The sequence below is a fragment of the Polypterus senegalus genome, chromosome 1 (assembly GCF_016835505.1).
Source record: "Polypterus senegalus isolate Bchr_013 chromosome 1, ASM1683550v1, whole genome shotgun sequence".
NCBI classification, from domain to species: domain Eukaryota; kingdom Metazoa; phylum Chordata; class Cladistia; order Polypteriformes; family Polypteridae; genus Polypterus; species Polypterus senegalus.
The window spans coordinates 127,473,336-127,545,424 of record NC_053154.1 but is presented as its reverse complement, the minus strand read 5'-3'; the positions used below and the strand labels follow the sequence as shown (position 1 = coordinate 127,545,424).

The 72,089-nt window shown below is 37.6% G+C and overlaps 1 protein-coding gene across 1 annotated transcript; it reads right to left on the bottom strand.

Annotated features, from left to right (window-relative positions):
• Positions 1–31,012: 31,012 nt before the first annotated feature.
• LOC120531812 (sarcoplasmic/endoplasmic reticulum calcium ATPase regulator DWORF-like) lies at positions 31,013–62,465 on the bottom strand. Its single transcript, XM_039757575.1, has 3 exons — positions 62,326–62,465; positions 57,706–57,800; positions 31,013–31,514 (listed from the first exon to the last, which is right to left on the bottom strand). Exons 1-2 carry the CDS (start codon positions 62,336–62,338, stop codon positions 57,706–57,708), a joined length of 108 nt encoding a protein of 35 aa, XP_039613509.1. The 5' UTR covers positions 62,339–62,465; the 3' UTR covers positions 31,013–31,514.
• Between the last annotated feature and the right edge of the window lie 9,624 nt (positions 62,466–72,089).

The window sequence follows — 72,089 nt, the reverse complement described above, 5'->3', positions numbered from 1 at the left end:
GACACCTCTCCTGCTCAGCCCACTCGCTAATTGTCAGTTGGGCGAACTAGCCCCCAAGAGCACCAATCACCTCATTAACTACCCGCGGTCGTGCAATTGCACCCACGGAGAACGACACGGCTATACGGATTTTAAAAAAAGACTTTTTTTCCAAGCCGCGGACCTGCTATACCACAAATGTATGGAGGAAATTTCTTCAGTGCTTTTGTTTCTTACTTTTGTTTAAGGTTTTCATTTTTTTTTCTTTTGCAGAATCCTTACAACCAATCAGAAAAAGTAATAATACCATCCATTCTGTTTAACTTTTCTTAACACGTATTTCAAGTATGTCACTATTCCCCAGAGTAAATACCAGTTTGCTCTTCATGAGCTGTTGTAAATTGAGCCTTGATTTTTGTTAAACGGGAGTCCACCAATAATTGGAATTAAAATGTTTTATACTTGAAATACTACTTGAAAACTTATAAATATGTGCTGGGGTGGCACAGTGGCATAGAGGGTAGCACTGCTGCCTCGCAGTTAGGAGAGACCCAGGTTCGCTCCCCGGGTCCTCCCTGCGTGGAGTTTGCATGTTTTCCCCGGGTACTCTGGTTTTCCTCCCACAGTCCAAAGACATGCAGGTTAGGTGGATTGGTGATTCCAAATTGGCCCTAGTGTGTGCTTGGGATGTGTGTGCAGTACCGCCGCTCCCTATACGCAGAGTACGCAGTCTGCGTAGGGCACCAACTCAGGGGCACCATCCCAGCTGCTCAAAAATCGTTTTTATATATATATATTATAATAATAAATTAATATTAATAATATACATATACAAATAAACAAAAATATAAACATATATATTGCATTTTACGGTGAACGCAGAGTAGGCTAAGCACATATGATGACACGCACGGCGCGCCCTCACCTCTGTTACGGCTGCCTATTTGGCCAAAAATTATAATAATTGAACAATATGCCTGGTCCTGGAAAGAGACATCAACAGTCCGGCGCCAAGAAACGAAAGAAAAAAAAAGCCCAAGATGAAGCCCGTGCATCACTTTAAGGTACGTTCATAATCCTGTGAAACTTTATTTTATTCTGTCGACGTTAATAATGTGTTTTAATGTCGGTAATAATTTCACAACTAACGCATCTTCTTAATATGAATACAAGCAGATCTAAATAAACAAAATGACTTAAAATGCATTATATTAAAACACAGAGGCAATTATGATTATCTATACTAATAAAAGGCAAAGCCCTCACTCACTCACTCACTCACTCACTCACTCACTTACTCACTCATCACTAATTCTCCAACTTCCCGTGTAGGTAGAAGGCTGAAATTTGGCAGGCTTATTCCTTACAGCTTACTTACAAAAGTTGGGCAGGTTTCATTTCGAAATTCTACGCATAAGGGTCATAACTGGAAGCTATTTTTCCCCATATAATGTAATGGAGTCTTGAGTTGGAGATGGGTGTGGGGGGCGGAGTTTCGTCTGCCATCATCACGCCTCCTACGTAAGTACGTAGAGAACAAGGAAGAACTCCAAACAGCGATGAGCACAAAACGCCATTTTACAATTGAGAAGGCAGAAAAACATTATGAAGCAAATGATGCATACAAGCATATTCATAAGTACAGCTACTGCGGAAACAAAGCACGGCGTGAACCGTAAGTTTATATTAAATTAAGTTCATAGACAGGCTGCCACTAGCGTTTGTAATTTAGTGCCTGCCCATATAAGGCCGTCCATCAGCGGCAATCCAATACAAACACTGCCGGTAAATGTTCACGGGTGAAGGACTGTGCTTATGCAGAGGAAGATGAGATGGTCAGGGTGGTGTTTGGCACAAACTCATTGAAACTGCGAGAGAAACTTTTAAGTGCGGGTCTTAGCTGACATTACACGAGATGGCACCAGTACAGCTGGGAACCTTCGATGCAAGAACACCAAGCGGCTCGCGTGAACTGGCGCAGTGCACAGACAAAAGCAACAGTTCCAAAGAGTGCTGAACAAAACCGAATTACACAATTGAGAAGGCAGCAAAAAATATAGGCGTCTTATACATACAATCATATTCATAAGTGCAGCTACTGCGGAAACAAAGCACACGGTGGAAAAAGTGAATGTCCTGCTAAAGGAAGACAGTGTAAAAAAAACCTGCATGCAGTTTGTCACATCACAGATAAAAGGAAGGCGAGCTGTTTATTGATGCAGTAAGGAACTAATCGATGAATGAAACCTCTTATCTTTACAGCGATTGACAAACACGGAATGTAACTTGAACACATCCTACAAATACGAGCCTGATTGAAAGAAATAATGATAATCAAATCCTTGATGACAGCAACATTCAATAACACTCACAAAACAATTACTGTATATTGACAATCATGTTACGTTATTTTTAAAATGTTCCCTTTTCTTTTCATAACTTCTACTTCTCCACTGCGATACGGGTATATATATAAATGTATATATATACCCGATCTACAATACATACTTTAGCATAGACAAACCACGCTGTGGCTAATTGTAGAGTCTTAAGCCTCTAACGCCGACATTGAGGTTGATTCGAGAGGGTGTACTGACTATGTCAGCGCTACCGATTCATTTTACCTTAGCATCTCCTTGGTTTGGGGCGTATGAAAAAATATTAGGTTAGCAGAATCATGTTACGTTATTTTTAAAATTTTCCCTTTCTTAGCACAAGCACAGCTGAGAAGCTTGATGCATGTACTCCATAGCAGCGTTAAAAATAGCGCATTTAATCACACTTTCAATTCCAAACAAGCGGGAACTTTTGTCAATGCATGATTTCCTGGTACATCCATTACACTGATGCACACATCACAGCTACAAAAATGTTAGAGTCGGAATAAAGCGTTCCTCGACTGATCATTTCGACTACCGGCGAAGCCTTGATAAAAGCATGGTTTTGTGCACACTGAAAAGCAAGCAAAATTAGATGCATTACAGAGCGGACTTTGTGGCTCTTACTGGGGATCATTGGACTTCCGTGACCGTTAGTAATTCTAAATACATCTAATTACAAAATGTTCAATGATCACACTGTTTTAGCCTAATGTACAAAATAATTTTGGCTAATGTTACTCAGAGTTTAAAGAGTAAGCTGGTCAAATTACCTTTTATGTTTCTGACTTATTTTTTAAGAAGAAAAACTGCACTTTATGTTGAAATTTTGGTTATTATTATTTAAAGACAATACTATTCTGAAAATGTACTTAAAGTACTTAAATTACCACTTTATTTTTAAGTCTGCCCAATTTTAACCAGGGATGATATTTTTGTTTCTGTTTTGAATTCAAATGCAGTTTAAAGCTTTTTTCAGAAATTAAAACAGCTTCAGTTTACAATATTCATGTCCATGTCTATTATTTGATTCTGTAAGCCCACTAAAACCGTTTTAAATTAAAAAAAAACATTTGCGATTTGGGGCAAATTCGTTCGATTACATACGATTAATCAAGATTAATTCTTACACAGCCTCTAATTAATTGGATTAATTTTTTTAATCGAGTCCCATCCCTAATATATATATATATGTAGATATATATGTAGATTTGTATATATATGTGTATATACAGTATATATGTAGATATGTATATGTTGTATATACAGTATGTATATATGTGTGTGTATATATATACAGTATGTGTATATATATGTATATATGTATGTGTGTATATGTATATATATATAACTGTATATATATGTGTATAGATGTGTGTATATATATATATATATATATATATATATATATATATATACCAGCAACACTCATGACAATGACAAAACAATTACATTGTCAATCATATTACGTTATTATTAAAATGTTTCCTTTTCTTTTTACTTCTCCGCTGCCAATGCAGGGTATTTTGCTATATATATATATATATATATATATATATAATAGATAGATATGACAACAACACTCATATCAATGACAAAACAATTACATTAACAATCATCTTACGTTATTTTTAAAATGTTTGCTTTTCTTTTCATAACTTTAACACACTACTTCTAGTTAAGCGCCTTGATTCTGCTATATATATATATACTAGCAGAATACCCGCGCTTCGCAGCGGAGAAGTAGTGTGTTAAAGAAGTTATGAAAAAGAAAAGCAAACATTTTAAAAATAACGTAAGATGATTGTTAATGTAATTGTTTTGTCATTGATATGAGTGTTGTTGTCATATCTATCTATCTATATATATATATATATATATCTATATATATATATATATATATATATATATCAAAATAGCTGCATTGGCAGCGAGAAGTAAAAAGAAAAGGAAACATTTTAATAATAACGTAACATGATTGACAATGTAATTGTTTTGTAATTGTCATGAGTGTTGCTGGTATATATATATATATATATATATATATATATATATATATACACACACACACAGACACATATATAAACATATATATATATATATATACACATCTATACACATATATATACAGTTATATATATATACATATACACACATACATATATATATATATACATATATATACACATACTGTATATATACACACACACATATATACATACTGTATATACAACATATACATATCTACATATATACTGTATATACACATATATATACAAATCTACATATATATATCTACATATATATATTAGGTGGGACTCGATTAAAAAATTAATCCAATTAATTAGAGGCTGTGTAAGAATTAATCTTGATTAATCGTATGTAATCGCACACGAATTTGCCCCAAATCGCAAATGTTTTTTTTTTTTTATTTAAAACGGTTTTAGTGGGCTTACAGAATCAAATAATAGACATGGACATGAATATTGTAAACTGAAGCTGTTTTAATTTCTGAAAAAAGCTTTAAACTGCATTTGAATTCAAAACAGAAACAAAAATATCATCCCTGGTTAAAATTGGGCAGACTTAAAAATAAAGTGGTAGTTTAAGTACTTTAAGTACATTTTCAGAATAGTATTGTCTTTAAATAATAATAACCAAAATTTCACCATAAAGTGCAGTTTTTCTTCTTAAAAAATAAGTCAGAAACATAAAAGGTAATTTGACCAGCTTACTCTTTAAACTCTGAGTAACATTAGCCAAAATTATTTTGTACATTAGGCTAAAACAGTGTGATCATTGAACATTTTGTAATTAGATGTATTTAGAATTACTAACGGTCACGGAAGTCCAATGATCCCCAGTAAGAGCCACAAAGTCCGCTTTCTGTAATGCATCTAATTTTGCTTGCTTTTCAGTGTGCACAAAACCATGCTTTTATCAAGGCTTCGCCGGTAGTCGAAATGATCAGTCGAGGAACGCGCTTTATTCCGACTCTAACATTTTTGTAGCTGTGATGTGTGCATCAGTGTAATGGATGTACCAGGAAATCATGCATTGACAAAAGTTCCCGCTTGCTTGGAATTGAAAGTGTGATTAAATGCGCTATTTTTAACGCTATGGAGTACATGCATCAAGCTTCTCAACTGTGCTTGTGCTAAGAAAGGGAAAATTTTAAAATAACGTAACATGATTCTGCGTTAACCTAATATTTTTTCATACGCCCCAAACCAAGGAGATGGGAAGGTAAAATGAATCGGTAGCTGCGCATAGTCAGTACATCCCTCTCGAATCGAACCTCAATGTCGGCGTTAGAGGCTTAAGACTCTACAATTGCGCCACCGCTTGTCTATGCTAAAGTATGTATTGTAGATCGGGCTATAGATATACATATATATATATATATATACCCGTATCGAGTGGAGAAGTAGAAGTTATGAAAAGAAAAGGGAACATTTTAAAAATAACGTAACATGATTGTCAATATACAGTAATTGTTTTGTGAGTGTTATTGAATGTTGCTGTCATCAAGGATTTGATTATCATTATTTCTTTCAATCAGGCTCGTATTTGTACGATGTGTTCAAGTTACATTCCGTGTTTGTCAATCGCTGTAAAGATAAGAGGTTTCATTCATCGATTAGTTCCTTACTGCATCAATAAACAGCTCGCCTTCCTTTTTATCTGTGATGTGACAAACTGCATGCACGGTTTTTTTTTTACGCTGTCTTCCTTTAGCGGACATTGACTTTTTCCACCGTGTGCTTTGTTTCCACAGTAGCTGCATTTATGAATATGCTTATCAGACGCTTCATATTTTTGCTGCCTTTTCAATTGTGTAATTCGGTTTTGTTCAGCTTTGGAACTGTTGCTTTTATCTGTGCACTGCATCAGTTCACGGAGCCACTCGTGTACTTGCATCGAAGGTTCCCAGCTGTGCTGGTGCCATCTCGCTATGTCCATAGCTTTATTTAATGTTACCTTAGTCCTGGCACTTAAAACTTTCTCTGGCAGTTTCGCTGAGTTTGTGTCAAACACCACCCTGACCATCTCATCTTCCTCTCCATAAGCACAGTCCTTCACCCGTGAATATTTACCCGTGGCAGTTTGCTATTGGATTGCCGCTGACGGATGGCCTTATATGGGCAGGCACTAAATTACAAACGCCAGCGGCAGCCTGTCTATGAACTTAATTTAAAGTGTAGGTTTACATCGTGCTTTGTTTCCGTAGCAGAACTCGCTTCTTATTGTTTCGCTGCCTTCTCAATTATATAATGCATGTTTTCTTGAGCGCTTTTTTGAGGTCTTCCTGGTTTTCTATGTACTGCGTGATTACGGGAGGCGTGATGATGTCACACGAAACTCCCCCCACGGCGTTGAAGCTCATCTCCATTACAGTAAATGGAGAAAAACTGCTTCCAGTTATGACCATTACGCGTAGAATTTCGATATAAAACCTGTCCAACTTTTGTAAGGAAGCTGTAAGGAATCAACCTGCCAAATTTCAGCCTTCCACCCACACGGGAAGTTGGAGAATTAGTGATGAGTCAGTGAGTGAGTGAGTGAGTGAGTGAGTGAGTGAGTGAGTGAGTGAGTGAGTGAGTGAGGGCTTTGCCTTTTATTAGTATAGATATATGCCAGCAACACTCATGACAATGACAAAACAATTACATTGTCAATCATGTTACGTTATTATTAAAATGTTTCCTTTTCTTTTTACTTCTCCGCTGCCAATCGCAGATATTTTGATATATATATATATATACAGATATATATAAATATATATATATATATAAATAGATAGATATGACAACAACACTCATATCAATGACAAAACAATTACATTAACAATCATCTTACGTTATTTTTAAAATGTTTGCTTTTCTTTTTCATAACTTCTTTAACACACTACTTCTCCGCTGCGAAGCGCGGGTATTCTGCTAGTTGATTAATAATGACCATATGGTGTCATTAAGTAGGTGTTTTTTTATTATTTTATTTTTACTTCCATAATATTTGGGGGAGGGGACACAAAAGTAAATTCCTGCTTAGGGCGGCCCTGTGTGTGTGTGTGTCCTGTGGTGGGCTGGCGCCCTGCCCAGGGTTTGTTTCCTGCCTTGCGCCCTGTGCTGGCTAGGATTGGCTCCAGCAAACCCCCATGACCCTGTAGTTAGGATATAGCAGGTTGGATAATGGATGGATGGATGGATAAATATGTGTTTAAAATTCTTGGGGATACATACATAGACAGTATGTAACTATGACATACATTAAACACAACCAAAGCCTGTTGAACACTCAGAACTTCTAAAAAAGGCAGAGTGAAGTTCCCCAGTAATAAATCACATATAGTCACAGAGCTCATTGAAGGTCAAATAAAGCTGAACTTCAGCCAGTCAAGACAAGAACAAACAAAACATCCACAGGAGAGATAATATGATGTGCTATTTTCAGTGATTCAGTGCTTCCCCACTTGCTCTTTTATTACATTAGTTTGTGAGCTGTAAATTCAGAATAATTCCACTTTTAGGCACTCCTATCAGCTGGAATTGGAGACAAGATCCTAGCCTGTAGTGTGCCAGAGTACGTTTCAATATGAGAGTGGCTGCAAATTACGTAATAAATGTAAAGTTATTTCTTTATTGCAAAATTGTGAAAATCAAACAGAACTCAAATACGTCATCTAAACATGGACATTTGATATAGGAAACTCTGCAATATGGTTACTATTTGCTGTACACCCTCTGTTGGACTGCATTTTGTTATGTATTTTCTGATAAAATGCAGTATAATTGTTTTCATTTAAATGGATAGCACATTACAAACATTACCACTGCTACATTGCACAGATAATCAAATATCAAAATGGGCAAAAAAATGAACATAATAGTGGCCTACAGTGTATCGATGATGCACAGTAACTAATTAACATTGCATCTCAATGGTGATGTTGGTGTGTTCTGAGGTCACAATGGATTTCACATTAAAGTAGTATTAACTATAGAAGACATGCAGTTTCATGTATCTTCCAAGACCATTGATGGTGCTAGTGGAAGAGCAGCATAGAAGATCATTTTATGAGAGTCAAATTCTACCTCAATGAATTGTTTTGAACAACACAACTTAGCATTTCAGTGCAGTAGTAAAATGTTGGACTGTTGTTGATTTAGGACAGGATTCATCGACGTCACAACTTCATAAAAATTAACTTTGTCCACATTCACATAATTTGGTGTTACAAGCACTACATAAAATTAAAAAACCCTGAAGCATTAAAAATTTAGTTTAATCAAGACAAATGCTCTGTCCAGGAAACAATAATGCAGTATCTGATTTTCATAATGAAAACAGTCATGCAGGCATCCATAGATTTTATCCACTTCAAGGTAGTTTTGGTCATAAAATGAGAAGTTCCTAAGATACTTAAGTAAAAAAATATGTACAAACAAATTAAAAATACAGTTATTTGACATTAGCACTGGAGCTACAGAAACTTATTCCGCAGATGGCCATAGTTACCTGTCATTTGTTGCCAAAAGCCTGATTAGCTGTTGTATTGGCTTTCCTGCAAGGACAGAGCCATTTTGCATTGTTCAGCATCTCAGATACTATCATCCTGTTATACAAAAGTTTAGACAGATGGTTCAGATCTTTTAGTTCCTCAGGATTTTCACGGTTATAAAATAACTGACATGACTTGTTTGTTTGATTGCTTTTTAATACTTTTATTGCCTGCTAGTGACAAAATATCTTTTTTTTTATTTCATTCCTCTTGTACATGTATTTTTACTTAATAACAAATTGCTGATTCACATTATTCTGCCTGCTGCATGATGAAGAGCCATTGATGTCACTAGAACATTAACAGAATTATGGACTTGGTCCCAAAATGTGAAAACTGCTACAAGTCCCCAACTTCTAAAAGTAGTAACTTACACTAAGTTTGCTTTTGACTCAAATTACTGAACTAAGTGCTAACAATTGCTGTAGTTTGACAGCCCTGACTTCTCAAGCTTTAATTACTGTAGTTACTATTTTGGACAATATAAGGTCTATGACAAATATTAAACCTTTATACTGTATGAAATTATATTTACTGTCTTTAGATCACAAACTAAATATTATGCTACAGAAAGAGTTTGCTTCCTGGCATATGTTTTCTGTTTTATTTTTATTTTTGTAGTTTTTAATTATTATATTCATATGTTTGTTATTATGTATATAATTTTTTAATATTGCTGTTTTATTACTTACTATTTGAGTATTGTGTATGTATACTAATTTCATGTGTTCATTGTGTTTAGTGGGTGGAACCCCAAGAGGTGTAACCACCCTGACTGCTGCTGGGACCTGCCTTCACCTTCATATTCAGATGAAGGAGAAGGTCTCAGTAGAGATTCTTTGAGAGTATTTGGAGTGATCATTATTGCGAGTATTGTATTAGTTATCCTCAAATTTCTAATTATTTTCTGGCTCTTTCTTATATTTTTATACTTTTAAAACTAGCTTCCAACTTATATAAACCAGCTTGTTTGCTTATCTCTATATATAATCTTCATTTGCGTCTTGATCTTTGTTTGTCCGCTAATGAATTAGAAGAAGCACTAGATGGCAATAGAGAGACAACTAAAACACAGGTATTGCATTAAGAATCTCCTCTAGGCTTATACTACTGAAGACTGTAGTACTCCAGTCACACCTCAAAACGCAGACATTCCAACTAAACAAATTGTTGTGCTTTAAATTAACTAAAGAGATCTTCATTTAGATCTTGATCTTTGTCCGCGAATTCCATGCATGCGTAGACCACCTTCCAGTTTAGTACGTGGTTGTTAATCACTGATGTCAACAATGTGCCGGAATAACGAAAGGGGTGGTGGACAGTGTTACGCTGATTAGCTCCTGAGGCCTGGTTACAGAATGAGATTGCCGAAGATAAAAGGTACGTGCCTACTGTGAACGGCACCCGGGCACAGACAGGCGGACATGTTGTTATCAAACCACCACACGTTTATTATACAAATTATTTACAATAATTAGGTCACAAAGACCCCAGTTCATTGGTCACACAGACCCAGTCACGTGCACAAACCCCAAAACAGTCACTCAGTCCTGGCCACAATGCCTTCTTCTCGGGCCGCCTCCACAACTCCTCTTGCCTCGTCCTTCTTCCACCCGACTCTAGCCCTGAATGAATGGAGACGGCCCCTTTTATGGAGGACCCGGATGAGCCCCAGGTGTTCCCGGCAATCTTCTGGCCACGCCCAAGTGTGGCGGAAGTGCCGGCTGTCCTCCCGGCTGCTCTCCGGGCGCCGTCATAAATCTTCCCCCCAGCACTTCCTGGTGTGGCGGGAGTGCTGGGGAAACAAGTCCCAAGGCATTGGGCCTCCTGGCGGTGACCCGGGCCCCTACAGGGAAGGGCTTCCATGCCCTCGACCCGTGGCCCCCAAAGCAACCCGGAAGGCAAACCCCACGTGGTCCAGGCAGGGCTCTGACCCTTTTCCGTCCCTCCTGGCGTCCCGGCCGGGTCATGGCCCCTGGCATCCCTGACAGTGCCCCACAGCCAGCGAAGACCACTCGTGGGTAAGAGCGACCCGTCCCACGAGGGCAGCAGAGCCCCGAAACGGGCCCCACTCGAGGATAGCCGGGGTCCGGCCCCGCACTCCTAGCAGGGACAGGGGCGGAGACACAATCCGAGCACCAGCCCTTGGTGCATCCCTGTGCCTCGCACAGGTTGTGCTCCCCCCTTTTACCGGCACCCCGGGGCCTCCTCGGTAGGCACCCCTCCGGGACCTCCACGCCCCTTTGTTCCGAGCCACTGGTTCCCCCGTTGGCTCCTCCAGCTGTGAGCGCACCTGCACACCGGCAGAGAGATTATTCCGCAGACGGCCCGACATCAGAGGGCTGTTCCGCCACGAAGGGGCTCCTTCAGCTCGCCCGGGGTCCGTCCCTACAAAAGAGAACACAGGGGCAGAACCGCTGCCAAAGCACCCAGCTCGTGCCACGCACGGGCAGCGTTCCCTCCAATCGCCCCGGCACTTGCCTGATCGGCACCCTCTCCGCGCTTCCGTGTCCCTCTCAATGATGGAGCCGCCGGCACCGCCTGCTCTCTCTCCGCCGGCCTCAGGGATTCCCTCTGCTCTCCCAGAGGGCAGCCAGCCGTACGCGTGCACCCAGCAACGCTGTCTCACCATATTGGAGGAAGCGGCACCCAGCCGCTTAATCCTCCCTTCACTCGGACGCCTTTGACGGTGTGCGACTCAGATAACCAACAGGAGCCCCTGTCCGTCTCGTCCCCTTCATATCGGAGGAATCGGCACCCAGCCCTTTATTCCTCCGTTCACTCTGGGACGCCATGACGGTTTGAGACTCCTTATGGAATAAAAGGCGCCTCTGTCCCGTCTGCGTCCCTATAGTGCGGCGCAAGACCGCAGCCGACTCGGGCGGGGCGCTAGGACCCGGGCACTTAGCAGCCCGTGTCCATTCAGCGCCCTCTCGGACTCCCCCCTCGCCGCGCATACAGCCCGCGGCGCCGCACCTCCTGTCGGAGGGCTGCTTACTCGGAACTGATCGTTATCATCACAGCCTTTTTCAACAGACCCTCCCGCATGCTGTACGGAGTCGGCTGTACTCACCGCCTCCGCCGTACCTCTCCGGCTGGAGATTCCAGCGTCGCGCCCGTCCCGTTGTCGATCGAAGCGCTTGCAGCACGCGGCGCCTTCCTCTCCAGTTCCAGCACCTCAGCCCGAGAGCACGTAGCATCTGTAATACACGCTGCTCCACGGGCTGAAGGGACCTCCCAGCTCCGCCAGAGCAGCCGGCAAAGACAGGAAGTTAACCGACGCGGAGCCTACCTGTCTGTCAGCCTCCGACGCCGCCACTTCCTGTGGGCCTTCTCCTCCGGCCCAAATCGGGTCTCCCCCCTGCCCGTGATGGACATTCCTTGGTCCCGCCTCTCTGCAGTCATCGGCGGGCACACAAGACACACCGTCCAATCGGCGTGCCTGTCAGGGGGAGGGACTTCTGGTCCGCGGCCATCTTGGCTCCCCTTCTGCGGCGGCGGCGTGCTTGCCGGCAGCCTTGTTGTTGCCAGCCCCTTTCGAGCTGCAGCGTCTCTTCCTCCGCAGCCCTCGCGGCTGCCGCCGTCCTACCGGAGCCCCGCAAACCAGCATGCGCCCGCCACTGACGCGGATCCGGGAGGTCCCTGCCTGGAAAACAAAACACACGCCCGGCCCCCAAGGGCCGGCTGCCGATAGGCGGGAACTCACCTCCCAGGTCCCGTCTAACCGAGGAAACGCTCGGCGTGGCCTCTCTGGACGCCATGCCGCCCCGGCGCCTCCAGCAATGGCGCGATCGTGGGAGCCCGCTGCACTCCTCCAATGCACGCCCGCCCGCATCAGGGAATAACGGCCCTCCCGCGGAACCCCTGGCGGTCCGTGGGGTTCCTTTACCCGCGGGGCTGTGTGCACGCAGCCCCGCGGTGCGTGGGTGGGGTCCTCTGCTGCGCCGGGCCGTCCACAACAAATTTTTTGATAACAGGTCCCGCCTTTGGAACAGGCGGAGCATCCTGCCGACTACGCCAGATGTGAACGGCACCCGGGCACAGACAGGCGGACATGTTGTTATCAAACCACCACACGTTTATTATACAAATTATTTACAATAATTAGGTCACAAAGACCCCAGTTCATTGGTCACACAGACCCAGTCACGTGCACAAACCCCAAAACAGTCACTCAGTCCTGGCCACAATGCCTTCTTCTCGGGCCGCCTCCACAACTCCTCTTGCCTCGTCCTTCTTCCACCCGACTCTAGCCCTGAATGAATGGAGACGGCCCCTTTTATGGAGGACCCGGATGAGCCCCAGGTGTTCCCGGCAATCTTCTGGCCACGCCCAAGTGTGGCGGAAGTGCCGGCTGTCCTCCCGGCTGCTCTCCGGCGCCGTCATAAATCTTCCCCAGCACTTCCTGGTGTGGCGGGAGTGCTGGGGAAACAAGTCCCAAGGCATTGGGCGCCTCCTGGCGGTGACCCGGGCCCCTACAGGGAAGGGCTTCCATGCCCTCGACCCGTGGCCCCAAAGCAACCCGGAAGGCAAACCCCACGTGGTCCAGGCAGGGCTCTGACCCTCTTCCGGTCCCTCCTGGCGTCCCGGCCGGGTCATGGCCCCTGGCATCCCTGACACTACATAACATATGAATGAAAGACGGTGGGTAAAATGAATGACAACGTAACAGCACGTTCTGGAAATTATTATTGTTACGTTGTAGCCGGCGAGTGCTGCACGTCTCACAGTTGTACATGCTCACATGTCAGTGAAGTGATCTTTATTTATGCTTTAAAGAGCCTGGATACCTATATGTCTCCCTTTAATAACCATTGCTCCATGTATATTGCCTTACTCTTTGGATTGCCACAAAGCAACCTGCGAGATTGGATAAAGGTTGAGAAGACATCGTGAGAGGAAACGACAGCGTCCTGAAAACGAGAAGGACTGTGAACGGACAGAAACAGAAATGCTCCTACACCACCACATAATTACGATTCGGATAGAGATTCCGAGTGGGCCGTTCCTATCAAATCAATATCCAAGGGTTTTCTTTTTTAATTTTGTTTCCCTTATAAAAAATCATAATGCTGTGCGATGAAGGGCCCAGTTCACGACTGGCAGCCACGTTTAAACAGGGAGCCCTTCACAGACAACTTTAACACGCAACGTGGTTAGCACATGGCTAGTATATATATACTAGCAAAATACCTGCGCTTCGCAGCAGAGAAGTAGTGTGTTAAAGAAGTTATGAAAAAGAAAAGGAAACATTTTAAATATAACATAACCTGAATGTCAATGTAATTGTTTTGTCACTGTTATGAGTGTTGCTGTCATCAAGGATTTGATTATCATTATTTCTTTCAATCAGGCTCGTATTTGGAGGACGTGTTGTTTTGAAGTTACATTCCGTGTTTGTCAACCGTTGTAAAGATAACAGATTTCATTCATCGAAGTGTTCACTACCCAATCGCTACTAGTGAATGTAAGATGTTTAACAGGCATTCCCGGTATTAACTTGTGCTAAACGTACCATGGTGTGACATAAGGGGAGCTGACTGAAAAAGGCAAGGAGGTGCGTATTTTGAACGAAAAGGGAGAAGACAGCGAAGGAGCGAAAAAGTGAGAAGGAAAACTGTTTAAATAAAGAGCTAGGAAGGTGAATGAAAAGAAGCAGCCAGCGGTAAAGTAAGGAAGACTTCGTAATAAGGACGGTTCGGTGCACGTAGAAGGTGTAACAATAAGATTGTTAAGCCTTATGATAATGTTCCCGCACGGAGGATTTAGAGAGACGCACTATTGAGAAGTATAATCTGAACCTTTCTACAGTTTCGTTTATTTTTGGGTTGTAATGTTCATCAAATTTACGTATCATCTGGTCCAGTGGCGGACCGTGCATCTCACACCTAGGCCTTCAGTAGTGCTCTGTCTGGATCAACCTGCCCCTCAAAAACTAATTTATGCTTATAAAAACCATCTTAATATGCAGAAATACAGTATAAAGAGCCGCTGCATCGCAGATAGATAACTCCTGTAGCCACAATAAATGCCTTTATTGAATAGACAAACCAGGGTTGAACAAGTTCCTTTCTACTGCAGCTACAGCCACGACACACATAAAAAACATCAATAATAACTCATAAACTTGCAATACTATTTAGGAAAATCGCAACATTTTACTCACCAAAAACTCAGATTATTTGTAAACAAAATCCATCCTCCTCTCTTTCCTCAAAAACAGTTCAATTACTCTGTCGTACAGATTACCTGTGCTTCAGTTCCATCAAAAGTCGCTTTCTATCGCCATCGAAGCTAATGCTGAAAGTCGAACCTGCCCTGTCGTATTTCTGGCATAAGTTTTAATTCGCTTTAGGGTTGAAAATGTCCGCTCGACAGAAGCAGTGTACACGGGAATGGTCACCGCCAAATATACCAATGTGTACAGCTGCCCCATGCTCTCATTCAGATTTTCCTGATGAAGGAAGTCAAGGAGATCAGTGGGAGATTTTCCTGCAAAATCATCCATGGCATACATTACAGTCAGTTCTGTTTTTAGCCGAGACAGATCAAAAACTGTTCCGTGGCTCTTGTGTTAAACTGGAGAAGGCTGCATGAGGGAAATTTTTTTTGTATTCCTGAAACTTCTTGGGGTTGAGGAGCGTGACAAACATCAGTTTTTCGTGGTCTTGAAATCTGGTCTGTGTCTGGCAAATAATATTGTCCAGAATCCTGCCATGGAGTTGGCGGTAGTGCGTGCGAGGACCTTGCGGTCAGAGCACCTGCGGTGCGTTCAGTGGCCTCGTAGAGTTCCTCATATCGGCTTCTATCCAATCAATGGGTCTGAATATGGTGACGTTGCTGTACGCCTGCTAGAAGGCCCTACTGACACCAACTCAAAATCTGATTGGTTGAAGCAACAGTTTAATCGACATTTATTCTGTGTTAGAGGGACTGCATAACAGATTGTGAAGGCCTCTCTGCCTCGCAACAAATGATGGCTGAAATGTGATTGGTTAAATGCTTTAATACGAAAATACATGTCTGGAAGCAGCACAACCATCGGAAAAGCTATGAAAGGAAGCAAACAGACTATTTGGAATTATTTAATAAGTATTCATGGACAAAATATAATTAACATATTTGTGATTCAGATATTTTTTTAGGCCAGCAGAGAAGGCCTTGCAGGCCCTGACAGCCCACCACTCAAGCTCATGGTTAACTCATCAGGTCTTACATCACCGGTCAGCGCCTGACACAATTCTCTGCCACTCTCTCCAATAAGATAATGGAATAATCTGACCTTAGTGTTTTCCTCTGCCTCCGGCATTGCAAGTTTTGTGTATATTGTGAACTTGTCCTTCCATGTTCTCCATGACTTCGCCAGGTCTTTAGCATCGAGGCTTTATACTCTGCGTCTTCTCATTAAACTTGTATCTCGCGAATATCTTGTGCGATCTTGCAATGTCCACGGCTTTATTTAATTTTAGCTCAGACCCGGCACTTAAAAGTTTCTCTTGCACTTTCACTGAGGGAGTGTTTCCGCAGTAGCTGCACTTATGAATATGCTAAGCACAGTCCTTCACCCAAGCACTCAATTACGTGGGAGGTATGATGATGCGAGATGCAACTCCAACTCACACGGTGACCGAGCTGCAGGCTTTGGCTGTATACAGTATATGGACAAAAGTAGGTTCCAGTTATGACCGTTACACGTAGAATTTCAAAATGAAACCTGCCTAACTTTTGTAAGTAAGCTGTAAGGAATGAGCCTGCCAAATTTCAGCCTTTCACCTAAACGGGAAGTTGGAGAATTAGTGATGAGTGGGTGAGTGAGTCAGAGAGGGTTTTGCCTTTTATTAGTATATATATATATACTAGCAAAATACCCGCGCTTCGCAGCGGAGAAGTAGTGTGTTGAAGAAGCAATGAAAAAGAAAAGGAAACATTTTGAAAATAACGTAACATTGTCAATGTAATTGTTTTGTCACTGTTGTGATTGATGAGTGTTGCTGTCATATATATATATATATATATATATATAAATATATATATATATTTACACACACACACACACATAAACATATATATACATATCTATACATATACACATATATACACATACACATATATACATACATATATATATATCTACATATATACACATACATATACATAAACACATACATACATACACACACATATATACATACATATATATATATCTACATATATACACACAAATACATATATATATATACATACACACACACATATATAAACATATATATACATATACATACATATCTACATATATACACGCACAGCTATTTCGTATCAGTGCAATACGCTGCTTGTTAAAACGGATAACTCCCGCTCTTACGTGCAAGTCTGTGTGGATATTATGAACTATTGTATTTGTTCAAGTTCTATTTAAATTTTAAATAGAAGGAATTTTTATTTAGTCGACAGAAATATCTTTGGTAGGAATGGTAAAAACAGACAGGAATATTATTCGTGAATAAATCAACTCAAACCTTAAATAACTTAAAAGAACAAACATTCAAATTTCTTTACTCTTATGTAAATTTATATAAAAAATAAACTTAGATTTTAAATATCCCAAAATATTTTGCTCTCCATAAAAATATCCATCCATCCATCCATTTTCTAACCCGCTGAATCCGAATACAGGGTCACGGGGGTCTGCTGGAGCCAATCCCAGCCAACACAGGGCACAAGGCAGGAACCAATCCCGGGCAGGGTGCCAACCCACCGCAGGACACACACAAACACACCCACACACCAAGCACACACTAGGGCCAATTTAGAATCGCCAATCCACCTAACCGGCATGTCTTTGGATTGTGGGAGGAAACCCATGCAGACACGGGGAGAACATGCAAACTCCACGCAGGGAGGACCCGGAATTTTATGTAAAATCATAAAATGATCTCGCGGGCTGGATATAATTACACGCTGGGCCGGATGTGGCCCCTTGAGTTTGACACATATGGACTAAATAGAACTTGAAAAGATATATTTTTTCAAATGTGATCAGCAATTCAGATAGAGTTTGCGCTCACTACAGCCTGCATGCCTCAATAAGTCATCCTCCCTCGCTCTAACTTTTTACCGTTCATCTAATGAATACACTGAGTATGGCTTTACCAAAACAATCATTGATGGCGAATAAAGTATCCATTATTCGAGTATGTAGATCGGGATATATATATACATATATATATACCCGCGTATCATAGCGGAGAAGTAGTATGTTAAAAAGCTAGAAAAAGAAAAGGGAACATTTTAAAAATAACGTAACATGACTGTCAATATACAGTATTTGTTTTGTGAGTGTTACTGAGTGTTGCTGTCATCAATGATTTGATTATCATTATTTCTTTCAATCAGGTTCGTATTTGTAGGATGTGTTGTGTTCAAGTTACATTCCGTGTTTGTCAATCGTTGTAAAGATAAGAGGTTTCATTCATCGATTAGTTCCTTACTGCATCAATAAACAGCTCGTCTTCTTCTTTATCCGAGACCTGACACACTGCATGCACGGGTTTTTTTTTTTACACTGTCTTTCTTTAGCGGGACATTGACTTTTTCCACCGTGTGCTTTGTTTCCGCAGTAGCTGGATTTATGAATATGCTTGTATGTATCAGACGCTTCATATTTTTGCTGCCTTTTCAATTGTGTAATTCGGTTTTGTTCAGCTCTTTGGAACTGTTGCTTTTTATCTGTGCACTCGTCAGTTCACGTGAGCCTCTCGGTGTACATGCATCGAAGTTCCCCAGTTGTGCTGGTGCCATCTCGTGCTGTGTCCATGGCTGTATTTAATGTTACCTTAGTCCTGGCACTTAAAACTTTCTCTCGCAGTTTCGCTGAGTTTGTGCCAAACACCACGCTGACCATCTCATCTTCCTCTGCATAAGCACAGTCCTTAACCCGTGGATATTTAGTGGGAGTTTGCTATTGGATTGCCGCTGACGGACTGACCTTATATGGGCAGGCACTAAATTACAAGCGCCAGCGCAGCCTGTCTATGAACTTAATTTAAAGTGTAGGTTTACATCGTGCTTTGTTTCAGTAGCAGAACTCATCAATATGGTTGTATATGTCACTTTCGCTTCGCTTCTTATTGTTTCGCTGCCTTCTCAATTATATAATGCATGTTTTCTTCAGCGCTTTTTGGAGGTCTTCCTGATTTTCTATGTACTGCGTGATTATGTGGGAGGCGTGATGATGTCACACGAAACTCCGCCCCCACGGCGTTGAAGCTCATCTCCATTACAGTAAATGGAGGAAAACAGCTTCCAGTTATGACCATTACGCGTAGAATTTCGAAATGAAACCTGCCCAACTTTTGTAAGGAAGCTGTAAGGAATGAACCTGCCAAATTTCAGCCTTCCACCCACACGGGAAGTTGGAGAATTAGTGATGAGTCAGTGAGTGAGTGAGTGAGTGAGTGAGTGAGGGCTTTGCCTTTTATTAGTATAGATATATATATATTGTGGACGCGGCCCGGACACAGACAGTAACCAGGGCGGCGGCCCCCACGTGATCCAGGGTGGGCGCAGACCCACATCCGGTCCTTTACAGCGTATATATATATGTGTGTGACAGGGCATTCAAATGGGAGAAAAGGGTTGGCAAAAGTGTATTTCTATTCTTCCTACAGACCTACAGAAGACTTACCCAATTTCTCCAAACATTTCCGTTCCTTCCCGATGATCTCACTTACACCCCCAAAATTCTCGGAGATTATGTTCCTAGAGCACCCGCGAATTGTGAAAAAACGTGACTTTTGGATGTGGTTAAAAAATGCCTTTTAAATGCCTATTTTTATAGTTTAAACCCTAAATACAGTATGCCCTCAAAGCACTTTAATTTCATTGCAAACTCAGCTTAATACATTAATACATTACCTAAAAAATTACCTTAAATGCATTACCTAAAACCAGAATGCAAAGGTAAACTTGTATACTGTACAGTACTGTACTGCTATGTCTCCTGCAGTGCTAGAATGTAAAATACCGATGTTACGTACTGTACTTCATGCAAGCACGTTTTCTTTGGTATGCACTGTCATTTTCTTTGTTATAAGTAGAGTAAATACATAATAATTTCATTTATTAAAATACAGTAAAATGTACGGGTACTCGCCAATAATTAATGATTTTGATGATGATGATGAAGTAGCTGTGTGAGCAGCAAGTTTCTAATGTGAAACTATATGTTCCAGCTGACACATGAATGATTTATAGAAGAGTATCCTGTTGCCAGTACTCCTGTGAAATGTTCAATTCAATTCAATGTTCAACTGGTTAAAAAGTGGCATACTACTGATTCAGTGAACAAATGCACTAAAATCAAGAAGCCCTTTCCTCCATACCCCTGATGCAATTACTGACATTGTGGATCATATGGAAATAAGTCTGCATGAACCAATGTAGCCATTATCATAATGGAAAGGTGTGTCATGGAGGTCATATCATTGGGTACTCCATAATTTGTAGGCTACATTATTCTGTGCCACCCAGAGTATATAAATACAGTGACTACAAGGTGTTGTTTGGCAAGGCAAAAGACTGGATTCCACAAGAATGTTTTAAGCCCATCCACTTATATCTTTTACTTTAGATTTTTATATTGCTTCTTCTTACTGTATATGGTTACATAAACATTATGTAAAGCTCCTGTAATGGTGCATGGTGCAGACTCACAGGTAGACTTCCTCTTTTTTAACATATGATCAGTGAACTGTCTTCTGTCTGATTTTGCTCCAGTTTATACCCTATAAGAGATGTGACTTGAGGGGGTTAGTGCCTCTATTTGCTCTGGAGTTGGCCAAAGTCATGGTGGGCTCCCTAACTTTTTTCTCTCCCACCTAACACATGACCTAAGTCAGAAACTTCCTGTCTGTATTCTGGGAGTTCCTAATCCATTTTGAAGACTTCTAAAGATGTCTGAAGATAGGGTTCCAGTAAAACTACCATTCTAGAGAATTGCCTTAAGAAAAGTCAACCACATAGTATCTTTATGCTTACTTTCCTCTTTTGCAGAAAATGGTCTTCCAGCATTATCAATGTACTTTTTTTTATGAGACCTTATAGGAGATCTTGGACTCTGTGTGATGCTAAAAGGGTGTTCTCCAAAATCAAAATATTAGCCAAATAAAGAACTCTCTAAACCTTTGTTGGAATTTACTAAAATTGTATTTATATTTTTGTGAGAAGAGTGACAAAGCCTTTCATATAATACCAAACTATGTTTGAAAACAATAGTTAGTATCCTTTTATCCCTACAGAGTGCTAAATACTGTATATTTAATAAAACAGTACCAATTAACCCATGAAAGATGCTGCTTTTTATGGTGAATTAGATGAGAACTGAATTAAGCTGTCAGTCTGAAACAATAAAACCAGCTTTGACTGATTTTAAAACCCCCACAGCAAGCACAACACATTTTGTTGATTCCTTGTCAACTCTTTAAATATGACTGACATTTAAATCTCCAAGCATGAAATCATATGACTCAGTTCTGTACAACACCTAAAGAGACTTTGGTTAAGTCTTTAATTGTGGATGGCCTGTGGTGGAAAATATGAATGTTTGTTAATCCTCACTGTATATACATCAGCACATTGTACCTTATTTATTTTGCAAGGAGAGAAGATAGTCAACATGAAAGAGCTACTGTAGATGAAATACATATTGATTAACATTTTTTGAGTCTTGATTTGCTGAAAAATCTTCACTACTTTTACTGACAGTTCTGTCACAGAGAAACATCATACTACATTACTTTGAAATAGAAAATATGTATTAACTCCTGATGCTGAAAATTAATTAAAATATAAAAACCACTGTCAATCATCATTATCATTTTTAGTCTTTTTATGTTTATTCCAATGAGGTTCAGTGAAGTAACATTGATGCTAAGCTGAATAGGCCTCCCGATTCACAACACCTCCTAAAGCTGAGAAATATAATTCCTCTAGCATGTCCTGAGCCTTCCTCTAGGTCTTCTTCCAATCAGTTATGCCTTTAACACATCCCATGAGAGGTAAAAATATGGGTCCTAATTATATGCCCAAAGAACCTCAACTCATTCCTCTCAATCCAATGAAGCAGCAATTCTTCTCCAAGATCCTCCTGTATAGCTGAGGTCCACACATTATCATGGAGGTGGCCATCCTGCACAGGAGCCTCATTTTGGCAACTTGCACTCATGAGCTAATTTTTTCGATCACTACTCAGAATTGTGAAAATAAGCTAGGATGGTGATATTGACTGATTAGTAAATCAAAAGTTTGTATGAGGACTTTTTAAATCTAATAAATCAAAGGGCCTTGTCGGGAAAACAAATATTAGAACTATCCATCCATCTTCCAACCTGCTGAATCAAAACACAGGGTCACGGGGGTCTGCTGGAGCCAATCTCAGCCAACATAGGGCACAAGGCAGGAACCAATCCCGGGCAGGGTGCCAACCCACCGCAGGACGCACACAAACACACCAAGCACACACTAGGGCCAATTTAGAATCACCAATCCACCTAACCTGCATGTCTTTGGACTGGGAGGAAACCGGAGCACCCGGAGGAAACCCATGCGGACATGGGGAGAACATGCAAACTCCACACAGGGAGGACCCGGGAAGCGAACCCAGGTCTTCTAACTGTGCCACCCCAATATTAGAATTACCTTTATTTAAAATAATTTGATTGGAGAAACATACAACTTTTAAAATTAAAATGGAAGAGTCAAACAATCCGATAATATTATTATCTGCATTTTATACACTGAAACTATTTTCAAAGTATTTATGGTTATACTACTTACATTACGCAAAATCCAAACTGTGTTTTAGCAGGTATATTGAATCTCGAATGCATTATTCATTTTTTTTTGGGAAGATCTAATTTCCAATCTGTCCAACTTTGCATTTTCAATAACTATTTCCTTTGGTCATACAAATTATTGTTATTTTTTTGAGTTCTTCATGACACCATTTTGTTGTTGCTTTTTCTGGTGGAGGCTGCTGTTTGTGAGTCATGTGACTTGTGTTGACAATATTCATTCTTAGTCACGTGGCATAACAACATAGTCATAATTAAGCATAACATAATCATGCCAGTGGTAATTGTGAGCTGATATCTTTAAGAAACAAAATCTTGAGTATAGTAATTTAGTTAGGGGAAAAGTTGTTAGGATTAAAACTTCTGGCCATGAGTTTGGATAATTACTTTTGATTAATATTTTACAATACAATATGATACAATACAATTTATTTTTATATAGTCCAAAATCACACAAGAAGTGCTGCAATTGGCTTTAACAAGCCCTGCCTCTTGATAGCCCCCCAGCCTTGACTCATTAAGAAGACAAGAAAAATCTCCCAAAAAACACTTGTAGGGAAAAAATGGAAGAAACCTTGGGGAAGGCAGTTCAAAGAGAGACCCCTTTCCAGGTAGGTTGGGCATGCAGTGGGTGTGAAAAATAAGGGGGTCAATACAATAAAATACACAGAACAGAACACAAGTAATCCTCAATACAGTATAAAAATAAAAATATTACCAAGTATGGAGCAGAATTCAACAGTCGATGATATCACATAATAGGATTTGTATTTGTTTAGAGTCCTGGAGATCTCAGCCATCAAACTGCCATCCCCATTTAGCCATTCCATAGCTGAGACAGCGGTGAGCCAGCCAGTCCAAAGAAAGGACCCCTCTACCTGACGATTCCTGCGATCCTCCATCAGGGATGACTTTACCTTACCTATTTTAGGTTTTCCACAATTGACCTTTCTGACTGCTTCTTGGTATTTTGACCATAGCATGTTCTCTGACCACACTTTTTGACTATTCTGTTTTATATTATTTATTTCCTAGGCTCTATGTTGTACTCTTGCCTCAGGGAATTCTGTCTTTCCAATTTCTTCATTATGGTACTTTCAGTTATTTTTTTCTTTTTTTTTTTGCTAAATTAATATGTTGGCTGTTTTTCTAAATGTGTTTTAAATCAGTATCATAGTGATGTGTTGAAAAATGAGGAACATAATTTTGAAATGATTTAGCTCATGGAATTCAATGAGAAAAATGCTTAATCAAATAGTGCTGTCAACAGAAAGAGTAGTAAGAGAATCCAGACAACTCACTTATAGCAAGATTTCTGACACTCAGTTGCCTACTGACAGAAAAATGTCACCCCTGTTCACTTTGCATTTGGCTTTACAATGTAAAAGGGTATTTTATAGTGATAACTGCACAAAAGCTCATTATATATAAAAACCTTCTCAGAAGCATGTTCCCCAAAATCACTAAACAGGAACTTTCCACCCTTAAACCCTTTTTTTTCTTTTCCTTGAAGCTTCTGCTAGAGAACAAAAAAGGCATAAAGAGTGATAGTGTATACATCTTTCCCTAGTGAGAACATAAAACGCTACTCCACTGTATATGAATGTTGTTTCAATGCCCCTATTGGGGCATCTTCTGTGTGAAGTTTCATGTTCAAATAGGGTCTCTGATTTCCACTTATTCTCCAAAGAAACGCTAATTAACAGTTAACAATCTGCTTTATTTCTTTATCAGGAACAATATGTAATGAAACCATTAGGGTAAAATAGTCCTGATTCCAAGTTCAAGCTTGTGGGTGATTGTACATCTCCCAGAAGGCCAGAGGCCTGAATTGTTGGCCTCATCTATGATTTTTTTTTATAATCAGTAATCCATATATTAATTAATCACAGTTAAAATAACTGTAGCATGTCATTTGCTGGAGATTACAGCAAGAAAAAAATACCTCATACTGAAATAAGCTTTGCCAGGAGGTTTAAATGTCAAGCATGCTTTAGAGAAGCAGTGTCATTCATTCAAAGTCACAGGCTGCACATCTGATGACACCGGGTTTTTATGAATGTATGTTATCTACACAGGGGGTCTATTGTTTCAGTGCAGATGCAAATAACTTGGCTGCGTCATAAACTTTGACAGGACTGAAATATAGAGTGGAAACTATGAAGCTTGGCAAGTAGGAGACAGTTTAAGTGCTATTTCAGTTGGGATGTGTTAACCATAACATACTTTACTCATTTTGAAAGGTTTCATCAGCAAAAGTTCCTTTACAGATCATGTCAAGTTCAAAGTTTATTGTCATGTGCACAGTAAGGAAACACGTTTTCCCTGTACACTGAAATTCTTTCTTTGCTGTCCACACCAAATGCCAATGGTTGACAAACCAACTTATAAAGATAGACATAAATAATAAGTAGCAAATAGATAATAAGTAACAGAAGCAGCATAAAGTACAAAAACAGAATAGAAGTATAAAGTGTAATGTGCAGGTAGGTGTGTGATGGACAAGTCAAATACAGTTGTGTGAGGTAGATAGAATGAGGTGAACCATGGTTATAAACTCCAGTCAGTTACTTAGGAGTCTAATGGCCTTGGGAAAGAAAGAGTTGTTTAGCCTGGAAGTCCTGCATTTCACACTTCTTTACCTCCTGCCTGAGGGTACAAGTGTGAACAGTTCGTGTTGAGGGTGGGGTGAAATCCCTGAGGATCAAGGCAGTTCTCCTGTGGACTCTGCAGTTGTATATGTTCTGCAAAGAGGGCAATAAGTTGCCATTTTCTAATCAACATTGTAGAGACCCCTACTGGTCTAAGAGTTTGAGAGAAGGAAACATTTAATGTGATACACATTATACTCTGTGTTCTATCCATCCATCCATCCATTATCTAACCTGCTATATCCTAATTGCAAGGTCACGGGAGTCTGCTGGATCCAAGCCCAGCCAGCATAAGGAGCAAGGCAGGAAACAAACCCTGGCAGGGCGCCAGCACACCGCAGGGCGCGCACGCAGATATACACACACACCAAGCACACACTAGGGACAATTTAGAATCACCAATGCACCTAACCTGCATGCCTTTGGACTGTGGGAGGAAACCGGAGTACCCGGAGGAAACCCACGCAGACACGGGGAGAACATGCAAACTCCACGCAGGGAGGACCTGGGAAGCAGCGCTACCACTGTGCCACTGTGCCGCCTCTGTTTTCTGCTTGCTTATAAATTTAGTGCTATGTACTAGAGATTTTTTGTGGTTAAGTTCATACATGTTTTCCTTATTGACCCCTCTCCATCAGTTTCACTTTCTTAAACCTATTCAGTGTTGTATGTAGCAAATTCTTTTTTTGATAGGAAATGCTGCATGGCAGAAAACTCCATTTGACAGTTCTAAGAATATCTGCATACCATTAATTAATCAATTTAAGTTAATTATTTAATTGACTGTACTATTAGAATGTTTTTGATTCAATGAATCTGTGGAAATTATTAAAAACAAAAACAAGCACTACCATGATACTGTAGATCTTACATATATTCTGAGACAGGAGAATTTGTTATATATATATACAGTATTACACAATATGTATAGTTATACTTAGTTATATTCTAAACTTTTCAAGTTATTTCTAACAGTTCTTCCTGACTACATTTGGTTCGGTTTATGGCTATGTGTTTGTAGTTCTGAAGAACCAAAATTCTAAGGGAAGTCAAATTAATATTTAGAGATATCTCAAAGTGCATTTTAAGATATCTGCAATCCCATTTAAAGTATCCAAAAATGTCTCTTCCAGAATATATTAAATGCATTTTAGAAATGTCAAATTCAACCCCAATTCCAAAAAATGTTTAAAAAGAAAATGTACCATTTTAAGAAAAGAATAAGGTCATTTTGACTTTGATGGTAGCAACATGTCTCAAAAAAGTTGGGACAGGGCAATGTTTACCACTGGGTAGCACCCCCTCTTCTTTTTACAGCAGTTCATAAAAGTCTGGGGACTTGGGAGACTTGTCTGGTATAGGATTCTAGCTGCTCGACAGTCCTGGGTCGTCTTTGTCGTATTTTTTGTTTCGTGATGCACCAAATGTTTTCAATTGGTGATAGGTCTGGAACTGAGGCTGGCCAGTTCGGCACCCAGACTCTTCTACTATGAAGCCATGCTGTTGTAATAGGAGCAGTATGCGGTTTAGCATTGTCTTACTGAAATATGCATGGCCTTCCCAGAAAAAGGCATCGTCTGGATATAGCATATGTTGCTCTAAAATCTCGCATTGATGGTGCCTTTCCATATTTGCAAGCTGCCAATTACATAGGAACTAATGCACCCCCATACTATCAGTGATGGAGGCTTTTGAACTGAGTACTGATAACATGTCAGATGTTCCCTCTCCTCTTAAGTCAGGTGGTGTCCACGTTTTCCAAAAAGAATTTCAAATTTCGATTTGTCTGACCATAGAGCAGTTTTCCACTTTGTCTCAATCCATTTTAAATGAGTTTGGCCCAGATTAAAGAGCTGTGTTTCTGGATCATGTTCACATATGGCTTCTTCCTTTAATGATAGAGTTTTAACCTGTATTTATGGATGGCACAGCAAACGGTGTTCACAGACAAAGGTTTCTGGAAGTGTTCCTGAGCCCATTCAGTGATTTCCATGACAGAATCATGCCTGTTTTTAATGCAGTGCCATCTGAGGGCCTGAAAATCACAGGCATCCAATATTGATTTTCGGCCTTGTTCTTTGCTTACAGAGATTTCTTCAGATTCTCGGAATCATCTTTTGATACAATGTAATGTAGATGATGAGATATCCAAAGTCTTCATAATTTTATGTTGATCATTATTCTGAAATTGTTCCACAAATTTGTAGATGCAGTTTTGTGCAGGTTGGTGAACCTCTGTCCACCTTTACTTCTGAGACACTCTGCCAATCTGAGATGCTCTTTTTATACCCAATCCTGTTACTGACCTGTTGCCAATTAACCTAATTAGTTGCAAAATGTTCCTCTAGCTGTTTCTTTTTTGTACCACTTACTTTTACAGCCTTTTGTTGTCTCTGTTCCAACCTTTTTGAGATGTTTTGCTGCCATCAAATTCAAAATGACTTAATATTTTTCATGAAATGGCAAGATGTCTCACTTTAAACATCTAATATATTTCTGTGTTCTACTGTGAATAAAATATGGGTTTATGAGATTTATAAATCATTGCATTCTGTTTTTATTTACATTTTACACAACTGTCCAGCTTTTTTGGAATCGGGGATGCAGTTATTCAAGATATTTTGAAATGATACTCTTCATTTTTAAAAATCAGCAATACATTTTAAGATATCTGAATTTCTATAAAACTGTTATATCATTGGGACAATGGGTCTCAGTTTATTTTTTTTTTAAATCTGTGGAAATTTAATGAGAATATAAATATAAAATATATGTATAGATATCTAAAATACATGTAGCCTATAGATATCTCAAACTAATTTCACGGTATCCTAAAAATGTATTTAAAAATATGAATTTTGTTTCAAGATATCTCAAACACATGTGAAGATATCTTTAAAAAGACATTAACTTATTTCTAGATATTGGAATAGCATTTTTAGATATCTACAAAACCATTAAGACACTGTATCTCAAATACATTTCCAGAGACCTGAGAAAAGGATTCTGTCCATCTTATTGATCAGTGAAATGCAATTTGACATATCTCAGAATAACTTCCTGCTCATTCTGAGATATCTCAAATACATGTCAAGATATCTTAGAATAGACCAGGAAGTCCCTTTGAAAGAACTGGGATTTTTACATTTTTGAGATATCATGAAATTAATTTCAGGTATCTCAAAATGAGCAGGAGTTTTTTTGAGCTATCTCAAACTGTATCCGAGTTATCTAAAAATGTATTGTAGATATCCTAAAACTTAAAAAAGCATTTGTTGAAATGAGTTTTTGAGATCTTAAAAAGTAAACTGCATTTTAATGTATTGGAGATATATTTAAATGTTAATTTGACTTGCCATACATTTCTTGTATTTCACATCAAACTCTAAACTTGTCAAGTATTCAGATATATTTAATATATGCTGTTTATTAATTGCATCTTATATGTAAGGTAACAATGACAATATCAATAATTCAAATATATTGTACTCTATTTAACAAGCATTTATAAAACCTTGGATGATAAATGATGTTATATTTTTCCAATAGTGCACACTTACAGTAAATGCTAATGGATTTTAACAGTAATCTCACACATGTACAGTATGTAGAGAATAATGTCACCATTTTAAAGTGCTACGTAGTTCACAGTCACTAATCAACAAAACTCAATGTCCTTTCAAAATAGCAGAAACTCTTTGGTGGTCTATTTTAGCTGGGTTGATTTCACATGGGTTCACACAATTTGTGTAGCGCTCCCATTCTGGTCCCACTGGAAAGTATCTTTATGTTGTAACCCTTTATACTAACACACTATGGCTCCCCAGTTGAGGAACCTTATCCTTTTTTTGAATTATGGGTGTCCCTAGTGAAAATAAAAACCCATTCATGATGAGCAGCTTTCTGCAGAAAAATATTAATGGATATATAATATCAGGGTTTTATTTCTTTGGAGGGATCCCAGAATCACACATGTATATGTTTTCAATTGCTGCTCTAACAAAAAAAAATCACTCTAGCAGTGTGATATGGATTTCAAAATAATATAATTTAACAGTATATAGTCAGCCATTCAGTCAGCCATTTTGTAACCCACTTATTCCTGAACAAGGTCGCGAGGCAGTCTCAGTTAGCATAGAGTGCAAGGCATGAACAGTCCCCTGGACAGAACACCAGTCCATTGCCCTTTAACAATATATAAATCCACAAAAAGTCCCAATAATGTTCTCTTAAACAGAAGGTAATAGCAAGGATACAATTATAACCAGCAATACCCCGATATAATTAATTATAATAAGCTATCCTTTTTAAATGTGCTTGTGGTTACATTATAGATAAAGCTCAGTTTTGTGATTTGAAGCAACAAGCTGGAACGAGATAGCGAAAAGCAGAGTCAAACACTTTGAAGTTCAGAGAGTGTGCTCTCTTTAATTACACTGATTTAACAGTAAAATTATTTGATACAATATTTAAAGTTAATTTCATGGGATGTCATTTGATATTTTTTTCAATAATTAATTAGTTACTCACAACCTTTACCTTATTTGGCAGAATGTTTTCCTCAAAGATAACAAGCAAAAAAGCCATTTTGCATATAAAAAAGAGGAGCATACATATCAAATAATGTTGTTGCATTGGTATGGTGTATTACTAGTACATATATATATATATATATATATATATATATATATATATATATATATATATATATATATATATATATATATATATATATATATATATAGACATATTATTGATTTTATTTGTATGTTTGTCACTTTAATTCGTTTTCCCCTCAACGCTGCCCATTGATGGCTAAATACAAAGTCACTTGACTACAGGAATGACTTTAGCTGTAATGTAGACGTACTCTTAAAGTGTGACTTCATTTCCCTAAAACTGGACCTTAAGGCTTTCGGAAACTCAATAGATCAGGGGTGGGTAAAATCGTTCCTGGAGGGCCGCAGTGGTTGCAGGTTTTTGTTCCAACCCAGTTGCTTAATTAGAAAACAACTGCTGTCAATAATTTAATTTCATGACTTTTTAAGTGCTTTAACTCTGTTATGTCAAGTCATTTTCCTTTGTAAGCATATCATCCAAATGATTTGAAGGCTAAAAATGGATGAGTAAATCTCAATCCTTCACTTTTTTCTCTTCACTTTCCTTCCAAGTATTTAATTAAACCAAACAATGCACGATAAATCCACACAGGTGTAAATGAAAAAAGCCAAACAGAGAACTGCTGGTTTCTTTTGTCATTTGCATCTTATTGCTAATATGGAACAATTAAAAAAACAAGAATACGGTTGCTTAAGACTAAAATAAGCAATAAGGGTTCAAAATCTTAACAAGTGAGACAACTAAAGTGAAGCAGAAGTGTTTCTTGAGCAATAAGTGCTTCCTGTTAAGCAATTGGGTTAGAACAAAAACCCACAGCCACTGCGGCCCTCCAGGAACGACTTTGGCCACCCCTGCTATAGAGGGATGTTAGTATGTGCTTTTTGGGGTTATTATATGTAATATGGTTGAAAGTTTCTGGTTGTTTCACACTATCAGACGAAATGGCTTTTATTCAATATAAGCAGTCATTTGTATGAGGTAAAATATTAATTTATTAGGTTATATGGTAAATACACACTTAAAACATTGAAAATTAAAAAATTACAAAAACAAATTGAACAACAACAGCCACACAATAAAAAGTACTCTACTTATACAATGAGGAAAAACAAACCGAAAAAAAAATGTTCCGTTATTTGAAGGCTGACAATTTTTTTTCTCTGTAAAATGGATCTATACATGGTGGAGAACAAAACGTTAAAGTTGCTTATACTGGCTGAACAATATGATCTGGTGTTCATTTACTAAATTAATTTTAAATTCTGATAAAGATTTTTTCTTTGTCATGTACCATGGTGTCTAACTAAATATTTTAAGAGAAATATATTAACAAAGTAGTCGTATTCTCCAGGTGATCATTTTGATTGCTAAAACTTGATTGAGACAGAATCTTTGATTTCTCAATATGCCTTCAATTTCATCGTCTCTGGAGAGGTGGTTGTCGTCAGTTCATGTCAACAAGTCTTTCTACATACTGCACAACAGAAAGACAGAAAAAGAGGAAAAATAATATCAGTTACAATTTATATATATGTAATGAAAATACAGGACTTTTGAGATGAAAACAAAATCATTTGAAGGTATCATTAAATATAAAGTGTTAGATATTGAAAGAATATAAAGGATTCAATATAGATTCAGAACATTCTGCAAAAACCTTAGAGTGAGCAGACAATTAAAATTCAGATAAGGGGCATAAAATTAAAATCCTTATTGATTTAGCCAGTGACATGTGCATACTTTGTTGAGGGCAGTGGCTCAGAAACCGGAAATGGAGAACTTTATAGTATTTCATAAATTTTAATCCTGCACACAAATTAGTGCACACTTTTATTTCTGTGATTTTAATTTCATGGGACATTTGGATGTCACTTTAGATGTAAATAGTATTCACAAACTTGGCAAAAGAATGTTTTTCATGATTTCTGATTATGTCGACACCCCATCTGCTCTACTTAATTTTCCTTATATAACACTTCCTAAGACAAAAGAACAAATTAAGGAATGCCCAGCTAGTTACATAAAATATCAAATGGTCTTAAACTGCATGTGTTTACATCATAGCACATCTCTTAACTTAAAATTATGCATAAACACTCTCATCTTATCCTGCTTGATGTTTAATTTAAAGGCAGAATGAACACAATGTTATGGAACTCAGTCACTGTATGATTCTACAGAATTAAAACAGTTTTCTGTTGCCACACTCACCTTGTATTTCACAGAATTTCAGTAGTGAATTATTTCAGAACATTACACAGTTACGCCAAGGCGATTCCACTGTTACTATGAAGTTTAGCGAATATGAGAACTACTTTGTTCATGTCTAAGCCCTGAATATGCAGCTAAAAATACATAGTAAGTAACAGAAAATGTTATCTCACCTTCTTCAGCTTGTTATGAAGAAGTATTTTTATAATCTTTTTTATCTCCTCACAATCTTGATGCATCAAAGAAACCAATAAATACTACTGAATCAAGCCAGCAATGTCCACTTAATTAATTATAATGGACAGATGTGTATGATGCGAAATGTCGAATATACATGCTGACCAAACAAAAAAAAATAGACGTTTTGACATCATCATACAGAACTATAGCTGTAGTAGCAGCTATCAATTTGTGTGGACTTTAAAATGCCAGTAATTAAAGAAAACACAGATCATAACAAAGGGAGCTGTCAGGATATGAGAATACTTTGCAAACACTTGCGTAAATTCTTGGAAAATATATCCACGTCCGCTTGGTCACTTATTCCTGGTAGCAAACAGTAAAATTGCCTTCATGAGACACCTGAGAACAGCATCATTCTTTGTCTTTATTTCATTATTACTATTATTTCATTGTGCTCTGCAACTTGACATCATGCACCCTCAATATGTTCCACTCTCATCCTGCCATGTAAAGAATGCAACACTTTTAGTGGATTCAAAATTTCTCCTAACCCTCCTCTAGAAATGGTGATTGCTCAAACCAGGACCACTCTCTTTAACGCTAAAATAAGTTATAACCCCTGACTTACATGAATCTTTGGATTTTGGTGACTCTTACATGCTCTATTGAACTTGCAAGAGTGCAAAACCAGCTCTTGGCCATACAATGCTGCCATTATATCCTAGCTTCATTAGCAGACATGGCCTTCCAGGATTCTCCGCTGAACTCCTATATTAAACAAAATAGGATAATCTACAAATTATAAAATCTATAATTTGTGGTCATCTAAGGAAATGATAGGTCATAAATGTTGAGCCACCAACCCAACTGTTCCCATTTACTTCCAAATAATAATCAAAATAAACAAGCACACAATGGTGTCAAAATAATAACAAAAGATTGTCTTCTTAAATTCTGGGCAATGTGGCTCTGTCAGGTAATAGATGGCCTCTATCTTGCCGGTTGCTTGGTCATGAACTGATGCCTCCTTCTGGGAGGTCGTTCTTTTATGGCCCAGGGACCAGAAGGGACAAGGTCATTTGCCCTTACTGGGCAGTTTCTCGGTACTGGGTGAAAAAAGGAAGACAACATAGTTACTGGAAGTGCCTACTCTCAACCCGTGGAACTCAGAGGGTGACACTCTGACGCACATGTGAAAAAAGTTTTATAAATTACATGGAGAAGAAATTCACTAACCTTACCTGAACAATTTCAACTGCTGTTTTCTGTACACAATACAAATCCAAAACAGAACGGTTTAATGCACAACTTATGATAATGGCCAAATTAGGTACATTTAGTATCAACTATTGATAGTTTCCTTCTAGTTTATGCATGATGTAACATTCACATGTGCTCAGGAACTTTGTTAGCCATATTGAAAGTTGGAACATTTGAAATTCTTTAATTACTTCATCAAAGAGTCAGTTATCTATCCATCCATCCATTTTCCAACCCGTTGAATTCGAACACAGGGTCACGGGGGTCTGCTGGAGCCAATCCCAGCCAACACAGGGCACAAGGCAGGAACCAATCGCGGGCAGGACGCCAACCCACCTCAGAGAGTCATTTATCACATTTTTTAATTAATTAAAAATTTTTGTGACAGTCATATTAAAAAAATAACTATCATAATAGAATTCAAATACACTCACTAACAGACACTATTAAATACATTGGTTTTTAACAATACTTTACAATATTATTTAGTTAAAAAAAACAGCCCAAATATACTTGTAATGGCTCAATAGTGTTCATTTAGCTTCACCAAACAAGAAAAATAAAGAAAGGACTAGACCAGGAAATGAAATTGTGTCAAATATCAAAACAAAAGTCATTTTCAGAGGATTGAGAAACTGAAAATAACAAAGCTAAAATCTTATTAGCAAACTCACAGTAGATAAGGACAAGCAAGAAAATCAAAACCAAAAAATCAGAACTAAGGAGCATGACAAGTTGAAAAGATTTTTTTTATCCAAAAAAATATATGTTATGCTGTATATTCTCTGTATATTAGTTCTCATGCTAATATTGTCACATGTTGTGTCACACACAAACATTTTCAGCAACCAGGGCTATAATCTTAGCAAATCAATTAATATACACATCTAAAAAACACAATATAAAGAAGGTATATAACTGAAAATAAAGCACATTTTCTTAAAGATAGAAAATACCCACTTACAGAACCTCAGCCCAAAGCTGCTTCACAGAAAAAGATACAATTTCCACAAGAAAAAATGCAAATAAGAGTCAGGAAGTCCAGAACATAAATGATATTGACTGGTGTCCTATTTTTAGTTGTTGGCTGTGGAGGATTGCATGTTCTCCCCGTGTCTTCATGGGTTTCCTCCAGGTACTCCCACAGTCCAGAGACATGCAGGTTAGGTGCATTGGTGATTCTAAATTGTCCTTAGTGTGTGTATGTGTGTGTGTGTGTGCCCTGTGGTGGGATGGCGCCCTGCCCAGGGTTTGTTTCCTGCCTTGCGCCCTGTGTTGGCTGGGATTGGCTCCAGCAGACCCCCGTGACCCTGTAGTTAGGATATAGCGGGTTGGACAATGGATGGATGGATAAACTGAGATTAAAACATATACTCGTGCACCATCTAGGATAAACAGTATGGTTTGAAGTTAAGTTGCTGATAGCCACATGTAACCTTATATAACATTTGTCCAAAACCTAACTCAGTAAGAAAGTCTTCTTTGATCTGTTCAAAACTAATAAATTATTTTACGAGTGAAAAATACCAGTCTAGCAGTAAGTACTGGAGCTGGAGAAAACTTAGGTCAGTGTGCCCTTGCAATAGAAAAAAGCAAATAAAAATTATTTTAAGTAAACTTGAATGAATGCATGTCACTCATTCTTTAATAAAGAAATACATTTAGGCGCACAATGTTTCAGCTGTTTATGTCTTCATTTTTGTTTATGTTTTCACAATCAATCATTGCATTGCATTTTATCTAGCACATTATTTTGTAGTAAAAGTCCTTTTTAAACTATTATATATTAATAAAAGTTGAAACCTGACATTACATGCAATATACTGATAAAGAGAAAAAAAATGCTAAATTCAGAACGTTCCAGATATAAATGATTTTATTAGGTAGGAACGCAATGCCTTTTATTGACAGAATCTGGCTTCATTATACTGAGGGTTGTTTCGGGCTTTTTTCTCTTTTTTTTAATGTGTTTGTTTTCTTTATTTGGCAGCCGTCTCTACACAAGGCATCTTACAAGATAAGGGTGCAGTTTAATTACAAATATTTTAAATAGTTGTAGCTGTAAGTAGAGCTTTATTTGTACCCAGGGAGAAATGTATTTTTTTTTACAGAAGCTTCTTAAATAAATACATACATAAATAGGTACGTAAATAAATAAATAAATAAATATACACACGCTTTGGTCTGAACACATTCTAGAATAATTACAAGTCAAGTCAAGTTGGGGAGCATGCACTGGTACAGTGTGTTGCTGCACCCACTACATGACGAAACAACTCAGGATCCTGGTTGGCAACCCCCCAGGCAGACACGCAGTCCAGTCCCACCTTCCAGAAATGACCCTCTATCTGCCACAGCCAGGTGTTATGTATGCGACCTCTTGGCCTGGTCCAGCCACTCGGTTCCCCAACAATGAGGATCTTATGAGCTGGATCAACCTCGGGGAAACGCGCCACATGGCCGTAGTGCAGTAACTGACGCTCCCTCACAAAACAGGTAATGTGCCTCATTTGGGACTCGATGAGCAACCGCTCATTCGACACAAAGTCAAACCAATGGTACCCAAGGAATAACTACAAAGCAATAACATTCAAAAGAAGGAAAAGTTCTGACTTGGCTGTCACAGTCCCAGTTAGGCATTATGCAGGCATATTGCTGTTGGTATAATGGAGCCCTAGTAGCATTTCTTGGCAGACTTCTGCTGAATAATTTGCATATAATTTTGAATAAATTATATTGAATAATTTAAAGTCCTCAGTGTTAGAGTGTCAGAAAGAGGATGTACAGCATTGTTCATCATGGCCCTCAGTTATGTTTTAAATCTTTCCTTTGCTATGACTTCCTGGGGGCCCAGAATGTGTTTTATAATTGAGCTTGCCATTTTAATTAGCATTTTCATTCAGTGGGCCTCTCTTGAAGTGATGTTACCAGGCCAGCATGTCACAGCGTAGAAAATCTCACTGGCCATTATAGAGTTGGAAAAGATGTGAAGGTAAGTAATGCAGTCTCCTATAAAAGAAGAGCCTGCGCTGCCCTTTCTTAAATAGTTCTTCTGTGTTCCGAGACCAGTCCAAGCTGTCATTAATGTGGACCCTCAAGTACTTGTAGGAGTGTGTCACCTCTACATTTACTCATTGAATAGTGACCAGACATAGAGGCTCTTTGGTGCAGTGAAAGTCAATAACCACTTGGTTTTGCTAATGGTAAGAAGCAGACGTTTTCTTTACTCAAAGAAACTAAGTCCTCCATCTGATTCCTACACCCCTTATCAATATATCCCATAAGTGCAGAATCAAAAATGAAAACTGAACTCCTGCAAATTGGGACTAAAATGCAACTTAATAAAATGAGCTCCTTCCCAGTCAATCTTGCCGGTGATCTCATCAGACCTGCCTCTACTGCAAAGAATCTTGGTGTCATTTTTGATTCCTCCCTTTCTTACTCCGCCCACATAAATCACATTAAGAAACTTTCTTACTTCCACCTCCATAACATATCCCGTGTTCGCTCCTTCCTCTCCTTTTATAATGCTGAGAAACTTGTCCATGCTTTTATCACATCCCGCATTGATTATTGTAACTCACTGCTGGCAGGTGCCCCTTCTCATCTTATATCACAGCTCCAGCTTATTCAAAGCTTGGCTGCAAGAGTCCTTACTCAAACCAGCAGCAGCGAGCACATCACACCCATCCTGCTCTGTCTTCACTGGCTCCCTGTGTTTTACAGAATCGAATATAAAATCCTACTAATAACCTGCAAAGCCTTAAATAACCTTCTGCCAAACTACATCTGTGACCTTCTCCATCACTATGTGCCTGCTGCCCACTAAGGTCCTCTGATTCTGGCAATCTTGTTGTGCCCCACACTAATATACACTCCATAGGTGACAGGGCCTTCAGCTATATAGCACCCAGACACTGGAATGACCTACCGAAATTAATCAGGTCAGCTGACTCCATGAATTCTTTTAAAAAACAACTCAAAACTAATCTGTTCAGGAAGGCTTTTAGCTCTACCTGACTTTATTATCCTTCTCTCAGTTTACCTCTCTGTCAAGATGCTCATGTAACCTGTGTGTGTGTGCAAGACCATCAATTATGTTGTCTGGCTTTTCTCTGAATTTACTGTCTTAATCTTCTTTATTTATTTATTTGCTTTGTATTATGCTATATACTGTATACCCTGCCGTTCTTTCTTATATTCTGTAAGTGCCTTGAGCATGGGAAAGGCGCTATATAAATAAAATGTATTATTTATTATTAATCATCAGAGAATTTCTGTAAGCGACATGACCTGGTGTTATATTTATAGTCTGATGTGTGCAGAGTTAAGAGAAAAAGGAGACAGGACTGTTCCTTGTGGTGCTCCAGTGTTGCTCACATTCACAACAGAGACACAGGCCTTGAGTCTCACAAACTGCGGCCTACCTGACAGATAGTCCATTATTAAGGACATCATAGGCTCATCCACCTGCATATCACCGAGTTTAAACCTTAACAGGAATGGCAGGATGGTATTGAAAGTGCTTGAGAAATCAAAAAGCATAATTCATACTTGGGATGCATCCAGATCAGAGGTGGGTAGAGTAGCCAAAAATTGTACTCAAGGAAGAGTAGCATTACTTCAAAATAATATTACTCAAGTAGAAGTAAAAAGTAGTCATCCAAAAAGTTGCTCAAATACTGAGGAACTGTTTCATCATAATAAATTATTTCTTTTTTAGAAATGTAATAAGTCAGACAAAAATATAAAATAATGTGCAAATTCTGCTATTTTAAATCGCATATTCATCAGACCACTAGGACAGCATTTTTTCACTTAAGAAACATAGCAAAAGTTAGACCTCTTATATCATTGAAAGATGCTGAGAAATTAATCCACGCTTTTGTTTTCAGTAGACTAGATTACTGTAACGCACTCCTCTCAGGACTACCCAAAAAAGACATAAATCATTTACAACTAGTGCAGAATGCAGCTGCTAGAATCCTAACTAGGAAAAGAAAATCTGAGCACATTTCTCCAGTTTTGATGTCACTACACTGGTTACCTGTGTCATTCAGGATTGACTTTAAAATTCTGTTTATGGTTTATAAAGCCTTAAATAATCTCATCCCATATTATATATCAAATGTCTGACACCTTATATTCCAAATCATAACCTTAGATCCTCAAATGAGTGTCTCCTTAGAATTCCAAAAGCTAAACTTAAAAGAAGTGGTGAGGCGGCCTTCTGCTGTTATGCACCTAAAATCTGGAATAGCCTGCCAATAGGAATTCACCAGGCAAATACAGTAGAGCACTTTAAAACACTGCTGAAAACACATTACTTTAACATGGCCTTTTTATAACTTCACTTTAACTTAATACTGATACTCTGTATGTTCAGTTCATCATAATAACTATTCATAGTGGCTCTAAAATCCGTACTGACCTCAACTCTCTCTTCTGTTTCTTTTTCCGGTTTCTTTGTGGTGGCGGCCTGCGCCACCACCACCTACTCAAAGCATCATGATGCACCAACATTGATGGACTAAAAGCCAGAAGTCTACGTGACCATCATCATCAAGTCCTTCCATGAGAACCCTAAATACAAAGAGGACTGTTTGACTTATGTTAGGTAGATTGCCCAGAGGGGACTCTGCGGTCTCTTGGTCTGGAATCCCCATAGATTTTATTTTTTTTCTCCAGCCGTGTGGAGTTTTTTTTTTTTTTTTGTTTTTTCTGTCCACCCTTGCCATCGGACCTTACTTATTCTATGTTAATTAATGTTGACTTATTTTTATTTTTTATTGTGTCTTCTATTTTTCTATTCTTCATTTTGTAAAGCACTTTAAGCTGCATTTTTTTGTATGAAAATGTGCTATATAAATAAATGTTGTTGTTGTTGTTGTTTTTGTTATTTCCAAATAATAAAATAAAAAATGAGTAAAAATAAATAACATCTTTACAAAATAAAGATGCACAAATAACACAAAGTTCCAAATCTCAGTTTTTCACAACAAAGCTTTTGAAGCCAATACCTATAGTAAGTAACATATATGTTTGAACAGTGCAAACTACTTACAGTGACAAGATATCCGGTACATTGACAGTATAATACTGCATATTCACTTGCACTGCAAATAGCACAGCTGATAGAAAATAACATTAGAACAAGGCAGCTTGTGCATGTGCAAGAACTTTACCTTAACTGCCTGTGCCAGTGCCAGTGCCACTGCAAGTGCCAGTGCCTGTGCATGTTTGGTTAACACATGCTTGTTCTTCATTCAGTGAAGTGATGTTTAAGCTTCAGCAGGAGATGGCTCTCAAAGTTCCTGCAGTGAAGTTGTGACCGTTTAACAGTGAACAGGAGCCCTGGTATGACTAAAAAGTCGCTCACAGGCTGCAGACACAGGAAGTTTGTGTGTGGTCATGTGACTGCATGGCTATGTCTGATTAGTGAAACAGAGTCATGTGATTATTGTTGCTATGTCTGATTGGTGAAACAGAATCATGTGATTAGTGTTGCTACATCTGATTGGTGAAACAGCCATGGAGTAGATACAATGGCGATTTCTCGCCGAGTAAAATATAGCGTATAAAATGTGTAAATGGAAAAAGTAATGAGTTGAGTGTTGCCCAATGTAGTGGAGTAAGAGCAGCGTTTCGTGTTCACAAATGTACTCAAGTAAAAGTAAAAAGTATGGTGCAGTAAAACTACTCGTAGAAGTACAATTTTTTAAAAAAGTTACTCAAGTAAAAGTAACGGAGTAAATGTAACTCGTTACTACCCACCTCTGATACAGATTAAGTGACTTGCACAGGTTCACTTAGTGATTTGGCTGGTAGACTGAATGGACAGCCTAGTGGTTTGACATCCAGTGCTCTAGCCATCACACCACACTGTCTTCATTTTTGCAGTTATGCTGATTTGCTTGCATCTTCTTGTCACTCAGTGCTGATATCATCATATACTTCCTGCACACATTAATGGGTGGTGTCATTTGTTTTTTTTGGTACAATGTATTATTCCCTGACGGAGGAGGTCAGAGTGCAGGGTCAGCCATTGTACAGTGCCCCGGAGCAATTTTCAAGTTAAGGGTCTTGCTCAAGTGCCCAACAGAGTAAGATCCCTTCTGACAGCAAACCAGCAAACTTCCAGGTACCAGTGCAGATCCTTAGCCTCAGAACAACCACTCCACCTTCATTGGAATCATTTTGTATTTAAAAACGTGCCTTTTGATATTTGTTTAAACTTGGCTGAAGTTTTTAAGGGTTATATGAAATTTACAATATGTAGATTAAAGGTTTTTAGTAGTTAAAGTCTGGTTTATACATTTCTGTTATTTTCATTTTGGTGTGCATACTGTATAAAAAATATTTGATTACAGACTATCTACATCAATGAAGTTTGTTTATTTTTTATATTTTTTATTATTATTATTATTTTAATCAGTCTGTTCCACCATAATATACAATAATATACTATTCTAGCAAAATGATTGTGTGTCTATTTATCAGATTAAGAGATATAAAAATGCTATAACTATACTAAAGCCAAACTGTTCATACATAATCTTCCAATCATTCAGTATTTCTTTGCCAATAATGGGAACATTGATTTTAATTTGGAGAATGTTTTGGACAAATTAAAAAAAAAATAGCTGTTCAGCATATGTTTCACATTGTCATAACTTAGCCTTAAAGTGCTTGCTTCACTGCAGAAACATGCAGGTTACTTGTTTAAGCAAGGAACTCAGATTTTTATTTGAGTTTTTGAAGAACTTCAAGTTTGGTATGTTGTGTATAATTGTTTATTCAAAACCATCATGAACTAATAGCCTAACACTAAAATCTAAGTGCAAAAAAAAAATCAGCAAATTAAAATTAATTCAACAGAGCATTACTGTAGTGTGCAGTACTTATGACATCCCAATCACTCACAAACCATTCACTCACCCATTCCATTGTATGCTAATAGAATATGTCTCATTTTTCATTCCTACAGACGGTATTCACACCTGACACTATAAAGAATATTTTAAACAGAAAAAAAAAAAGACTGATCGATAACGTACTAATCCCATTGGAGCCCACTGACTGTCACACAGAGGGATGTAGTTGATGATATATGCCTGACTCTGTTCCTAGGAATCCAGTGTACCCTCATTTCAGATCTTGGCATGGCATCTTTAATGTGTTCAAGTCAGGACTTTAACTAGGCCACTGCAAAACTGTACTATTGTTTCTTAAGAGAGATTAATTTGCAGAATTTCTTTTTTGTTTTGAGTCCTTTTCCTGCTGCATAATCTAATTATGTTTCAGCTTTAAGTCATGGACAGTTAACCAGACATTCTGGTAAAGTACAGAATTCACGGTCCATTCAGTAATGGCAAGTGGTTTGGGTTGTGAGGCAGCAAAGTATCCTACATCATTACACTTCCATCCCGTTTTATGGTAGGTCAATCGTAATGTTGAATAGTGCATTAGCTTTTACCAGACATGGTGGGACCTGCGATATTCAAAGAGTTCAACTTTTGACTCATCTGTCCATAGAATTATTCCAAAAGACTTGGGGGATCATATATGTGTTGTTTGCAAATCCACAATGAGCACTGATGCAATTTTTCAATGGCAGAGGTTTATGCCTTTCCACTGCAAAAAAATGCATCTATTACTCATTTACTCCTATGTTTACTCTTATGTAACAAGTCCTTAGAACTGCTTCTTTTGGTGTTCATTACACTTACAAATTATCAGTAAAGCAGTTATTCTTATGTGCATTGCAATGTGACCTAATTAAAAAAAAACTTCACTTTGGAATGGTCAGTGGTGGTTTAAGTTAAACATATGTCTCTCGATATTTCGTAGTTCAATGTGAATCCTTCATATTCATAATACATTTACTAGCCTATCAAATGCCACATTTCACTGAGATGAACAACCACTTTACTCATGCTTTGTAAGTGTTATGAACACCAAAAGAAGCCTTTGTTAAGGACTTGTTACATAATAGTAAATGAGTAATAGATGAATTTTTGCAGTACCAGAACTAAAGTGTTAACCCATTTTTATTCAGTCTCTTTTTATTGTGGAATCATGAGCACTGACCATAGCTGAGACTAGAAAGACCTGCAGTCCTTTAGATGCTCTTATATACTACTCTGTGATTTCTTGAATGAGACATCACCAGACCCTTGAGGTAAATGTTTCAAATGGGCCTTTCCTGGTAAGTTTCACCAAGGTTCCAAATGTTCTCTATTTGGAAATAATGGCTCTCACTGAGGTGTGGTGGCCATAGAAATAGTTTTCTAACTCATGCCATTTCTGGTGTTCTCTTTGATTAAGGTATAGAGTGTTTTCTAGAAACCTTATGGTGACTACTCAGTGTAAGGGGCAGTGTGTGGTGAGGATTAGATTCACCAGTCAGCTGAGTCTAATTATCGGTTAACTTTGGTCAGCTGTATGAGTGAGTAACTCAAGAGGTAGTTAACTTTTCACATGGGCAATGCATTTATTACTTTGATATATTACTGTATTTCCCCAAAAAGAGGACCGGTCTTATATTAATTTTCACTCCAAAAGATCCACTAGGGCTTATTTTCAGGGGATATCTTATATTTATTCATGTACATCAATCTACATTCATATGCAGTTATGTCATTTTCTTCTGGAATATCATCATAACTCTCCACATTCAAACCCAGAATTCCAGTGTAAATTTTGTGCTACTTCAGCCTCTTTTAGGATCCTCTGGGATCAATGTGCATGCTTCGATGTTTTGTGAATGGTTCGATGTGTTAAAGCAAAATACTCACCAACAAATGTATTCATGGTGCTTTTATATTCAAGTATCGCATATTCCCCAACGTAATGACACGATATATTTTATAAGCCTCACATGCCGTCTTTTTTTTTTTTTTTTTTTGCACCTTCACAATAGCATCAGGATGTACGGCGGCGTATTTGAGCAACAGAATAGAAAAGTAAGGACATGGTGAAAAGGTCTATTTTGTGGTTAAAGTTAAAATTTCGGCTCTAACCCCAAAATGTCCACTTTAACCTCTTAGTTTATTTTATCATTAGACTGTCGTAAACGTCATCTTAAAACCGACCCAGTAGTTAATCGTTATGTGCTTGTTTTCCTGGTGGGTTTCCACAGTGTGCTCCATTTTCCTTTCAAAGACAAAGGTTTGGGGATTTGGTGATGCTAAAATGACGTTAGTGTATGTGTATGCTTGTATTCAGCTTACGATGAGCTGATGCCCCGCCCAGGAATTTTCTTTCTGTCTTGCGCCCGATGCTTGCTGGAATGGGCACATCCCCGGATTGATGGATGCAAGCATTAAACATCCTTTTCAGTGATATTGTGGATGTTTTGGGCACATGCGTTGCATCGTGTGAAGTATAAACCTGGCCTTAGGCACCTTACTTTTCAGCTGACGATCTTGACTAGGGCTTATTTTTTGGGTCAGGCTTATGCTAGTCATGCTAGGACTTATTTTCAGAGCAGGTCTTATTTTCAGGGAAATAAGGTATGTATTAACTTAGAAATTGTGTTATATGTTAACTATGGTTCACTTTATCCAATATCACATTTTATCTACAGATCTGAAGCTATTTATTGTGACAAACATTCAAAAATAGAGTATATTGGGAAGGAAGCAAAAATGTTTTCACAGCACTTAAAACATTGTGTTACAGGTTAAGAATGTCTATCAATATGAACTAGGTTTGGGGTGAAAAATCTGCTGTCCAGAGCACTTAAAAGGCATGTCACAATCGGGTCAAAAAAGACATGTATGGCACAGCATTAAGCCAGCATTTGAGACATTGTAAGGGATAACAGTAGAGTACATCAACATAGATTTCAGGTGCCTCATGCATAACGCTGTGCATAGAATTCAAACTAAAACGTGGTGTAAAGACAAAAGCAGAAATGTTTGTATGCACAAAAAAAATCCAGATGCCTAAATCTGTGCATTAACCAACTTCCACGTTCTTCCGCTCCTTAAATCCCAGTTAGTGTGAAAAGTAATGCATGTGCACGCGCCTGCTGCCACACTCCAAACTCCTACCAGAATTACGCCTCTTTGAATATGCAAATCAATATAAATAGCCCTTAAGCTCAGCGTTCTGTGAAAAGGCAATGGCAAAAGCATGGGGAAAATAGAAGAATTTCAGCGAATACCAAGTGGAGGCAAGGAAAAATGTACTATTTGTTAGTTTAAACAGTGGACTAAACAATAAAAGGAAGTTGATCGAGTGACACAGAGTGTCGGAGAAACTCGAAAGCTCAAGTTCACAAGGTCACACAGAGCCCAAAATAAAAATAAAGTTGTCAGATATCAAAGTCGGCATGAAAAGGCGAGTCGTAGCCCACTGTCTGAGTGTCATATGAAAGCTTATTAGGGTACAGAGAAAAGAAAAAAAAATAAGGACACAGTGGAAAAAAACACGAAATGTCAACTTTAATCTCGAAATTTCCACTTTAATCACGTAGTTTATTTTGTCATTAAAGTAGAACATCATAAACTTCATGTTAGAATCGTTTAATTTACTAGTTTCTCAAATCCCATCGTAACTAAAGTAGCACGTTAAATGCTTTGTTTTGTATTTGTATCTTCTATGTGCTCTATGTGTGAATCAGTACGTGCTTCTTAAACGGGCTTTCTCTTCCTCCAACAGGACACAGAATCCATTACATTCGTAATATTACAGCTCTCTGAATAATTAAAATACTGAAATGTATACTTGATATAATTTTCATGATGATAGGAGTTAAAGCATGTTATTAAACATGGGAACACGGTGGCGCATTGACTGTTCATGCCTCACGCAAGATGCTTGCTGCGCCGTGCACGACCTTCGATGAAATAATTTATTGCAGCAGTACTGTCTCTTTCAAACATACTAAACCCAATTCCTGTTCTTAGTTTTCTTTCTCCAAATACCCAATCGTCACACAATCAGCTCTATAATAGACGTTAAGCCATCTGTAAGCTTAGAACGCTGATTCTTCAAAACTTTTAAGGATCATTGAAATATCTTCGTAGTACATGTTTAATTATTCTATCCATCTATCCAGCAAGAATACAGCACGAGGCAGGAACAATCTGTGAACAGAGCACCAGCTCCATGCTAGCGCTGCGGCTGCCTGTCCTCACATGTTTAATTATTAACAATATAGATTATTTAAATGAAGTTAAAGTTTTATCTGTATAATATAATAAACATATTTTACTGCATTTCACCTTAAAAATGATATTGTCATCATATGTAAATACGCGCTTTATAAAGTGGCTCAGGTTGTGCAATATTATAACTGCATCGCAAGTTTACAGTGAGGTAATTGGTACTTATAAGTACAAACAGTTCTACAAGGAGCACTTGATGGACTGATTGAGTGTATTTATAATTCTTGGGGTGAAACTGTTTCTGAACTGTCAAGAAAGGCTCTGAAGTGTTTACCGTATGAGAGCAGTTCAATACACAGCATGGCTGAGGCAGCGTGTGCTTGATGCTGTATACCGATAATTCTCTTTCCAATCAAGTGAAATAAATACTCCGAGTGGTGCAGTGAGAGTAATATGGAAAAAGATGATCCATTATGGCAACCCCTAACGGGAGCAGCTGAAAGAAGAAGAAGGTGCAGTAAAAGTAACAACGCTAAAGCAGCTATGGTATTTAGAATTGTTTGACCATTCTGTGGACCATTATATTGTTACAGGTTAATTACAATCAGATGCATTAAACTAATAAACAATATGCGGTTAATTTCAGTGTATTTATAAAGCCGCGACAGGGATGTGAATCTAAAAAAGAAAAGAGAAACCACACTGGAACAGTAGCACTGCTTTGACACTGGGTGCCGCCAGTTTACATAACCGAGCAGAGAACTTGCGTACGCCAGGGTTTTAGCTAGCGTGAAAATGTGCGTGTCTTTACGCCAAGTTTAGGTTTTATACATCGCGATTTGAGTGTGAAAACGGGCTTATGCAACATTTTTGTGCGTACGCACCGTTTATACATGAGGCCCCAGGTGTTTAAACCCAAGACACTTCAAACATAGTAATTTGATGACAGTACTACTAATATCCTCAGTAAGCATTATTACAATTTCTGTTTTTTTAAAAAGACAAGCAGGAACTTGGAGAACCCTAAACATGGTTACATTTTTTACTATACTAGTTTGCATTCATTAGGCCATCAGAGATATCTTTTTTATTGTAAATACTAAGGTTCAAGTTGTTGTGGTTATACAGCATATTGTATATGAAGCTTGTTAATGTGTTACATAAAGTCAGGTTTACTGATTCAACATTTCTACATGTATGAATATTCGTATGTTTCATAATTATTTTATATTTAAACAATATTACCATCTTAAATTTTTCAAAATATTTAAACTAAAATTTAATGCCATAAACTTGTATTCAAGTGGAATGATATAGAAACTACAACAAAATCACTGGTAATAGACATATAAATACTGGTAATAGAGATATAAATAAATCCTCAAATATATTAATTGAAATTGTGAAGTTATACATCATTATTTTATTGAATGTATATAACATTCAAGTATGAAATTGAAAACAGGGCATAGAGATTGTATTTGAGGGCAGTGCACTTAAAATAAAGATTGATGGTTCCCACAAAGAAGAAAGTCTTTCATCTTCCAGCTCTTTGTTCAATCACAAAGTCAATTCTGATTAATATCATCACTGTTGTCATCCAAGCAACTGCAATTAATCCTTTTATAAGGAGAAAAGCTATGTGCTTCGGTGAAGAAGCTTTCTTGAAAAAGTCTTTCCTTCCTTTCTTAATGAATGGCAGTAACAAATTTTAGAACAGGCTCGAGTGCTAAGTACTGCAGATGACACGGTGTCTGCTGAAATAGTACATAATTGCTTTGTAATTTCCACCTGATATTTGTTGCTAGGGACAGAGCTGAAATGAGGAAAGGATTGTGAAACCTCTTTTCAAATAGACCTTATTTCAGAGCATGCGGTTTCTTTTTTTCTCTTTCAGTCTAATTCTTGTTATTGTGGATAGTCTAAATCAAAAGATCACAGCTGAGCATTATTGCAGAGAATAAAACAAGACATAGCTGAAATGGAAATTCAACAAGCTGAACAGAATGTTGTCAGCAGTAAAACCAAGCAGCCTTTTTTTTTCATCTGTTTAGCTGAAACATATGTGCTGCTGATAGCATTACACATGATACTCAAAACACTGACTCCAGACAAAGAGGTTTATAGTGTGGGGGAATAAAGAGAAAGAGTTCACTGTATTAACATATATAACCAAAGAAATGCAGATGGGGTCCACTGCATGCGGTCACTACCCAGAATGGCATGTTTCTGCACTAAGTGGAGACCCTAATAGCAGTCCTCCAAAAAACTCTTAAGATTCTCATGAGACAGCATGTTCAGCTTTTCCCAGAACTCCTCAGAGAACTCATTTATATAAGAGCTGCAGCCAGCTGCTCAGCTTGTCTCCATTACAGCACAGAGAAAGTATACACTGAAAGACATACTTGATTACAAATATATACGACCATGATCCTTAAGAGAAAAAGACAGGAAAAGGAAATGGGTGGATGAATGCAGAGTATCCTACTAAATGAGAAACAGAAGTAGCTAAATATCACTCAAAGCCTACAAATTGTTCCTTTTTAGTAAAAGCCTTTTTATTGTGTTGCTGTTGACCAATTTTTTTACTGTTATATGTTATAGCTATGTAATTTGATTCACAACTAGGAAATGTTTTAATGATACTCTGTATAAAAATTTTAATTTGAAAATTATTGCTAACAATAACTTTCCCTTAAATTAGTTTTTGAATAAAGTTCAAATTTTTCACTATTTATAACCCTGTTTTATCTAGTAGAAGATCACAGAAAGATTGTCTCACAGCAGCAAATGGTGCCAGGTGCAAACCAAAAGCAGACTGTAAAAATAAAATAATCACATTCACACACTTGGGGTCAAGTAATGTCACCAATTAACCCTTCAGAATATCTTTAGGCTACAGAAGTGTGTAAGAATCCTGGTAGAACATTGCACAAAGAAGACACCATAGTGAAAACTGAATTGAGGTCCTATCTCGATAACAAGCAATACTATCCACAGAGGTATTGTACCACTATACAGAAACAATATTATCCATCCATCTATTTATTCATCTCCTGAAGCCAGAGTTTTGTGTCTTTTACAGCAGTATTCGATACAAGGTAGGAACTGATCCTGGACAGCTTGCAATTGTCTATATAATGTGACCATACTTAATATTCAATAGTCCCCATATGAAGACTTTTCAAAAGTGGTTTGAGTTACAATAGATAGTGTTGTCGGTTGAATGAAGAGGGTGTTAAACATTTAAGATTATTTATTTTAAAAAACTGATCATATCTAGTGTCACAAAATGACTGAAAAACAAGGAGATCTAGACATGATATCTTCCTCTTTAAGGAACAAACTTGAAATACAATTAACCTCCTTGGCATCAACTCTGAGTGTTACTCAGGCTATGATTTCTGTGTAAATATGGTTATGGTTGAGGTGAGGTGTAATGATATATTAATGGTGTGTAGATGAGGTTCTTCCAACTCATAGTATCTCTGTGGCAACTCATTAATATTCATGAGTAGGATGAAGCCTTCTACCAAACATGCAATGGCAAACAAAAAGCCAGTTTTAGAACAAACTGAAACTGAACCATTACCCAAATAAAGCAATAATGACGATGATGTGAATTGGTCATCAGACGTTGACATGGACAGTGAAACTGACACCTGTTTTTGTAGATTCCAACCTTCCAAATTTCAGTGATGTTCATGTTTGGTGTCAGCTTCATACTACTCATGGCCCATGTATGATAATCCTAATCTAAATATGTCTATTGATCATGGTTATCTAGATTATGTATGATTTGTCAATGATAGTCTGGTGAAATGAAAACAAACCACTATGCTGAGCAGTGTTGGAAAAGTAACAAGAATCCATTTGCTTGTCATTGGCAGACTTTTACTGCAGAGGTCATGTGGTTGTTCTTCAGTCTCCTGCTGTGGGGCATCCAGTAAATTTAGTCTTGATGCAAACCTTAATTTACTTGATAACCAAAAAATAAGGTGTATAATTAAACCAGACACTCGACCAGGGGCATCTGTAATAGAAATTTACTTCAAATTAAAAAAAAATATATCACCAGTTCAGAAAGAAGCATGCAGTTTTAAATGCTGTTTATTGAACATTCGCTCTCTTGGCACTAAAGCTGTTTTGGTAAATGATATTATATTAAGTACAAAATCTGATCTGTGTCTTCTCACTGAAACCTGGCTTAGTAAATGTGACACTGTTCTCCTAGTTGAGACGTCACCAGATGGATACTTGCTCCTTCATAAATCTAGAGATTCTGGTTGAGGGGGAGGCCTTGGAATAATTCATTGTAACAAAATGCAGATCACATCTAAAAATGTACTCGTCTTTACATCCTTTGAGGCATTCATTTTAAATATTAAAACAGATTCCAACACAATTATAGTGCTAGTCTACAGACCACCAGGGCCATATTTATTGTTCATGACTGAATTTAGCAACCTTTTATCTGATTTGGCTATAAATTACGATCACATAGTACTGATGGTGGATTTTAATGTACACATTGATGTGGAAACTGACACTTTTAGCAAATGTTTTACTTATTTGTTAAATTCAGTAGGATTTTGTCAGATTGTCAAAGGTCCAACTCATAATCATAACCACACATTAGATTTAATTATAACTTACAAAGTTGAAATTCAAAATTTAAATATTACTCCATTAAATGAAGTTATTTCCGATCACTACTTAATTACATTTGATTTAGTTCTGCCCTTGCCAACGCACTCACAGATTAAAACAAAGACAGTGTGACATCTAGATTGTAATTCTGCTTCAAAATTTATAGATACCTTGAGTAAGTCAAGTGTAATTGTGGAAAACCATTTAGATCAGTTAACATCAAATGTAAACATGGAAAACAATTTAGATCAGCTAACATCAGCTAATGCTCTGGACGCAGTGGCTCCCCTTAAAACAAAAGTGATCAAAGCACATAGAAACTCTCCCTGGTTTAATGAAAAACTCGAGCTCTTAAATTAGAGTGTCAAAACTGGAGCGCAGATGGAGAACAACAAAGCTACATGTCTTTCAAATTGCATGGACAGAGAGTGTTAATAAATATAAAAACCTCTTTAAAGCTCGCTCAGAATACTATTCTACATTAATAGATAGCAATAATAAAAATCCTCAGGTACTGTTTAGAACAGTGGCTAAATTAACAAATGGAATTCAGATCTACAGTGCAAAATACCAACAGATATTAGCAGTACAGACTTTATGAACTTCTTCAATGAGAAAATTAAAATATAAGATCCCAGATCTCAGCATCACAGTACAAACCAAATACTAGCTTAGCAGACCCTGTCTCACATTGCATTCAGCACTTTAGTAATTTTAATCCTGTAACTGAGCAGGAAGTCTTAACTTTAATTTCTAAAATGAAGCCCACTACTTGTTCCCTAGATCCAGTGCCAACAAAACTAGTAAAAAGTGCAATGGATGTTCTTGCAGCGCCTATTCTAAACATTATCAATAGTTCATTATTGCATGGCACAGTACCTGATGCACTAAAAGTGTCAGTCATTAAACCATTACTTAAAAAGTCAGACCTAGACCCACACATACTAAATAATTATAGGCCTATTTCAAATTTACCATTTCTCTCTAAAATACTAGAAAAGTAGTCAATCAGCTTCAGTCACACCTTACGCATTACAATTTATTTGAGAAATTCCAGTCTGGTTTCCGCACTGGTCATAGTACAGAAATGACTACTACGGGTTGTAAATGACATTCTGATATCCTCTGATGAAGGAAACTCCACTGTAATTATGTTGTTAGACTTAAGTGCAGCATTTGACACCATTGACCATTCTATTTTACTGCACAGGCTAGAAAATGATGTTGGGCTTACAGGCCTCGTGCTCGCTTGGTTTAGTTCTTATTTATCAAATCGATTCCAATATGTACAGAAATGTGCTGACAGTACTCCATCATTATACACAGAAGTTCAATATGGTGTCCCAGGGGCTCAGTACTGGGACCTTTACTGTTTTCACTTTACATGCTTCCACTGGGATCCATCATTAGGAAACATAATGTTAATTTTCACTGTATGCAGATGACACCCAGTTATACCTTTCATTTAAATCAAATGAAGTTTCTCCGATGTTGTCTTTAATTAGTTGTGTTAGTGAATTAAAGGAGTGGATGAGATGTCTTTAAATACAGAAAAAACAGAGATGTTAATTGTTGGAGGGAATGACTGATCACAGCAATATTTTGTCATCATTTAACTCAGTTGGAATCAATTAATTTTACTGAATCACAATCTTGGAGTTATCTTTGACTCTAGCATGTCATTTAAAGATATTACAAAGTTGTCCAAAACATGTTTCTTCCATCTTAAAAATGTTAGGAAATTAAGGGCTTTCTAAATAAACAGGATTCTGAGAAATTAATTCATGCATTTATTTCTAGTAGGATTGACTACTGCAATGCGGTGTTCACTGGATGTTCAAACTGTTCTTTATACAGCCTCCAGTTAATCCAAAATGCTGCTGCAAGAATTATTACAAGAACAAGAAAATATGAACACATAACTCCAGTTCTTAAATCCTTACACTGGCTCCCAGTTAAGTTTAGGGCAGATTTCAAAATCCTCCTGTTAACATATAAAGCATTAAATGGCCAAGGTCCGACTTACTTGTCTGAACTTATCATGACTTACAAACCTGAGTGCACATTAAGATCTCAAGATGCCGGTCTGCTTATGATTCCAAGGATTAATAAAATAACAGTGGGAGGTCGAGCTTTTAGTTACAGGGCCCCTAAACTGTGGAATGGTCTGCCTGCTACTATAAGAGATGCCCCTTCGGTCTCAGCTTTTAAATCCCGCTGAAGACTCACTACTTCAGTTTAGCATATCCTGACTAGAGCTGCTGATTTAACTGTACATACTGCATCTCTGTTGTTAGTCATTAGCACTAAAACATAAGTAACATGATAGTTATAATTTGTTACTAACCCTCACCTATTCTGTTTCTCTTCTCAGTACTCAAATGTGGCAACTGGTGCCACAGCCCACCTGCCAAGTTGTTTTGCCTGCCTAAGGTAAAGTCATCCCTGATGGAGGATTGCAGGAACGTGGGGTACAGGGGTCCTTTCATTGGACTGGCTGGCCCAGGGCTGTTTCAGCTGTGCAATGACCAAATGGGGGAGGCAGCTTGATGGCTGAGGTCTCCAGGACTCTAAACAAATCCAAATCATATTATGTGATATTATTTACTGTTAAATTCTGGTCCATACTTGTAAAAGTTTTATTTTTATACTGTATTGAGGATTTGTTCTATTTTGTTTATTGTACTGTATTGTATTGACCCCCTTCTTTTTGACACCCACTGCACGTCCAAACTACCTGGAAAGGGGTCTCTTTTGAACTGCCTTTCCCAAGGTTTCTTCCATTTTTTCCCTACAAGGGTTTTTTTGGGAGTTTTCCCTTGTCTTCTTAGAGACTCAAGGCTGGGGGGCTGTCAAGTGGCAGGGCCTGTTAAATCCCATTGCGGCACTTCTACAAATTGTATTGTATTGTATTGTATTGTATAAATGGCTTAGTGGGTTAGTCTAGAGATGATACTGGTCACAAACCAGTTGCTGCAGACAACCATTTTAGCTGAATTTATAATTGAGTATGATTTTTCACTTATTATGACATACCTGCATTTCATTAATAACAATTACTTTGATAAATCCAATCACCCAGTAACAAAACTATCATCATCATCAAAATTATGCAGAAGGTGTATGTTTCAGATTATGACATAAATATTGAAGAAAGCCTAATGGGTCACAAGAGAAGGATGGTGTGTACATCACATCCAAATGGGTATGATTTCGTATCAAGTTCTACATGCTGTGCAAAGCAAGCTGTGGATGAAACTTGATACTTTACACTAGTCAGAGGGTACGTGCAATCAATATGTCATTGCTACATTATCTGTACTGTCACTGGCAAACCCTTTGCTCGACCAAGGGTTATTTTATAATGATGGACAGTTTCTATACCCAACTTGAACTGCTAGAGACTTTACTACAAAGGAAAACTGATACACTTCATGACTAAACAACTGGTGACACAGGTGACAAGTATACATTAGTCTGCAATGTGGTGTAGTAGCTGTGTGGCAAAAAGACAAAATGATTACGATCAAGTTGAAGGACAAGAAAGATGTCTGACTCCTAAGCAGTGTTCACAATGCAGCAACTATCAATGTTCGTGTCAGGGGAAATGTGCATGTTGCTATGCCTTGTGCTGTACAGTAGGCAGTGTTAATCATATGGGTCAGTCACTGACATTTTATCCTGTCATGCTGAAGTAGCAAAGAAAATCTTTCAACATCTGCTTGAACAGTGCCTATGTGTGTTTGACTGTTTCAAAACATATCACATGAAGCCCATATACTAAATCTGCATCAGTATACAAGTGGACACTAGAGAGACCTTTCCTACTGTGACTATGCTGATGTTTTGGAAAATACATGTTTCCGTTACACCTAAAATTTTTTGTTGTTGAAAAAAATTCAACATTTTTTCATCTTTTCTTCTGTGGGAAAACATAACGCTGAGGAGGTTAAGGACATAACACATGTTTGGCTTCTATAGAATTTGCCTTGGAATTTGAAATTGTTTATGTTGTTTCAATGTTCCCTTCCTGTAAAAAAAAAACATTTAAACCAGCTGAATGGTATTCTGAACAGTGCACTAATGCTACAGTCCTATTCTTCCCAAACTTTTGCTTTGTGAGGTTCCAAATCTTCAGCCTTTCAATTTTCAGTATTACAACCTCTTTAGATTTTATAATGAAGCATTTGACTCAATAATTTCCTGCTGTTAAACTCACATTTAAGTAATATCTATTCTCAAGGATCCAACAATGACTTGTTACAAGAATAGTAAGTTACAATACTCTGAATACATTTGAGCCAATTTGGCATAAGAGTAGGTTTGGTATTTTTGAAGTTAAGGTTATTTTTTCATAATGGTGGAATGCTGCCATTAATCCAAGGCTGAAGCTGTATTTAGTAATTTAATTTAAAAAACATCACATCTCCCCAAGAGGCTTACAACTGCTGCCAAAGGGGCGTCTCTCCAAACGTAAAGCAAAAGCCTTGAAACTCACTTTATAATGGTAAAGCTGTCAGTTAAAATAAATTTATTTATAAAACATGTCTTCTGCATTTCAGAGGTATTGTATGTTTACAACAGTTTATTGAAACCAGAACATCCATCTATCCATTATCCAACCCGCTATATCCTAACTACAGGGTGCAAGGCAGGAAACAAACCCTGGGCAGGGCGCCAGCCCACCGCAGGGCACACACACACACACACATACCAAGCACACACTAGGGACAATTTAGAATTGCCAATGCACCTAACCTGCATGTCTTTGGACTGTGGGAGGAAACCGGAGTACCTGGAGGAAACCCATACAGACACTAAGGAAACTAAGGAAAGCAAACTCAGGTCTCCTAACTGCGAGGCAGCAGCGCTACCCACTGCACCACCATGCCCCTCCCGAAACCAGAACAGGAACAATGAATTTTATCAGGGTTTTGACATAATGTCTTATGAAAAAAAAGCTCTTCACAAGGCCTAAGATGAGTTTTCATGCAAACAGCAGAGCACCACAGGGGGTGGCAGAGTCAGTTAAAAGCAGTTTGTAGTAAGAAATCGCAAGTAATTCAGAAATAAAAAAAATGTATCTGTTTAATTGAATTTGCCATATAGCTAAAATAGCTCATTGTGTAAATGTTCATACCCATAAAATCAAAATAAAAAAATGTGTTCTTGCATTAGGTTCCTTCAGTTATTTCAGACGAAATGAAGCTTTGGCTAGCAGAGCTTTGATTGCCTGTTACACATGATCCCAAGTATGTAATACCACCACTGGCCAGGAGTAGGTGCTGCCTCTGACTGTGTAGTCTTCCTTTGCCTTCACAGTACTGAGAAACTACACAGTGAGGACAACTGACTCCACCCCTTCTGGCCCCTAGACCATAAAAGCCCAGCCACCCAGAAAGAGGCATTACTTGTTGACATGAGAGCCGGAGAGACCTTTGAGTTGAAACAAGAAGTCTTCGTTAACATCAGTTCTCTGCTAGAATACCAGAGGGTTTTTGTTTGTAATCACATCATTGAGCACAGTTTTCTTTCTATTTTGAAAGTAAACAGGGATAGCCAGGTTGGCACCCCTACATTTATTGTAGTTATTCCCCCATTATTACCTCAGCTGACCACTGGGCATGTAGTCAGTAGGATGGCTGAACACTTGAACTTAGCAGAGCTGGTCCATCAACTCTCTGACCAGGTCAACCAGCTGCAGCTACAGTAGGCTGAAGTGTTGAACGCAAAGGCTCGTCAAAAGGCAGCGGGGGTCTTACAACCTGGTTGAAGGCAATGGCCCACACAGCTACTCGTCCTGAGGCGCCAAAGGGACAATGTAGAAACTTACTTGCTTGTTTTTGAGTGCACAGACATGCACCAATGCTGGCCGCAGCATGAGTGGGCACACTTGCTAGCGCCCTCCTTGTCAGGCAAGGCTCAAAGAGCCTACAAAGTCTTAGAGGAGCAGGTGGCAGCTGATCCTGGCTCATTACGGTATCTCAATAAACTGCTTAGCAATGTAGCTGAGTATTCAGGGTGTGAATTGTGAAACCAATGAGTTTCTAGATCAAAACAGGCTTAGGCCAAACCTTATCAATAATCAGACTTACTGCAGTTTATTATTGGACAAAAATGAAAAGGGTTTCAAACCTGCATGGCCAATGAAGGCTAAAAAATCATTTACCACTAGTAATACAAACTGTGACTTTATGTGCCAAAGCACACAAGTTGGGTTCATTTGATATATTTTAAAGCTTTTTTGATATTATGAAGGAGATGCTTTGTTTTAAAACATATTAAATAACAGAAGGAAAAAGCAAACTTCATCTTTCCTGTCGGTATCTTTTTTATGCTGTAATCATTTGAAATACTTTAGGATTACTTTAGCCAAGCCAGATCACTTGAATGCGAAATGAGCAAGTCCTTAGGGACACTCTACACTAACAGCTTCACTGAAGTCACATGTCTGAAGATTGTGTTGTGTTTGTGTGCCTATCTTAATGCATTTATGGGCGATATGCGTCACTACCTTGGGACCTTTTACCGTCTGGGATAGGCAGACAGATGTTATATTCATTAGATAGTGCAGCAGTTATCAGTGCTGCCTCATAGCTTTAAAATCCTAAGTTTGAAGTTTACCCCAATTACTGCCTATGCAAAGTTAACACTTTATATTATGGGTCTTTTCTTAAAATCACAAAAATAAAAAGGTTTTTTTAGGACTCTTAACTAGCATTGTTTGAATAAAGCGTAGCTGCATATGAGAACTTGCCCTAATATTTTCTGGCTCTTCATCCAGGGTTACTGCTTGCCCTTGCACATGGTGCACCAGAATAGGCATTGGTCACTTGTGAACTTGACTTGGACGTGTAGATAGGACAGTGGATGGATACAAATTTTATTAATCTTTTCATATAGTGCTGCAATACTTTCTCCAGTGCCGGTGATAAAAATAGTTAAGGGTTTTCTAAATTCTAATGATATACGGCCTCCTCACTTTGACAGATAAAGAGCCCACACTTATAAATGAGGACTGAAATGGTTACATTATTAAGGACTGTGATGTTGATCTTTGAGTTGTCGAGAAAGAGGTATTGTTTAAGCATGCAATCTCTATTTATTATTCTTATCCTAATGAAAATGTGTGCAGAATAAAGAGATGTTGAAGCAATCACAGTTAAATAATACCCAGAATAGGAATTCTCTATTAGTTTCACTTTTAGTAAGGAACATTTTATAAATAAAAATGACAATACTTACTTAAGAGAAAACAAAGTAAACCACAAGTGCACACCCCACTATCCAGCCAATCATGAGTAGGGCCGGGACAACATACCTGGAGGCATCCATCTGACCTAAATAGAAATCCAAGAAACTGACATTATTAAATCATCTTTAGTATTTAATTATTGTTTATGAATTTTAAAGAAAACACATGGCATCATGGTGCAACAAGAGTGTGGTGCACATGGAGTTTGATTCTCGAAAGGGTGTACCTTTTGTATGAAATCTTTATATCTCCTCTTCATGTTTCTATTGCAGACCCCAGTCTACTTACACAGTACAAAGAAAATGGCTTGCTAACTCCAGTGTGGCTGTGATTATAATTAAATATCTCTAATGAGATTAAGATCCGTAACTGGACACATTTCTACAAAGTTTGGATTTAAAAATAAATAGATTACATAAAAATTCAGGTCACAGTGGCAAAGTAGTTAGTATTCCAATCCTGGACCAATAAAGAGTTTACACATTTTCATGCATTCATATTATTTTATTCAGAGACTGTAGATGCTTCTCATATCTTTGCAATATCAGTGTTTGACTGATTCGTAATTCTAACTAGTTGTGTCTGTTTGTGTGAATGCGTGTGTGTGGCGGTGGCTAATGAGGCACTGGTGTCCCTGAGTAAATTTCTGCTTTCTGTTTAGTCAAGCATTGGCAAAAATATCCCTAAACTGGAATAAGGGGTATCAGAAAAAAATTAAAATGTACACAGTACTTACTGAAGCAGGATTTTACTACTACTGTATTAAAAACACAAAATTCATAATATCTACCAAGTAAGAAACTATCTTAAGATACTGAAAAATTATTAGAATATGTTGATTAAATATAATTAATTTAGTTTGTTTACAGTCAGGGTATTGACACCATTTGGCATAAGAGGATTGTAGTGCTAGAAGGCTGAAAGTATTTAGTACAATGTGCCGAAGCAGCTATTCTGATTATTGAATAAGTAGGAATGCAAAACTGTACAGTTTACATCAGTGATTCTCAACCTGTGGGGCGGGCCTCCCTAGGGGGGCACGAAGCAACAAAAAGGGGGGCTCAAAGATGTGAAAACAAGAAAACAAGAGTCAAAAATATGGATAAATACATCTATTGAAACCAAAACAAATTAACTTAAACTACATTCTGATACTAAAATATAAATATAGAGTTAGATAAATGTCGATAAAAGATAAGTAGGTATAATAAAATATGCATCTATGATATATCATTAATTAAAAAAGAAGAAATTGGTATTAGTGGGCTCCTTTCAAAAAAACGTTAGGGGGGCGCGATTAAAACTGTTATGAAAACTCGGGTCGCAACTACTTAAAGGTTGAGAAACGGTGGTTTACATAAAAGTAAAATACACTTTGTTAGATTTTTCTGCTAATCATCATGGAAAGAAATAATAGAGGCAAATGATCTAAAAGCATCGATTAGGGTTAAATAAAGGCAATTATAACATGTACTTTGCGACATATTAAAATAATTGGGTTCTTTTTTCAAAAGCAGCAGATTTCTAACATTCTGTGCATGCAATGTGAGGAACTTTTTTCTATGTATATTAATTAAAAGCTGTGTCAGAACTATTTAAATACCATATGCTAAAGATATGACTTTGATTGATCTTCTTTAATATGGGGATGAGAAGAGGAATAGACTGTGCGCTTATTTTAATCACATTAGTGACTTGCAGAGTTGGTGTCACGGAAGTGCTTTTGTGATTAATGGCACTGTATAATAAAAACAAAAGAATTAGTCATGTGTAACAGTGGGGATTTTCTCCCATTATAGTTCATCAGTAGTAAATGATACTCAGTCTGTCAAGGTAGTGAAAAATCTTTAAGTACTTTTTTTAGATTAAGCAGAACAGTGTCAGTGTGAAACAAAAGAGCCCTAGAGTACTGGGTTTTTATCTCAGTCCTGCTAGTTTACACATTTTTCCTGTGTCTGTGTGGGTTTTTCATCTGGTACTCCTGTTCTTCTCCCATATCCCCAGAACATTCAGGTTTGGTTAACTGTCCATGTCCAGTATGACTATTGTATTGTGTTAAGTGCTGCCTCATCTTCTCACAACCCTGAACATGATAAGAGGATTAGAAAATGAAGGAAAGGATTGTTTGCAGAATTTTGAACAAGTTTCTTGTGTGATAATTTTGTATGGCAACTACACTATGAAGAGTAAGAGTAGTTTGACTAAAATTTGGAGAATTTGCCAACAAAAAGTTAACATAAAAGATTGAAGCAACACTTTTAGGAAATATGTGTAGTTCAGGACAGGCAAAAATAGTCAGTTTATTTTTTTTTAAATTACCCTATTACTGTATTAAATGAACTTGAAAAACTACCACCTAGGACAGCAACAATTTTCACTTTTTAAAAGCACTTTATTCCCATTGCAGTTACTTAGTTCAGCTCATAACTATTTTTTTTTTCAGCCCAAGATCTGATGTGCTACATTTGACTAATTTTGTGTGTGTTGCTGTTCACATGTACCTCACAGGACTGAGAAAAGGGAATCACCAAGAGTTGCTATGGAAAACTCAAGGGGAGTCACACATCTGTCTGCTTTATCCACAGCTCCAAAATCATTTACTCAGAGCGAGATCTGGTACTCCATGTTCTGCTCAACCCTTTGCCTCTCCCATTCCCCAAACAATTAAAAGGACACCACCAGCAACTTAACAGATGACAAGAAGACTGAGGTAGATCTATGCTCTACTGCAGTTTGTCTTTATGCACCTGTATCCTCGCGTTACAATGAAATGGGCTTTACCTAAATTGAAACACTAAACTCTTTTCATTGTTTTCATTCTTTTATATGCTGTTTTATATTATTTGATGTCCTTATTTGTTATCTTGTATGTTTCATCCACAGATCTGAAGGGTAAAAAAAATTCCTTATGTGCAGAAAACAAAGGTTTTATTGATAGTTTTTCTCAATTATCCTAACCAACTTGTTCCGTTATGGGGTTGTGCAGAAAGTGAAACCTATCACAACAGTAGAGGCCAACCACAGACAGGATGTTAGTCTATCATATGGCAGGCACACACCACAGAAAATGACTAAATGACGATCTTTTACTATGTCTGTGGTTACCCCACTTACTAAACACCGTGCTTTCAGGATGACCAAACTGTTCTTTTCCATTCTTTTTCTAAATAAATGGCTTGCAGACAAAAAAATCTGTTAATGTTGATTAATTTATTATCTTAACATAGTTAATTTAATTGTTAGGTCATGCTTTGCTGAAATAGACATTCTGTACTTTAAGCATTAAAAAAATATTTTATCAGACATAAAATGGTACTTTTTGCCATACATTTTTAGTGTTGTTTAGTTTTCAGTGAAAATATGGCAGCCCCTGCAAACAAATGTGGATTTTATTCAAATTCTATACAGTGGTACAGATTTTACTTAATGTTTATATTTACCTCCTTGACCTGTAAACATCTCACCCCTGGGCAGAGGAGTTACTTTAGAAGAGTAGATATACTCATTCCAGTGAGTAGTTAGCAGTATGATTTTAGTTACTGATTCATAGTAATACAATCATAAAAATTCAATTTAACAAGAAACAGGAACATTATATTAGTTTAACATTGATGTTATAATCATAATATTCCAAAATCTAAAATCTAATGGAATCTTTTAGGTAATATCATTGAAATATGCATGATATTAATGAAGTACTTGTGTAATGGTGAGTTTAGTATAAAATCACTCAAACAATTAACAAAGGAGCCACAAAGAATTTGTATTGAGTCCCAAATGCTTTGCACAATATTTACTCTGATAGCTCATAAATGCAACATCAGGTCTACTGGTATCTCCATTCCTACTCGGTGGGACTCTAGGAGTCAACTGGTGTCCCAATTGAAATCCTTCTTTGTATAAATCACTGTACTGGACTTATAACCTTCCAGCTGCCATGCAACCTCAAGTAGGAAAATTTGTATATAAACAATGGATAATAAAAGGACACAGTTTAAATATATGTAGTAATCTGATGTAAAGGTGGAACATTTTTCTATATAAGGTTGCTTATGATGATCAGACAAGCTGATTAAAACACTTTTCAAAGAAAAGATGACATCTATATCAATACCAAACAAATGTTACTTACAGTATGTATATAAACCATAACCTTTGAAACACATATAGAAATGAAAAAGCTTGTCTGTCAGTCAAACAAATAATTTGTTATATTCAGCTGTGCAATAAACTGCAATTAATTTAAAACTGTTTTGAGGAATTCATCTAAACAGAGGTAGATACATCATTTTTTTGTTTTGCTCATTAATTTGATTTAACGAGGCTATTAAACCATTTCAGCAAATGTAGGATAGAATATTAAATCTATGAAACAGTTCTTGGATTGAAACAAGGGTCAATAAAAAGGGTTGTAAATTACTTTTGTTTTGATTTCTTAACTTTACCAAATGATCTGTATCAAATGTTACTGCTAACATCTGATAACCATTGTCCATAGACAAATATTTTTCCACTCTGCCTAACCCAGCAGGCCTTGCTTTAATAGTTTTGAAAACCATGATGGAGAATCATGATCATCAACACTGAGCAAATTAAAAGTATCATCTTACCTGTGCTGGTCATCGCTTCTTTTTGAATTTTCACTTTTAAAGTTAGGGCACAACAACTGCTGCAGTACTCAGTGCCCGCTGCTGCTTTAAATAGAGGTTGAATGGAATGCAGCTTGCTACCCTATCCAGCTATGCCATCCTACTTTCAGAGGATGCCAGCTGAAAATGACAAAAGTCACATCTTTGTGCTTCTGATTAGTTCAACACATTGTGTTAATAAGCAGAAAAAAATGTTGCACATAAAGATTTCCTGCGATGGGTCAAAAAATGTTAACAGATTGTTTGAAACACCCAACAGCTGTTCTAAGTGAACTGTGTGCTTTTCCCTGTGGGAGTTATGGGTATTTATGTTTGTATATTTGGAAAAAAAACAACACATTTGTCCCTGTTGTATTTATGTCCCATAAATGCAAGGCAACTGTAATTATGTTATATTAGCTTACAATTCTAAAAAAATATTTGAGGATCAAGTGAAAAACTAATGATACAGATGGAAACCTAATTGGCGAATAATTGTTCCTACTTTTTGCAATACTCTTGAAAGTTAAAGGGATTAAAAGCCATGACATGACTAACAGCATGAATCTTGAAGGAGAAGATGATTCAGAACAGGGAAGTTGTGTGGTTTCTTCACAGAGAATAAGTTTGGTCTTACTTCCTGGACACGTGGAGGATTGTTGAATATCTGAAAACCTGAATGTCAGGTGAGATGCCACTTAGATGAAAATTCTGTAGGTTACAAGGACATGGAGGAGGAGGAGGTTGGAAGCATGTGCTGATAGCGTGTTGCCACACCCACCATACGGTAACACCTGGATTGTGAGTATTGAAAATATCCAAGAAGGAGGAATAGTTGTGGATGAATTCAAAGCAAGGAAAGTAGCACTGTTGGGCATGCATTCAGGATGGATGACAACAGATTAATAAAAACCGCGGCTGGTTTTAGTATTCAAAGAGCAGCCTTAAATTGTCCAAGATGGGAAAGGGATATGGTCAGGGATAGAAGACTCTTTCATTTGGTCCAGTAATCCATAGGGATTAGGGGGTGTAATAAGAAATTTGACATGGACTTTCTGAGGTTTAGCTTTGCCTTTCTCCAGACGTTTGTTCTGGCGTCTGTTGTCTCATTACTATGAAATCAGAAAATAAGAGGCAAAATACTAGCCATACCTGTATATACTGTTGGACATACATACAAATCTTTAGACCACCTCCGTACTCAATCACTTTATAACTCATAGTAAGTTAAAAACAATAACAATAATTTACTTTTTGTAAAGCCCAAAATTTTTTGACAGCACCCCAGCCTCAACTCTTTAAAAAGACAAGCAAAAACTTCCAAATACTTGCACCCTCATCCACGCTGGAAAAAATATTGCTTAATCTCAAGGAATTAGACTCCATCTCTACAATATATAAAATCATTTTACAATCCCTTCCTTTCAAAGATCCAAGAGGACACTGGGAAAAAGATCTCTCAATTAATATATCAGAAAAGGAGTGGAAAGTAGCAATGCAGAGAATTCACTCGAGCTCCATATGCGCAAAGCATACAATTATACAACTCAAAATTATATATCGAGCACATCTGTCTCGACTAAAACTCTCCAAAATGTTTCCAGGGCATGATCCAACCTGCAAACGCTGCAACCAAGTCCCAGCCTCACTGGGTCACATGTTCTGGGCCTGCACCAAATTAACATTATTCTGGACAAAAATTTTTAATTACCTCTCAGACAGCCTTGGACTCACAATCCCTCCTAACCCATTAACAGCTGTGTTTGGGGTTCTTCCAGAGGGTCTTAAAGTGGAGAAGGACAAACAAATTGTGATTGCATTCACTACACTGTTGGCACGCAGACTTATTCTGATAAACTAGAAGAACCCAAACTCTCCTCTTTTAAGTCAGTGGGAAACCAATGTGTTATATTATTTGAAATTGGAAAAAATCAAATACTCAGTTAGAGGATCCGTACAGACTTTTTCAAAACATGGCAGGATCTAATCAGTAATATTTTAAAATAAGTTTATAAAGCACAGAGAATTTATTAATTTAGGTATGTTTACAAGCCTTAAATTTTACGCCGTTTGGCTTGCTCTCTCTCTCAGGGGTGGGGATTGATCTGTTCTTAACTCAATTCTTCTTTTTGTAAAAACTTGATTGCTTTGTATGGATTGTAATAAAACTAATAATAATAATAAAAAAAACTTACAAATACATACCCTTATAGGAGAAAAAAATGGAAGAGATCCAGCAAGGATTTGCAATGGGTGCCAAAATATGGGGTAAACATGATATGCAATAAAGAACACAAGTATTTCTCTTTACCGAGTTAGATAGCCAATCTATCATTGTCATACAGGAACACAATACAATAGTACAATAGTAATAGTACAAACTACAAAGCAAAATGCAAGAATAGATTATATCACTCACTAAATACAGAACTATCACATATAAGGGTACAGATTTGTTCAGAGTCCTGGAGACCAAGGCCAATAAGCCACCTCTCCCTACTGGCTATTCTATAGCTGAGTCAGTGCTGGGCCAGACAGTCAGATGAAATGACCCTTCTATCCCATGATTCCAGTGCTCTTTTATCAGGGATTGCTTTTCCATAGGCAGGCAAATAATTGGGCAGTAAAGCAGAGGTACCAAGTGTCACATTTGAGTACTGAGAAGAGAAACAGATAGATGCAGTATGCACAGCTAATGAGCACCTCTAGTCAGGGTATGCTAAACTGAAGTAATATGTTTTCAGCCAGGATTTAAAAACTGAGACTGAATGGGGCACCTGTTATACTAGCAGGCAGATCATTCCATAGCTTCAGGGCCCTCCCACTGTAATTTTATTAACACTTGGAGTCATAAGCAGAATGGCATCTTAAGATCTTAATGTACATTCTGGTTTGTAAGTAATGATTAGTTCAGATAAGTAAGCTGGACCTTTGCCATTTAAGGCTGTATATGTTAAAAGGTGGATTTTGATATTTGCTCTAAACTTAACCAGGAGTCAGTGTAAGTATTTAAGAACTAGAGCTATGTGTTCATATTTCTTGTTCTTGTAATAATTGAACTAGAATTTTGAATTAACTGAAATTATATAAACAACAACAAAACCCATTGGCTTCCTGAAAAATGTGATAGAAAAGTGAACAATGAGTAATGTATGTTAAGGTATGATTTCAATACTTACACATACTTCTATGTGTAGTACATAAATGTCAAATTTTACATTTTAAAACAGAAATCAAATACTTTTCCTGAACATTTTGCAAATGTTTTTTATTTAAATATTTTCATCCATTCATCAACTTAACCTAGTGTCTTAGAGTCCAAGAGCTTACCCCTGCAATAATCAGCAGATGGCATTAACAAGCCTTGTTATCAATTGTCAGTTCATTGCACAGGACACTCTGCACTCCCTACCACTAATTCAATGTACAGTCATTAATCAATATAACATGCATTTTGTTTTTTGGAATGCAGGGGGAAATTCCTAAGGTATATCCATTGTGAACCACCAGGGGAGCCAGAGAGCCCCAAACCCCAGACACAACCCCACAGGCACAAGTCCTGTTTAAACAAAAGTGGTTTATTTTTACAGCTACCTTCCACAAAGGTTTCAATAGAACAATAAACACAATCTCTTCACTTTTCTTCTTCCTTTTCTCCTCCTCTTCACCTTCCTGGAATACTTTGTCCACTTCCTCGCAACTCTAGCTCTCTGAATTGAGTGATGCAGTTCCTTTTATAGAGCACCCGTAAGTACCCCAGGTGTTCCATGATCTTCTTCTGGGCGTACTTCTGGATGTGACGGCAGTCCTGTTGAGGAGGGCTAAGCCTCTCCACCTGCAGTCCCTGGCAGTGGCCATGACTCCAGGAGTGTTGAGCTTTCATACTTTCAAACATGTGGCACCATAGCAAGCAAGGGCGGTTGCCCTCTGTTGTTTTGGTGAGGCATTGCCCTGTGCAAGCTCCATCCTCCAGTCTTTCCATTACTAAGGTGTCCCAACTGTATAAGATTCCTGGCTGTCACTCATGCCATGTATTTGATGCCTATGCCAGCAGCCCTGTGTGCAAAGTAAAAAATATTCTCTGGAAATGGCAGCACTCTGCTTCAGGACACACTCACTCATACAAGGTCAATTTAGACTTGCTTATAAACGTAACCCAGACATCTTTGAGAATGCGGTAGGAAAACTGGAGTATGTAGAGGAAGACGCACACAATCATAAGGAGGAAGTGCACACTATACACTGACAATGACTGAGTATGTGATTCAAACCAGATGTATCCAGCATGGACCAGGACCAGGTTCAATGCTGGAAATCACATTGTGGAAAGGTCACAATGGCCTTAATAACATAACAAAAAATACAAAGCAAAAAAAAAAAAATTGAAAAATAGTCATTACACAAATAATAATTTTAAACTTTACTTGTATTAATCTAATCTTTTTATTCAGTGTAAAAATAAAAAAGACACTGCCAGGAGAACTCCATTTGAATAATGGCAGGTAAATGCTCATACTACAGTCAGTCTACTCTTTCTCTCTCTCTCTCTCTGTGTCTCACTCTCTCCCTTTTTCAGATGAAGCATTATCAATGCACAGGCTGTTGCCTTGTCTGGGTTAAGTTAGAGCATGCAGAAAAGTCAGGAGAGCTGAAATACCAAGTACTCCAGCATGATTTGGGGTAAGCGGTGGTCTGGTTTACAAATGGCAGGTTGTGGCATCTATTGTTTTAATTGTAAGATTATGTTTTTGGTACAATAAGCCACCCTGTAGCTCCACTACCACTTTTCTGTAAGTCTCTGTGAAACAAAGATCTTCTACAGTGTTTCTTGGAGCAGAGCCTACGGAATACTTTCACATTAATTTATAGAGCAAAACAACAAAAACAAAGGACATATGCCCAGACATCACTTGAGAATTTGTTATATATGTTCATCTTGGCCCTTGTCACGACATAAGCTACCTTTTTTCTGTCCTCTGTCTCCTAGGGGTCTTGGTGGCTGCTTCTTTGAGAAATCTTGCTATGTGACACATTACTTTCTTACATTTTCTGTGCCAAATCAAAAATGCATACACATTGTCATTAAAGCTTAGGGATAAATTAACGATAAATACCTTAATACTGTCCCAAGGGACAAACTCATAAACTTCAACAGTTCAAAATTTTTCATTGAGGGTACACCCTGTTGGAGATCTAGCCATTCATGTTCTGTGAAATAACGTCAGTGTGTTTTGCTACTTTTTTTATTCATTGCCAAATACCATGCCTTGTAGAAAGAGAACCAATTTAAATTCAAGAGCTACCAATGCCATAAGAAAGTGCCTGCTGCAGGATTCTGGGAGCCCAGAGCAGTGAAACAACAATTTGAAGCCATACATTAAAAAGTTATAGAGCTGCACCCATGTACAATAGTAGAGTACAATATTGAAATATTGAAATATGTACAATATTGAAATATTGACAGGCGACAAAACAGGTCAAATCGTTTTCCTGCCAAGAATACCTCAGATTCCAAAAATTTTACACATCTGCAATTTTCTGTTTGTATCTGCTTTGCTATGACTATAAGCAAACCACAAAGTCAGACACAGAAAATTACAGGCATTGATTTAAGAACAGATTTTTCTATAATGTGCAGCTTTGTATTGTTTTCTCACGAGTGACGTGAAATAGCTCTTTACTTGCTGTTTATAAACTCTACGAAATACAACAAAAAATGTTGTTTACAAAGAAGCAATTGCTTGATATCAGATGTTTATTCATCTCAGATGGAGAGCAGGTCTGGAGTTTTGCCAATAAGTTAGAATTTCAAAGAACTACTGAATCATTGTAATGTGCTGCTGTGAGTTTTTTTAGTGTAACATAAATACTTTGTTCACTCTGTGCTTACCGAGAGATGCTTACATAATATGTGTCATTTTACACTAATTTCTAGATACGTGACTTTGCTTTTTTTAATTTAAGGTTATGTTACCACCTACCTGAAGTGTCAGGACAAGTGAGCTGATGTAGTAATTTAGCTGCACAAAATCTTTCTCTGTTTTAGGATAAATGAGTCTGAAAATTCACTAATGATTTTAAGTGGTGAATTTTGAAATTTCAGTACTATATTTGAGATATCTCAATGAAAACTCAACTTTCCTGACAAATTTCCTTGAAGAATAAGTGTGCCTAATTTCAACAAAATCTGTTCACTGATTGGCTAGTTGTTTCTTAGCTGATGCATAGATGTTGTCTTTTTCATTTATGTTAATTAACTTCTGTTTTTTTTTTTTGATGTATTAAATCTGTATACTCATATGTGACAGTTCTGTATTTAGTGAGTGGCATAATCAATTCTTGCATTTTGCCTTGCATTGTTTTGTATTGTATTACTGAGGTGGCAAGGATAGATTGGCCATCTAGCTCTGTGAAGAGGATTGCTTGTGTTCTGTTCTGTGTATTGTATTGTATTTACTCCATTTATTGACTCCTATTGCACACCCAACCTACCTGGAAAGGGATCCCTGCCTGAATTGCCTTTCCTAAGATTTCTTCCAATTTTTTTTCCCTACTGGGGTTTTTTTGGAGTTTTTTTCTTGTCTTATTAGGGAGTCAAGGCTGTGGGTCTGTTAAAGCTCTTTGCAGCACCCCTTTTGTGATTTTGGGCTACACAAGAAATAAATTGTTGTTTCTTGTGGACAGACGGACATGGTGATCACAGTAGAACCTTTTTGCATTATATGCAAATACACCTAATGAAGAAAAGAATGTATATACTGTGCATTATTTATGAAAGGATAATATCTCATAAGAAAGCTATAGGAATGCAAAGTTTATTAAATACACTTCGGCACACTTTTTACTATTATTTTTCACTGCTGGATCTATAAGGCTCTTCTAAACATTGTCACATTTAACCATCTCTTCTGCAAATATGCATTTTACTAAATATAATGGAAATTACATTATATTATATAATTATGCATATTTTCATAATAGTACTTAAATCTTATTTTTATAATTGGACCAAAAACAATTAGTCGTCATGAAGTAGGTAATCTAAGTGTTACCCCAAAAAGAAGTTGGGCCATAAAAGTTGCTGGTAATTCCAGACTTTAATTAAATTTACTTAAAACACTCATTTTTCATGCTCAAGTATGAAGCTTTCAAGTTTTCAGTTTGATGGTTTTAGTTAAACGGTGGTCATAACTAGCAATCTTTATTTTATTAAACTAACACACAACAGTAGTATGTGAGAAAAATGATGTTTGGATAGAGAATAGAAATTCTTTCTATCACATGTTTCTTACTCAACTGGCTAACAGTTGAATCACATTTGTCATGTTCCTTCTAATAATAAACTTCATAGAAAGATTAGGAAGACAATAGATGGAAAAACAATCACCAGCTAATGACCTTCACTGCATGGATAAATTTAGGCAGCCAACTGGAATCCACATCTTTTATTTTTTGTTGCAATTTGAATTTCATCTACACATTGTGATGCTACTAAACTAAGTGGCAGCCACAGTATTCAGAACAAAACAAAATACTGTAAAAGGCAGAATGTCACTTAAAATTCAATTGTATTGAATAGGACAACTTTGGTAAGGGGTACTTTACTTTTTGCAATGATTATTTTTTAGAGCAGTATGATCAGGTTTATAGGGTGAGTGTTTACAAGTATGGGTCACTTTACTGCAGGAACATCGTAGCCAAAAAACTACAATTATTGCATCATTTGACTTCTAAAACAACAAATATATTGAAGCATTTAATTTCTAAACTGATCTCTCCTACCTGTCCTTTGAACTCAGTCTCTACAAAATTGCTAACATACCTAATTTGCTTTCTGGCAGCACTCTAATATCCTAAAATTATCAATCCATGGTTACTGGCTGTCACATCTCCTGTTGCACTAAAAGTGTCAGTTACTACACCATTAGTGAGAAAAAGATCACAGCTAAGACCCATTTATACTTAATAATAATTATAGACTGATTTGAAATTCATCAATGTGCACAAACAGCAGTAACCTGGAATGGCAATCACATTTTAATGTTTTCTGAAGATGGATCCTCTACATCAGGGTTCTCAAACTCTGGTCCTGGAGGGCCGCAGTGGCTGCAGGTTTTCATTCTAACCCTTTTCTTAATTAGTGACCTGTTTTTGTTGCTAATTAACTTATTTTGAATTAAGTTGACTTATTTTAAGATTTGTTCCTCTGAATTTCTTCATCGTTCCTCTGAATTGCTTCTTTTTGTTCCTTAAATGACACCCAAACAGAAATGAAATGTGAAGTGAGTGAGCCAACAGAAGACCAACTCAGTCAGGGCCTCAAACTCCAACAAATTTTACTCCAATCAGCTGCTTAATTAGGCACTGATTCTTGTTGTACTTAAGTATCATCATCATCTACATATTATGTTTATAATTAATTCTCTCAGCAAGTTAAAATATTGTATGAAGGATAACTACTTGGATACAGAAGAAACAAACTATTATTAATTGGTGGAAATATTACATAGAATAACAAGGTCCTTTTTAACTCAGTAGACCTAAACATTAGTTTTACTGAATCGGTGTGCAAACTAGGTATTACATTTGATACAAGTCAAAAACAATACTATACTATATAAAATATACTTTTTCCAGCTTATTGGAAAAGTAAGTAAGGTGTTTTCTAAGTATGGAAGATACAGAGAAATTAAATCATGCTTATATTTCTTATAGAATTGAGTAATCCAAGGCTTTATACACAGGCTACTGAAATTATTCTGTCTGCAGACTTCAATTAATACAAAATGCTAATACAAGAATAATTACTAGAGCTGGAAACAAGGATCATGTACCTCCAGTGCTTGCTGGGAACAAGGACCACATAACCCTAGTTCTTAAGTCTTCACAGTGGCTTCCAGCTGAGTGTAGTACTAATTTGTCTTTTTTCTCACATATAAAGCATTAATTTTCCTGGCCTTGGCAAAATTTACTTATCTGATGTTATCAACATATAAGATGGAGCATAACAGTCTCAAGATGCTACTGAAGATTCCAAAGAGACTAATAAAACAATAATGGGGAGTCCATCTTTTAGCTATAAGGTCCCAAAGATATAGAATGATCTCCCTGCTTGTGTAAAGCCAATGCCACATTACACGGCTTCTGGTCGTGAGGTAGGTCAGATTTGCCGATCGCGATTGCATAGCGACCTTCCTGCCCAGGTATGTGTGATCCTTTATCTGAAAGTCAATAGCATGCTGCCTGACTGAGTCAGTACTTTACAAAGGGTCAACAGTTAAAATGAGTTCAGCTGTAACCTCGGGTGTGTTTTGTTTTTCTTTTTTTTATTTGGCTGTGGTTTGTAAAACAAGTAAAATCAAACAGATCCGTGTCTCCACTGTCTGTGAGGTCCAAAATGCCTGTTTTTTATATTGCTCATCGCTGAATTATATGCATTGTACTTCCAGAAAATCATTCATTTTTTGCCACCTCTAATGCACACAAATCCACCCCTACAACGAAAGAAAAAATCAAACAAGTTGAATTTGTTGAAGTAGGCTGTGAACTAACTGGAGCGAGCTGCTAGATATGTCAAGTTAGCTTCACGGGACCATGCCAACAGCTGTTTCTGACTCGCTGAGATATTGGAAGTGAAGGCTACAACTGAAAATCACTGGAAAAGTCAAATAATGTAACATGGCCTTTAAAAAATCCCCATCGGTTTCAGAAATTTAATGCAAGTTGAAGACCCAGTACTTAACAAA